Source organism: Narcine bancroftii, chromosome 2 (assembly GCF_036971445.1).
Source record: "Narcine bancroftii isolate sNarBan1 chromosome 2, sNarBan1.hap1, whole genome shotgun sequence".
Lineage (NCBI taxonomy): Eukaryota > Metazoa > Chordata > Chondrichthyes > Torpediniformes > Narcinidae > Narcine > Narcine bancroftii.
Genome location: NC_091470.1, coordinates 166303412 through 166375500, shown reverse-complemented (window position 1 = coordinate 166375500; position 72089 = coordinate 166303412). Strand labels below are relative to the sequence as shown.

At 46.0% G+C, this 72089-nt stretch overlaps 1 long non-coding RNA gene across 1 annotated transcript; it reads right to left on the bottom strand.

Annotated features, from left to right (window-relative positions):
- Positions 1 to 28135: 28135 nt before the first annotated feature.
- Positions 28136 to 41270, bottom strand: LOC138752509 (uncharacterized). Its single transcript, XR_011350711.1, has 3 exons — positions 41156 to 41270; positions 28918 to 29012; positions 28136 to 28494 (listed from the first exon to the last, which is right to left on the bottom strand). It is a non-coding gene; the product is annotated as an uncharacterized lncRNA (long non-coding RNA).
- Positions 41271 to 72089: the final 30819 nt, after the last annotated feature.

Below are 72089 nucleotides of genomic sequence, written 5' to 3'. Positions count from 1 at the left end.
CGGGCAGATGGGTGGGCCTATTTCTGCTCCTATGTCTTAGATAGCTCTGCTGCAGGAAAAGGTTTCCTACTCTACCTAGCCATGCCAGGCATAATTCTGTGCACCACACTATCAGCTTCCCCCATGACCCGCCACCCTTCCGAGCAAAACTTAGTCTGTCCGGTCTCTTCTCATCACTGAGATGTTCCACCTCATGCAACATTACTGTGGATCTCCTTTGTTTCCTCTCACGTACAAAGCATTAGATAATATTTCAATTAATTAATGTTTTACAAAGTTGTACCATAACCTCCCTGTTCTATTCTCTTGCTAATGAAGATGACTATACCTCATGTCTTCTTCTTTTCTGTGCTGCCATCTTTAAAGAATTCATGGACTAGAACTCAAAGGTCTCTCTGACCCCTCAATGCTCCCAAAGACCTTAACAGCTCCTATAACTTCTGCCAGAGTGTATCAGCTCACCCTTGGGCTGTATAGGATGGTATGGAGAAGTTGTTTCCAGTAGTGGGAGAGTCTAGGAATCGAAGGCAGTCTCAGAATAAAAGGACATTTGTTTAGAACAGAGATGAGAGAGATATATCTTCAGCCAGAGGGTGTTGAATCTGTGGGATTTGTTGCCACTGATGCTGAGGTGGCAAAGTCATTGGGTAAAAATGTAACGTAGAGTATCATAGGTTATTGATCAGTAAGAGTGCCAAAGGTGATGGGGAGAAGGAAGGACAATGGGGTTGGGGCACCGACATGGTTCGAATGGCGGAGCAGCCAATTGGCTGAATTCTACTCCCGCGTCCTGACTAATCAATATCACCCTGTAGCCCATGGCTATTCTGTTCACTATTGACATTACCATCAATTTTATATCATGTGAAAGCAGCAACATTCATATCGAAATTGTGTACGTGCAGAACAAACTCAAGATTCCACACCGATACTTGTGGTGCAACGTTGGTTACAGGCAGTCAATCACAGAAAGAAGTCGTCACTGTTGTCAAGCCACGTCTGGATCCAAATTTGTCAATTTTTCCTCGATCCCACAGTATAGTACAGACCTCATATTGCATGGAAGACGAACTGGAAATACCTCAGGATAAAAGCCACCACAAGTTTGTTAAACTGGGAGTACACACTAGGGCAAATAGAATGTGACCAAAATAATAAGCTTAGTTTTCTGTGCTTTAGTTCAATTAAATAATTGTTTTGATCACAATTAGTACCTTTGATAATGATGTGTTGAAGTATTACTTTGGAAACTTGTACATGTCTGTAGTGCCATTTCAGTAACACTCTAATGTAGAACTCAATGTCAATAATGCAATTAATGCCACTAAATCCAAGGAGCTGATTGTTAACTTTAGGAAGGGAAAACTAAAGGTGTATGATCTAGTGATCACTGGGGGATTGTAGGTGCAGAGGGTGAGCAAATCTAAGTTCTTTTGAGTCACTCATTGCGGAGGATCTTTCATGGATCCAGTACCTAATGGTACGGTGAAGAAAGCACACCAGCGCCTCTACTTCCTCGGGAGTTTGCGGAGGTTTGGTATGACATCAGAAACCCCAGCAAATTTCTACAAATGTGTGGTGGAAACTGTGCTGACCGGCCACATCATAGTCTGGTACGGGGACACTGAGCGTAAAGTGCTGCAAAAGGTAGTGGACACAACCCAGGGCACCACAGGCAAAACCCTCCCCGCCATCAAGAACATCCACAGGGAGCACTGCCGTCGGAGAGCAGCAGCGATCAGCAAGGATCCACACCACCCAGCACACACTCTGTTCTCGTTGCTGCCATCGGGAAAGAGGTGCAGGTGCCACAAGACTCGTCCCACCAGGTTCAGGAACAGCTGCTCCCCCCTCCACCATCAGACTCCTCAACGACAAACTCAATCAGAACTTCAGCGAAGGACTCTTACTTTTGCACTTTATTGATTTTTTTTTTCTCTCTCTGCATTGCACAGTCAGTTTGTTTACATGTCCTTATTTGTTGACATGTATGCGTATCTTCTTGAGTACCATTTTTTTTTTGCATGACCAGTAAGTGATAATTCTGCATCGCCTGCAGGAAAAAAGAATCTGTTTTTGAAGTTATGTACGCACTCCGACAATAAATCTGAAATCTGAACTCCACTGGTTGAGGTGGGCCATTCTTTTCAAGTGTTGAACTAGGGCCCACCTTGACCTCACGGGTGAATAGAAAACAACTTCTGCTCTTAGTTTTCAGGCACGAATTGGCAATTGCTTTCCCAACTCTGTAACATTGGATAAATTCAATTAGTTATAAAAATATCTTTCAATATCTTGACTTGACGAAAGGTAATGTAGGGAAGCGAGATTTCCTTTTATAATTGGAAAAGAGCATCTTGTTGCCTAAGATAGAAAATAAGAAGTGGAGTTGTTAAAAGAATACAATGAAGATAAGGCAAATGTGTAACCTTGTATGGTGGACGCTGCATGCAAGAGTGTTAACAATCAATTGTGAGAGTGTCAGAGAATGATTTTACTTGATATTTACTTGTGCTGCTCAACTATGAACAGAAACAATCGACAAGATGGCATTGAAACTCAGGGGGTTTCCATGGCAGCTGCCTATGTGTTCCCTCAGGCAGAGAACTAGCTGGCCCCAAAGTAGCCTTGTGTTTTAACATTAGTGGAGAGTTATGGCAATTGGAAGGATCTTTCATTGAGCTTGGTACAATGCCATCCCATCCAACATTCCAAAGGATGGCAAAAATCAAATCAGAAGGCTGATTAGATTTGTTTTTACTTGGAAGCGGAGGAAAGAAAAGGGACCTATTAATAAAATGAACTGATGTGTGGCAAAACGCAAAGTGTTGGAAGCTTTGCAATTGAGTGTGGGTTAGGCAGAGGTAATGTGGAGAAACAGTCGAGTTAACTGATCACTACCTCTCAGAACCATGCTTGAGCAAGGATGCAGTGTGAATCAACCAAGAGCCAGTAATAAGAACAAATAAGTCTAAAAAGGTAAAATTGCAGACTTTCATCTGACCATTCTGGACATGGCCGGCACATGAGTTGGAATAAGTGGATGCCATCTCAATGATCAAGGTTGGGAGTTAAAAATTCCAGGCTTTCCAACTTTCAGGAGATGGATGCAAAATGGGAATGATGCTGGTTAGTCCTAATATTAAAGAAAGGAACAAAGGAAGGAAGTTAGGAGTAAAACACAGGATTCTGTGGACGGTGGTGGTAATCCGAAAAGAAACCCCACACAAATTCTGGAGAAACTCAGCAAGTCTAACAGCACTTTTATGTAGCAAAGGTAAAGATACGTCACCAACATTTCGGGTTATTCCAGTTCCTACTTCCTTTCTCTCTCCACCTAGCCTAGACTTCATCCCGCCTTCCTACAGTCCTTCCCCCCCCCCCCACCTATCACCTCCCCCCCACACCCCCCCACCCTACCCTCTATTTGTTCAGACATCTCTCACGTTCCCCCACACCTCAAGCCTGAAACGTTGGTGATGTACCTTTACCTTTGCTACATAAAGATGCTATTTGACCTGCTGAGTTTCTCCAGCATTGGTGCATTTTTTTCAAGGAAGGAAGTTAGGTCAGAAACAGTTTGGGTTGAGTTTAGAAAGACAAGTGGCAGAAAAAGATTGTTGGGAGTTGTATATCCACCCCAACTCAGTTAGGGAATAGACTGTTCCTGACGAATAACCTTTAAACAAATTAAAAGTAATATTAGGAAAGATAATGAGCAGTTATATATGATGAAGCAATGAGGGAACAGATTATTAGATGTCTGTCTGTGTAATGAATAATGCTTAATTGATGACCTGACAGAATAACTAAAGACTGAATATGATTTCAAAAATTTGGTATTCATTCAACTTGAGATCGGAAAATGAAGCCAAAATTAAAGGCAAGCAGTGGTCTGTAAACTTCATAGAGCCATAGAACATTGCAGCACAGTAAACAGGCCCTTCTGCCCTTCTATTCAGTGTTGAACTATTATTCTGCCCACTGACCTGAACCCAGTCCATAGCCCTCCACATCCCTCCCAAAGGATAGGACAGTAAACAAGCATTTGGTAACTTTTAAAGAGTTGCTACATATTTGATGAGTAACATTTACCTCTTCCAGGGGGGAAAAAAAATCCCAAATGGAAATCTAATCCATTTGCTTCTATCAAGAGAAGTTAAAGTGCTAGTGAATCAAAGGAACGGGCTTCTGAAAAAAAAACAAACAAGCTTGAGGAGTGGGGGGCAGTGGTGGGGGTGGGGGGGGGGGGGAGGACTTCACAATTCAACGAGGGACCAAGATATTGAAAAGGAAAAGGAAAATGGGATACAAGGGCAGGCTGCTGAGAAACATCAAGATAGATTGTGAGAGGTTCCTCTATATGCTTAAAGAGGAAACGATTAGAACCAAACATAGAAACTTACAGCCCAGAAACAGGCCTTCAGTCCTTCTAGTCCCACTAACCTGCGCCCAGCCCATACCTCTTCCATCCATGTGGCTTTCCTTACATGTTAGAGTTCAGCTCAAATTAGCACTGGATCACCATAGGGCTACATATTTACCCTCCTCCAGAGCTCCCTCTACATTGAGAACTGTGCAGCTTGAAACGACCATATACTGATGATACCACTGTGGTAAAGGGTACAAAAAGAGGCAACGAGTCAGCATACAGAAGGGAGAGTGAAATTCTGGCTGAACGGTACTAACAACAACTCAATATCACCAAGGACAAGAAGCCGATCCCAGTGAAAAGAAAACCAAAGTGTACCATTGAGTGATGACTGGGGGAATCAAAGGTGTGGAGGGGGAATTACTATCTGAGAAGACCTTTCCTGGACCCATCGCACTAATGTCATTATGAAGAAAGCACATCAGCTTGCTCAGGAATTTTCAGAGGTTCCGTACATGATCAGAACCTTGGTAAATTTCCACAGGTGTGTCAGGGAAAGCATGCTGACCGGCTACATTGCGGTCTGGTATGGGGACCCCAGTGCCCCGAGCGGAAAGCCCTGCCAATGTTAGTGGGTGCAGCCCAGTACATCACCTCTCCCCACCACTGAAAACATCAAAATGGAAGGCTGCCATTGGAGAGCAGCAGGAATCGTCGAGGAGCCACACTACCCAGGACACGCTCTGGCCTCGCTGCTGTCATCAGGAAGGAGGTTTAGGTGCCACAGGACTCGCACTAGCAGGTTCAGGAAAAGCGACTACCCCTCCACCATCAGGGTCCTTAACAATAGACTCTTACTCATTGTTTATTATTGAATATTTATTTCTGTATTTGCACATTGAGTTTGTTTACATTTCTTTCTTTTGCTTACTTTCTTCCCAAGTACAGCTCACAGTTACTATGGGACTAGAACCATAGAGCATTACAGCACAGAAACAGGCCCTTCAGCCCTTCTAGTCTGTGCCACTGACCTGAGTGCCCCTTCCATTCATGCACCTGTCCAAATTCTTCTGAAATGTTAAAACTGAGCCCGCATTCACCACTTCAGCTGGCAGCTTTTTCCACACCCTCACTGCTCTCTGTGAAGAAGCACGCCTAATGTTCCCCCTAAACTTTTCCTCTTGTGTTATGAGGTTTGTATCTCACCTACCCTCAGTAGAAAAAGCTTACCTACTTTTGCTCCGTCTATCCCCCTCATAATTTTAAATTCCTCCATCAATTGTCCCCTCATTCTCTTACACTCCAGGAAATAAAGTCCTAACCTGTTTAACTTTTCCCTGTAACTCAGTTCCTGAAGTTTGGGCAACATCTTAGAAATCTCTCTGCCCTCTTTTAATCTTATTGATATCTTCCCTGTAATTAGGTGACAAAAACTGCACACAATACTCCAAATATGGCCTAACTTTACAACTTCACCATAAGATCCCAACTTTTATTCTCAATACTTTGATTTATGAAGGCCAATATGCTAAAAGCTCACTTTAAAAACCCTATCTACCTGTGATACCACTTCCAGGGAATTAGGTATCTGTATTGCCAGATCCCTCTGTTCGACCACACTCCTCATTTACCATTTACCATTTATTGTGTATGTCCTTTCTTGGTGTGTCCTTCCAAAATACAACCCCTCACACTCATCTGTATTCAATTCCATTGGCTATTTTTCAGCCCATTTTTCCAGCTGGTCCAGATACCCCAGCAAACTTTGAAAACCTTCCTCGCTGTCCAAAACACCTTGAATCTTTGAGTCAACTGCAAACCTGCTGATCCAATTTACCCTATTATCATGTAGATCATTGATATAGATGACAAACATCAATGGTCCCAGCACAGATGCCTGAGGCACTCCACTAGCCACAGGCCTCCAGTTCTGAGAAGCAATCAACCACTACCACTCTCTGGCTTCTCCCGTATATCCAATGTTGAATCCAGTTTAACTACCTCACCATGAATACCGAGTGTTTGAACCATTCTAACGTCCCATGTGGTTCCTTGTCAAAGACCTTCCTGAAGTCAACAGTAATTTGAATAATTATGACGGCTGCTCAGTTAAGTTTAGCGGCTGTGCAACCCTGTTGCAGCACCAGCGACCCGGGTTCGAATTTAAATTTTGTAAGGTGTGGGATTCACCTGATTAAAGTGAACTTTACACAAAGACTACAACACTGGGTTCTTTTTTCCAAATTACTTTACATTTTGCCTTGCCTTCTGTCTTTTAAATGGTGCATTTTTAATGCAGGCATTGGAAGAGTAAATCTCAGTCCATTGGAAAATTGGCACATTTGACATTCTCGATTCCCGAAGGTGCTGGATAACAGGGATTTTACTGAGGGTTGGCAAGGTGAATGTGGAGGACATAATGCAAAAAAAAAGTTATTCCATTTTTGGTAGCAAAATAGGGAACGACAGAGTCATTTCAATGGTGAGATATTGATAGGTGTTAGTGTTCAAAGTTAGTGTCCTTGTACCTGTAAATAAATCAATGGCAGGTTCAACGTGGGGCCACTACTATCAAAACTCATCATATCTGCGAGTGATAAGTGTGACCACCGAAGTTATAGTTAATCAACAGGATACCTTACTTTGGTTCGTCAGAAGCAATGCGGAGCTTCCCATGCTAAGATAAACATTCTTACAGACTGTGTGATACAAATTCCTCCATGATTGCTTTTATTAAACAAGAGATGTAGTATTGGGGATGAGGTTCTTTTTCTGCCAAGCCAATGGAACTCAACTCAGAAACAAAGTGTAGAGCCATCGCTATAATGCACGTTTAACACTATTGATTGAGAATAAATTCCTTAAAGCATTTGGCATTTTTATGAAGGCACTCATGGATTCCCATTATTGTTTGAGGTGATACCATTTAACAACATGTATAATAACATAATCAATCTTGTGTTACATGATAGGTTGGGGCAGTGTTCTTCCTAATTGAATTCTTTAAAACGCAATGTTAAAATAGAGAGGAGATGTCATTTTTATGAACAACTGAAGATCTAGATCGATCACTTGATAGATGAATGGGCAGAGAGATAGGGAGAACTTAATGGGTGAAGAGATATATACAGAATGTACACACATGCACAAAACTGAGTGAATGTTAAACTGAAAGGAGTTAGATTGTTCTCTTGGATAATTACCCTTTATCCAGAAGATATCTCTGGAAGTATGACGGGATATGTGGGGGTTCATGTGAAGTTCACAGACTCAATGAGGTTGTAGAAGTGAGAGTAAAATGGTACTGTGACAGATTATGTTGTATTTTATATTCTATAGAGATATGTTTTAAATAGTTTTCTGGCAGGACATTTAGTGTAGGGCAGGACATACTGGAGCTCTGCTCAAGCCAGACAGGCTAGCACCGAGAGCCTTTGCAAAAGCTTTAGGGAGTATCTATAGAGACTTCACAAATGGACTGTTGTTTTGTAAAACAACGGATGAAAGAACTCGGAGGATTAGGTTCTGAGTGCATTTTTCTGTTTTAAAAGGGTCATGTGATTTTGCAAGCAGAGTGAGTCAAACAGACTTTTCTCGGAGAGAGGGGGAGAGAAAATTCAGTTTGGCAGCAGCAGCTGGGACTAGAACAGGACGAGCTAGCAAGCTTGTGGAAAAATCCTATTTTGAAGATGGGCTGTGAGTGCTTAGTTCAGCCTGGTCAAAGCCCTTGTGGTTCATATAAGAGAAGAGGACTGGCAGCCTAATGTTTCACTTAAACTAAGTGAAACAAAAAGGAACTCTGTGGTGACCTGAAAGAAAGAGGTTATCATCTGGAAAACCCTGATGGGGCAAGTTTCTTCAGCAAGATCCTGACATGGCTGATTAGAAGAAAGCAGTTTGTGACAAGTGAACAACGAATCTCTCTGTAAACTGACAAGAACCTTCCTGTGCAGTAATAATTTACCTTTCAATCACCAAAGCCTGATGAACTGCATAGAAGTAAAATTTTGTGCACTGTGTAAGAACTGCCTGCAACCAATGAACTTGGAGGAATGAGAAGTGAATCAAATAACTTTTTAAAATTTACTCACACATTACATACACGTTTGCTTAGAATTAGAAGGGGGTTAAGTTAATAGTAATAAGTTAGAGTTTGATCCGGTTTTCATGTTTAAAGATAATTAAAAGCAACTTTTCTTTATGTAACCATTTGTCTTGGTGAATTTCTGTTGCTACTGGGTTTTGAGGTCCTCTGGGCTCGTAACAGTAGTTACTGAGATCTTACATGTCTGCAATATTCGGGGCTTGCCAGCCAGCTCCCCAGAAGTGTGAAAAATGAAAGTTTGCAGATTCTGTAATTGTACTAAAAATACAAATATTCTGGAAGAGCTCAGTCGGTTCCGCAGCATCCATAGAAGGTGAAGGTATATAACCAACTTTTCGGTTCTGAGCAGTACTTCAGGGTTATGGAAGAAAAGAAGGCAGGCACCTGAATAAAAAGACCAATGGGAGAAGAAAAGATGGGGGAGGAACGCACACACGAACACACAAACATGCACACACACACACACACACACACACACACACACACACACACACACACACACACACACACACGCGCACACGCACACACATACACACGCATACACGCATGCACCTGTGCGCACACACATGCATGCATGCACACACACACAGACATGTGCACACACACACATGTACGTGCACACACATGCACACACACACACTCATGTGCATGCAAGCACATGCACACACGTGTGTGCGCACAAACGCACACATATGCACGCACACACACACATGCACACACACATGCACACACACGAACACGCACACATGCACACGTATACATGCACACACACAAACACGCACATATGCACACACGTGTTATCGTGCAGAGCATTATGACTGGTTGCATCCCTGTCTGGTACAGAGGTCTGGGAATGACGACCTTGATCAATGCCATCAGGGGCATCACACTTCACTCCATTGAGGACATCTACAAGTGTCTCCAGAAAGCAGCGTCTACCTTCAATGGCCTTCACTACCCAGGCCATGCCCTAGTCATGCTGCTCCCATTAGGAAGGAGCTACAAAAGCCTGAAGACAAACACCCAATGATACAAAAACTGCTTCTTCCCCTCTGCAACCAGATTTATTAAAAGACAATGAATCACAGACACTTGGTCACTTTCTCTTCTGTTTGTACTAAATCGTTTATTTAAAAAAAATTCTATCAATATTTGCACCTGTAATTCTTTCACTAAACTGAATTTTGTGACATGTTCATGGCAATAAATTCTGATTCTGATTCTGTGCTGTGCAGGTCTATAACAGAAGTGAGAGTAATTAGTCCTCAGTTAAACAGAGACAGGACAGCACTTACAAAACTGCACTGGAGTGAGGTATGATCACAGAAGTTACAGAAGAGTTAGAAATACATGAGGCCTCTCAGGGCACTATATCAATGCTAGAACTTATCAGATCAACTTACTTATTCCACCCCTCAGCCTCTTCACTTTTGACAACACAGATAGCCCCACATCCTGACCTACCACCCCACCAGCCTCCACATCCAACACATTATCCACCGGAATTTCCAGCATTTATTTACTGCAGTACCCCACCACCAGACACATTCTTCCTTCTCCTCCCCTCTCGGCCTTCTGCTGGGACCTCTGTGATTCCCTCCCCACCCATTGCACCCCCGGCACCTTGCCCTGTGCCCACACGAGGTGCAACACTTGCACCCACATCTCCACCCTCACCACATTCCGGGACAGCATCTCATTTGTGTATCCACAGGACTTATTTACTGCAGCCCGTGCTCCCTTTGTGGCCTTCTCTACATCAGGGAGACCAGTCACAGATTGGGAGATCACTTTGCTCAGCACCTCCGCTCTGTTCACAACAACATGACCTCCCAGTGGCCAACTATTTCAATTCCGAGTCAAACTTCCACACTTGCATGTCTATCCATGCCTTGTGTGTTATCCTGCCCAGACCACCCGCAAATTGGAGGTACACCTCATTTTCTGACTGGGCACTCTCCAGCCAGATGACATGAACTTCACTGCCTCCCTCTAAATCTGCTCCCCTTTTCTATTGTGGTGCACTATCGGATAGAAGCAAACACACAAAACATAAAGTCTGTACCACAGGCTTTATTCAACATAAACTTCCACAGAGCTGGCTGTGAGAGTAGCTGTGCAAGATCTGAGACCGTCCTCGAGGGGCCGGATCTAGCTTCTATCCCGGAGTGTGATTGGCAGCCGATCGGGTGGGGCTTGGGTCCATTCGGGACAGCTGATTGACAGCCGGGCAGGTGTTGCCTTGCCCTCCAGTGCTCTTCTGCAGGTACACAAGTCGTCCCCTGCAGGAGGCTAGTGGTGTATCACCACATCTTTCCCCTCCCCTTTCCTGTCTTTCCAATTCTTCCACCCACCTAAAACGTCTGTTATATATCTTTACATTTGCTACATAAAGGACACTGCTTTTGACCTGCTGAGTTTCTCCAACCGCACTTTCAGAACTTAACTGAATCAATACATGACATTTGTGATTAGTCTTGCAAATTTTCCCCATGATACATTTATTCAATTTGATCATAATTTTCTCTCCACCAGAACTGCAGGCAATGCATTCAATAATGGTTGCTTTGAAAAGATTTTCATTGCACTAATTTTCTTTTGTCCCTGCAGACCTCTTGTCCTCTCCACTATACTCCTTCGACCATTCAGCTTTCCCCTTACCTCCAGCAGGTCTTCCTCAGCCTCGCCTTCTCCGCAGATTTGTTTTCTGAGAGGCGCTTTGACCTGCCGCCGTTGATCCTGGTGGAAGGAATGTTGCAAGCCATCGTGCATTGATCCAGTCCATGCTTTATTTCTGACGCTGGATGTCATGTACTGATTCTGTTAAGTTCTGAAACCAGCATGGTCTAATCAGAGGTCAGAAGCAATTGTCTGAGATGCTGGAAAGCACTAAGTACAGGTTGTACTGGTGAAGGTTATTTTCAGTAACACATTTGAACTACATGTGCCCTGCATCTTTATTCATGACAGCAGCTATTGAAGTCAGAGTGGCAGGTAGCAGTGAGAGAGGCAGAGGAAAGACAGAAGCTGGGGAAGAAGCAGGATAAAACTTGTCTCATAATCCGAGGTAGTCAACTGGATGGAGCTAAATTTGCCTTCATCTTTGTTTTGAAGAAATTTGGAGTCAGAGCACAAGATGTTACGTGACTGCATAATACATTTGGTGCCGGCAATCGAGGATGAATTCTTGTTTGGCACGGAAATCATTCCTATCGTTGGATTCACAGACTGTGCCCCAAGCTGTCATTATTTCAATTGACAGCTTCTGCGTTTGGTTTAATTAAGTATGCAGAGTAGGTAGAAAACTGGGGGAGTTGGATTATCAGCAATCAGCTGGGGATCCGACATAACACAGAGCCAGTCAGTCACAAGAATATCAAAGGCTGAGAGGCACAGTATAGAGTAAAAACCCTGTTATCCAGAATTCGAGCCACGGGCAGCTTCAAGCATACGGCAAAAAGAAACCTTGTGGACAGTAAATCGGCAGTGTTAGCGTTAGTGACTGGAGTTCTGTAACAAGTTTGTATGTTCCTCCCTGTGTTCGCGTGGGTTTCCTCCCACCCTTCAAAACGTACCAGGGTTGGAGGTCAGTCGGCTGTAATTGGGTAGCACGGGCTCGTAGGCCGAAAGGGCCTTTTCCATGCTCCATGTTTAAATTTTTAAAAAACAAAATTTTTAAAAAAGGGTTTAAAATTGCTGCGCCTCACCATTAGTTCATTAATAACCAGAATTCCACTTTTCTGCCATCCAACAATCCTGTTAGCTGGGGGTTTTACAGTACAAGGGGCTGAGATAGCATGGGCAACGAGCATCTATTTAAGGTGAGTGGAAGAAAGTTCAGGGGAGGTATTAAAGGTATGTCTTATTTATTACAGAGACTGGTGGGTACCTGGAATGCATTGCTGGGGGTGGTGATAGAAGCAGGTGCAATGGGGACATTCAAAGGCACTTAAAGGGGTTTTTACGCTCAAGTTTTTTTAAAAAAAAAGGAAAATCCCCTTTATGCAGAGGATGGAAAAGGCGTATTGCACGGATCTTTTGTAGCCTAGAGCAACGTGCCAGCTTCTCAGGGAAAAAGGGGCGGGATGTGAAGCACGACAGCAGCCCTGCGACAGCCCCGCTTCCCCGCTGCCTGTCAGCCTCGTCAGGAGAGAGAGGCATCAGAGAGTGGGACAGGGGAAGCGGCTTGATGGAGCTGGCGGCTTAAGGGAATGGGCAGCGCGAGGGAATGGGCGACATGAGGAAGCAGGCTGGGGGGAGCGGCATGAGAGACATGAGAGACCGGGTGGGGTGAGAGAGAGGGGGCAGATAGAGTGAGCGCAGCGTGGCAGCTAAACCAGCCGCTCGGTGACAGCTCAGCGGGGCTGTCAGCGGGACGTCAGTTGTCTTACCTTTCTGTTTGTCGCCACTTCCAGCACCAATCCTTTCATTCAGGAGGTGGAGGGACTTCACTCCACCTCCGTGTGTACGGTCTGGATGGATCACAATCCACCTGCTGAATCCACCCTCTGAGCTTTTAGGAAGTTAAACGATGTAAAGATGGAGAATATCCACCTTTTATTCACTATAAAAAGGCCTTTAGAGAGGCACATGACTGTAAGAAAAATAAGTTATTGGCGGGAGATAGGGAAGGATTAGATTGTTGTGGAGCAAATTTACATTCGTCTGTACCTCATGGAAGAGATGCACTGTGATGTAATGTTACGTGTTATTAAAAATAGGTATTATCAGTCACCTTGTGCAGAAACAGGTGCTTTAGCCTATCATGTCCGTACCAATTTTCATATTAATTTAATCCATAGGTTTGTACGCCTTGATAATTCTGCCTCCTCCACTGTATGGGGAAGAAACCCATTCTCTCATTACAACTGAAATGCTCCAACCCAAGTAAAAGTCATATTGATCCTGTTCAGTAGACGGTTCACCCACCCCCCCACCCCGCCGAATTGATTCCTCCGTACTGGTGATTTCCCACTTTGAGAAAGTTTAGTGTACTGTTGTCTTTTCTAATGTCAGTCACGCTAAATGGAACATAGAAATTCCCTGGAATAAAAGAAAATATTCCATCTACACACCCTTATGTCCCTCTGATTGTAATTGAACAATGTCCAAAAGCATTTGCTCCTGGATTAGTGGATGGGACTTCCTGCTGGGACACTGTTACTGTTTCTTTTCTTTGGCTTGGCTTCGCGGACAAAGATTTATGGAGGGGGTAAAAAGTCCACGTCAGCTGCAGGCTTGTTTGTGGCTGACAAGTCCGATGCGGGACAGGCAGACACGGTTGCAGCGGTTGCAGGGGAAAATTGGTGGGTTGGGGTTGGGTGTTGGGTTTTTCCTCCTTTGCCTTTTGTCAGTGAGGTGGGCTCTGCGGTCTTCTTCAAAGGAGGTTGCTGCCCGCCAAACTGTGAGGCGCCAAGATGCACGGTTTGAGGCGTTATCAGCCCACTGGCGGTGGTCAATGTGGCAGGCACCAAGAGATTTCTTTAGGCAGTCCTTGTACCTTTTCTTTGGTGCACCTCTGTCACGGTGGCCAGTGGAGAGCTCGCCATATAACACGATCTTGGGAAGGCGATGGTCCTCCATTCTGGAGACGTGACCCATCCAGCGCAGCTGGATCTTCAGCAGCGTGGACTCGATGCTGTCGACCTCTGCCATCTCGAGTACTTCGACGTTAGGGATGAAAGCGCTCCAATGGATGTTGAGGATGGAGCGGAGACAACGCTGGTGGAAGCGTTCTAGGAGCCGTAGGTGGTGCCGGTAGAGGACCCGTGATTCGGAGCCAAACAGGAGTGTGGGTATGACAACGGCTCTGTATATGCTTATCTTTGTGAGGTTTTTCAGTTGGTTGTTTTTCCAGACTCTTTTGTGTAGTCTTCCAAAGGCGCTATTTGGCTTGGCGAGTCTGTTGTCTATCTCATTGTCGATCCTTGCATCTGATGAAATGGTGCAGCCGAGATAGGTAAACTGGTTGACCGTTTTGAGTTTTGTGTGCCCAATGGAGATGTGGGGGGGCTGGTAGTCATGGTGGGGAGCTGGCTGATGGAGGACCTCAGTTTTCTTCAGGCTGACTTCCAGGCCAAACATTTTGGCAGTTTCCGCAAAGCAGGACGTCAAGCGCTGAAGAGCTGGCTCTGAATGGGCAACTAAAGCGGCATCATCTGCAAAGAGTAGTTCACGGACAAGTTTCTCTTGTGTCTTGGTGTGAGCTTGCAGGCGCCTCAGATTGAAGAGACTGCCATCCGTGCGGTACCGGATGTAAACAGCGTCTTCATTGTTGAGGTCTTTCATGGCATGGTTCAGCATCATGCTGAAGAAGATTGAAAAGAGGGTTGGTGCGAGAACACAGCCTTGCTTCACGCCATTGTTAATGGAGAAGGGTTCAGAGAGCTCATTGCTGTATCTGACCCGACCTTGTTGGTTTTCGTGCAGTTGGATAATCATGTTGAGGAACTTTGGGGGACATCCGATGCGCTCTAGTATTTGCCAAAGCCCTTTCCTGCTCACGGTGTCGAAGGCTTTGGTGAGGTCAACAAAGGTGATGTAGAGTCCTTTGTTTTGTTCTCTGCACTTTTCTTGGAGCTGTCTGAGGGCAAAGACCATGTCAGTAGTTCCTCTGTTTGCGCGAAAGCCGCACTGTGATTCTGGGAGAATATTCTCGGCGACACTAGGTATTATTCTATTTAGTAGAATCCTAGCGAAGATTACTGTTTAAGATAACAGTAACTGACCAGTATTTCATAATTTTATTTAACATGCATGTGTTTTATATGGATATTAATTCATACAAATCCATCAAGCAATAAACAACAAAGCGATGTACATTTGTGCCGAGCATTCAAAGTGAACTTTGATTGACTAAATCAAGTCAAGTTTATTTATCATCTGATTGCACATGTACAACCTGGTGTTCTCCAGTCCTCGGTGCAAAACATGCAGACACACAACCAGATGTAACACACTTACAATACATATGCAGGACAAGTATTCATATATACAAATAAATATTTTTTTTTTGTGAATACGAGAGTCTCGGGGATCAGCGTGAGCAGTTCCATTGGTCGTTCAGCATTCTCACTTCCCGTGGGAAGAAACTGTTCCTCAGCCTGATGGTGCTGGCCCTGTTCCTCCTGTATCTCTTCCCCAATGGGAGCAGCTGAAAGATGCTGTGTGCAGAGTCTTCAATGACTTTTTTCTTCAATAGATCACCTCAATGGGGGAGGAGGGAGCCTCCAGTTATCCTCTCTGCCACACTTATGGTCCTATGGATTGACCTCAAATCCATTTTTCTGCACCACTGTGACACAGCCGGCCAGGACATTCTTGATAGAGCTCCTGTAGAAGGTTGACGTAATGCTGGCCGGTAGCCTTGCCTACTTCAGACTTCTCAGGAATTGCACTCGCTGCTGTGGCTTTCTGACAACTGAGGAGATGTTGAGCTTCCACGATAGGTCACTCCAAAGAACTTGGGGCTCTCCACTCTCTCTATTACAGAGTTGTCGATGCGTAGTTGAGGGTGGTTGTTTCTGGTCCGCCTAAAGTCCACGATCATCTCCTTCATTTTGTGTCCGTTGAGACTCTTGCACCATATCATGGGATTTTCCACCTCTTCTCTGCAGTGCGATTCACTGTTTGTCAGTGATGAGGCCAACGACTGTTGTGCCATCTGGAAACCTGATGGCATTACTAGGACAGATAAATGTTGATATATAAATCTTTTAGAACGGAATCTTTTTGTCTGCAGACCCAATTACAGTTGGAAAGGAAGACTGAATGAGGGGCAGACCCCCAGTTTTTAGGATGGAAATGTGAGGTTGATTTGAACTTCTTTTCTAAACATCCCAGTCTTGTGTGTACAAAGGTGCTCCATAGGTAACAAATTATTTTTGGATGAGCCACATTTTATGGCAATTTTGAAAGACCAAGCTTTGAATGGATGTCTCCAAATATCTTATGGCCAAGTGCAAATTTGGTCATGCAAAAAAAAAATGTTTGGAGAGATGAGTGCAGTGGTATTACTTCAAAAGAGAAAAGTGGAAAGGAAGCTGAGGGTGGAAATGAATAACACCTGTCACATGCCAACCTTCCTTATCCTCAAACAGCAAAGGGCTTCTTGACTCAGGTTCAGGAATGACTTACAAGTGCTGGCATGGCTAGCATGGGGGGGGTTAGAGCAACGGCAGCAACTGGGATTTGATTCCGGCCCAGTCTCTAGGGGGTTTGCATGTTCTCCTCTCATCTGTACGGGTTTTCTCCGGGTGCTTCCATTTCTTCACACCATTTAAAAATGTACCATGTTTGTAGGTGAAGTGGGTGTAATTGGGCAGCATGGGACTAATGGGCTGGAAGAGCATATTACAGTGCTATGTATCTAAAATTTAATTTAAAAAAATGTAAATTATGTTCCTTTTTCCAGAATGATAATGGTGCTCGAGAGAAAGGAAGTACTTTGGAGGTAATATTGGTGATGAAAGAGAAGCGGATTTTCTCCTGAATTAAGAGGAGATATGCAGGGCAAGAGGATCAAATTGCTAATTTGGAATCATTAAATTCTGAAAGTATATCCAGTTTGTTGGAGCCTTTCATGGTTAAGTGGCAAAAGGGAAGGTTCACGCTCTCACTGTAAACTGAATCAACATTTTTAGCTGCCGACTTGTTCACATCAACTGAGAGGGAAGACATTTCGCTTAATATTTATAAATCAGCAGGGGGGCACATAACTAAGTGGTAACTTCAAAACAAACTGTAGATGAGTGTGTGTTTGCCTTGACATTCCAAGAGGCAAGTTGACTTAGTAACCATTTTGGGCAGAAGACATCATGTGGGCCACGATCCACGGATACCCAAAAATATGAATAGTAGCAGGCTACTTGGGACTCAGCACCTGCTCTGCCATTCAAGGTACGTGACCCTCCATCTCAGATCCATATTCCTCTGTTCTCCCCAGTTATTCTATAATTTCCAGGATAGGAATTAAAGCTGTCTAAATCATCCTTGAAGATAATTTGTGATTCTGCTTCTGGCATCAATGTTGGCTCTAGTTCCAGTTTTTCTTAGTGTACTGATATGTTTTCCTCCACTGTATATATAGTCCCTACCAGCTACTGTACATATGAGGTTGGCCCACCCACTAATGACTCATCACCTAAACCTCTTCCCCTTTTGCCCTGGCCATAAAGGTCGAGTTATCTTCCCGTGTCCAGCATTCCTGTACTTGGATCCGGGCCAGCCAAAGTCTTGTGTGCATTAAAGCCTAGTGTTGCTCCAGTCCATGGCTTTGTGGTTATTGAGAGAGTCTATTACTTAGCTAGCCGTCGATTGCAGCTGGGCTTCAAATCCTGCAGAAAACGGACTTGTATCCAGTTTGTTGGAGCCTTTCATGGTTAAGTGGCAAAAGGGAAGGTTCATGCTCTCACTTTAAACTGAATCAACATTTTTAGCTGCCGACTTGTTCACATCAACTGAGGGGGAAGACATTTCACTTAACATTTATAAATCAGCATGGGGGCTCATAACTAAGTGGTAACTTCAAAACAAACTGTAGATGAGTGTGTGTTTGCCTTGAAAATCTGTCAAAAAGTTGATAAATTGACAGTAATTGTTTGTCAAGGCATTCCAGTTTCCTGTGTCGTGCGGCTCTGTGTGCATATGTGGCGGTATTACCAGATTTTAAATGGATTATAGATTCCCAACCCAAATTCTCTTTTCCATGACACATTAGTTGTAGCAGTAACAGTAACTTCAAAGCACCAAAGCACATTTGAAGAATTAAGCTGAGCCATTACTTACGCTGTTTCAATAAAAAGGTGAAGGACTATGTTGTAAAGGGTTATTTATCAATTAAATAGCAAAGTCTGCAGTTGCTGAGGCTGGGAGCAACATACAAAGGAGCTGGAGAAACTCAGCAGTTCATGCAGTATCCATAAGAACTAAAGTGTAACCAACGTTTAGGGACTGGGCCCTTTTTTCTTAAAGGCATGAATAATTTCACAGGGAAATTGCAAACCAAAATGTGACCTTTCAGCCCCACATGCCCACATTGTCACAGACTCACTTCGTTTTCCTACTCCAATATAATTTCTCCCATTCCCTGAAAGAAATCCTTCTGAATTAATCCTACATCCATGCCTCCTTTTTCCAGCTCTCTCAGATATCAGAGCCAGCGTCACCAGGCTGACAAACAGCTTCTTCCCAGGAACAATGAGAATGCTAAACGACCAAATGAACTGCTCATCCGAGACTCATATGTGCAAAACAACATGTATAGATCAGTGGCTCTCGACCTTTTTCTTTCCACTCACATACCACTTTAAGTAATCCCTATGCCATCGGTGCTCTTTGATTAGTAAGGGATTGTTTAAGGTGGTGTGCGGGTGGGAAGGGAAGGTTGAGAACCACTGCTCTAGACCCAGTTGTTACTGAAATATTTAGCTTGAGAAAAATTGCCATTGGCCTAGTTCCTTTGGAGTTATGAAACTATGTACATAATGAGTCAATGAGGTACGATTAAGACAGTGGTTTTCAATCTTTTTCTTTCCACCCACACACCACCTTAAGCAATCCCTTACTAACCACAGAGGACCTATGGCATAGGAAATACTTAAAATGGTATGTGAGTGGTAAGAAAAAGGTTGAGATGAATACTTGTCCTGCATATGTAGTGCTTGTCTGTAGGTGTGTTATCTGGTTGTGTGCCTGCATGTTTTTGCACCGAGGACTGGAAAACGCTATTTCGTCAGGTTGTATGCTGCGCTGGTGGGTCACGTCTCCAGAATGGAGGACCATCGCCTTCCCAAGATCGTGTTATATGGCGAGCTCTCCACTGGCCACCGTGACAGAGGTGCACCAAAGAAAAGGTACAAGGACTGCCTAAAGAAATCTCTTGGTGCCTGCCACATTGACCACCGCCAGTGGGCTGATATCGCCTCAAACCGAGCATCTTGGCGCCTCACAGTTTGGCGGGCAGCAACCTCCTTTGAAGAAGACCGCAGAGCCCACCTCACTGACAAAAGGCAAAGGAGGAAAGACCCAACACCCAACCCCAACCAACCAATTTTCCCCTGCAGCCGCTGCAACCGTGTCTGCCTGTCCCTCATCGGACTTGTCAGCCACAAACGAGCCTGCAGCTGACGTGGACTTTTTACCCCCTCTATAAATCTTCGTCCGCGAAGCCAAGCCAAAGAAGAAGAAGAATCTATCCAGACTAATACAAACGTTTTTAATTCTAAACAGAATTCAAAATGGGCAGAATCTTATTCATTTTCATGCAGCTCCAAGGCTGAAATATATTTTGGAAGGCACACATATAAGGTTACCAAAATTATCACTTTCTCCAACATTGTTGCTTTTAATTAATTTATTTATGCTTCATCCAGCACGATTTATTATCCTTTGAGTTTCAAACAATGTCCATGATGTTAGGCTTTTCTTTATTCACCCAATCCATTTGGTTTAATAGTTTTTATAGTCAGTGTCACACCGCGTGGAAACAGGACCTTCAGATGACCAAAATGTCCCACCTGCACTAGTCTCACCTTCTGGCCCATGTCCCCTCCAGACTTATCCTATCCATGTATTCATCCAAATGTTCATTAAACCTTGCAATATTACCAGCCTTAACCACCTCCTCCTGCACCCCATTTCCTACCCACGTGTAAACATAGTTATCCCTCAGATCCTTGTTAAATGCCCCCCCCACCCCCCCCCCCCCGCCACCACACCTTAAACCCACTCTGGGAAATACCTCTCCTAATTTTGTACATGTCCTGCTCTCCAAGGAATAAAGCCCCAGCTTGCTCAACAGCTCCCTGTTGCTCAGGCTCCCAAGTACGCCAAGAATACAGGGGGTTGTTAACTCGACCTGCGGCATCACAGGCGCCAAACTTCACCCTTGGAGGATATCGACCGGAGCTGGTGTCTTAAGAAAGCAGCCTCTATCCTCAAAGACCCCTACCACCCTCTTCACACTGTTACCATTGGGGAAAAAGATACACGAGCCTAAAGACGAGCACTCACCGGCACAAGGACAGCTTCTTCCCCGCTGCCCTCAGATCCCTGAATAACCAATGAACCAGAGACACTGCCTCACTTTTTGGTAACTATTTATATTTATAGTAATGTCGTAAGATGATAAAAATATGAACATAGTCACGGTGAATGACGCTGCAGCAAAACACTGAATTTTGTGACTCGTTCATGACAAAAACTTCTGATTCTCTTGGTGAGAGATGTCTCTCTTAAACCCCTTCTAAATCTCTTTAAAAATATGACCCACTTTTATTTACCTCCGATAAGGAGAAAAGATTCCTGCAGAGCACCCCTCATAATTAAATGCCTCCGTCACATCCCCTCTCCACCTCAATGGCTCCAGAGGAAACCAAACCTCTCCACTCTTTCCTCATCACTGAAACCCTCCATCCCAAGCAACGTCCTGATGAACCCTCTTCCGCGCTGAAACACCTCCCCCACAGCCAGGAAACAAGAAGGGCGCCCAGTCCTCCAGCACTGATCAGCACTGTGTAAATTGAAATATAACCTCTCTGCTCCTGCGTTCGATGCCCCAACTGATGAAGGCCAGATTTCCACATCCCTTATATCCCAGGTGGCAAGGTTAGCATATTACTATTACGGTGCCAGCAATCAGACCAGGGTTCAAATCCCGTGCTGTCTGTGAGGAGATTGTACATCCCCCCCCCCCCCCCCCCCCCCACCACTATTTCTGCATGGGTTTTCCCTGAGGCCACAATTTCCTCACTCCGTTTGAAATGAACTGGGGGTTGTAGGTTAATTGGGTGCAATCGGGTGGCACAGGCTTGTGAGCCAAAATGGCCTGTTACAGTCCTGTATGTCTACAAATAAATAATGACCACATTATTCTACTACTCAACCCAAAAAGTAGAATGTCATTACTCAGTATCTTGCATCAAACTGGTATGGGTTCCCTGTGCAACAGAGCATAGACATAGCTTTTCAAGCATTGAGGAGCTTCGAGGCACTCATCTTCTTCCACTTCCTTTTTGCTTACACAAGACCTCACTTCCCTGGGTATCTATTTGAATGCTTCAGCTGCCTTTCCATTCAGAAGCAGATGACCTTCCCCTTGGTTGGAGCGGCACAGTTGGCGTGGCAGCTAGCATAACGCCTTCACAGCACCAGCCATCGGGACCGGGGTTTGAATCCCCCATGTGTGCATGGGTTTTCCCCAGGGCCCCCGCTTTCCTCCCACCGTTCAAAACAGACTGGAAGTTTAAGATAAAGGGGAGCATGGGTTTGTGGGCTGAAATGGCCTGTTACCATGCTGTAGATCTAAATTTAAAATTTAATTTAAATTTAAATTTTAAATTGATGAAGGGTTCAGACCCAAAACGTTGGTTACTCTTGACTTCCTATGGATGCTGCGTGACCTGCTGAGTTTCTCCGGCCTGCTTTGTCTTCATACATAATTTTCTCTGATGCTCATTGTCAAATCCATGCCCACCAGTTGTGTACAAGTGGTATCTAACCTCAAGAGTTTACTCCATTGTTACAAATAAGGAAGGAGTGTTCAGACAAATGACAAGAGTTCAATAACCCACAGATGATTCCTCTCGAATGAATTGCTTCTGTTGTCCTTGAGAAGCCTTTTGGCGAGGTTGATGTTAACAACAAATCGAACATCAACTCTATCTAAAGCATGAACAGAATTTATTCTGCAATTCTCAGTTGCTGTCAAAATCCATCTCTTTCTTTTTATCCATTTCAAAACCTCTAACTATGACTTCAAAAACCATTCAGTCAATGACCCCCCCCCAGCTCCTGATTGAAATCCACAATGCAACCACAAATTTGAGGGCTCCAAATCGAAGGGAATTTTTTCTCTCTCTCCATTGGTGTGAAGCCAATGCCACAGAAACCTTCAGTCCATCTTCACTGGGCTCTTGGTGTTTATAAACTTTCTTAAGAAAGCCCAAGAAGGGAATATCATCCCATTGTGGGATGTCCCTTTAATAAGTGGCTGGATGAAGCTATTTAATTTCAAATCATGAATCTAATCTGGTAATTGTACTATTTACTATTCAGTAGAGCAAAGAATGTACTCCGGATAGAAACGTTTCTGTTCCTCAATGATAGATTGGAGGCATCAGATTCAGATTTCAGGTTTATTGTCAAGAGTACATACATTGCATCACATACAACCTTGAGATTCTTTTTCCAGTGGGACAGGCAGAATTACAAGAAAGAACCTCATCGTACACATGTAAACAAACTGTGCGACAAAGAGAAAAAAATTCCATGATGTGCAAAAGGGAGAGGCTTTAAATATGTCTCTGATTATCACTACTGGATAATCCAAATTCTCAGATAAGATTACTGTCCTAGCTTGGAGAATTGTGGGAGATGGAGGGAAATCTACAGTGTCCTCCTCACTAATCTACCTGCTGTATTAACATCTGCCCAGTTGAACTTGCATCCAATGTCACCAAAAACCAAGGAGCTGATCATTAACTTCAGGGAGGGAAAACCAGAGGTATATGATCTAGTGATCACCATGGGAACCAGAAGTAGAGAGGTTGTGCAAATTTAAGTTTTCCAGGAGTTGCTAATTCGGAGGACCTTTCCTGGACCCAACACACCAAAGGCATCGTGAAGAAAGCACATTATGAGTTTGCGGAGGTTTGGCATGACATCAGGAACCCTGGCAAATTTTTCCAGGTGTGTGGCGAAAAGTGTACTGACTGGCTGCATCACAGTCTGGTATGGGGGGACTAATGCCCCCCCAAGTGAAAAGCCCTGCAAAAGATAGTGGACACAGCCCAGGACATCACGGGCGGAACCCTCCCCACCATCGAGAATATTTACAGGGATTGTTGACATCGGAGAGCAGCAGCAATCGTCAAGGATCTACACCGCACAGCACACGCTCTGTTCTCACCGCTGCCATCAGGAAAGAGGTATAGGTACCACAAGACCTGCACCACCAGGTTCAGGAAGAGCTGCTACCCCTCCACCATCAGACTCCTCAATAAAAAAAATATAATCAGGGACTTATTTAAGGACTCTTACTTTAGAACTTCATTGATTTTTTTTTTCTCTGTATGGAACAGCTAGTTGGTTTACATTTATTTATTTGTTTACATGTGAGTTAGGTTTTTTTTGCACTGGCAATAAGAGGCAATTCTGCCTCGTCCACAGGAAAAAGAATCTCAGGGTTGTATGGGATGTCATGCATATACTCTGACAATATATCTGAGTCAAAGTTGTCCTCCTTCCATCATGCTCGATGGGTTAGGTTCATAATAGGCTGGGCAACTAAAAACCATGCATGCATGGACCATCAGTTGCAACCACTTCATGTCTCATCACTCCACCAATTCTTGTTCAACAGGATCAAGTCAATCCAATGAAGTGGCCAAACAGGAACACAATGGAAACGGTGACCTATAGCCAGGATGCCTGTTTGATTTGGGCACCACACAGGCTTTATTAGATAGATAGTGAATAACATCTTTGGAATGTGCCAGGAAATAATCTAGTGTAGCACAAATGTCTGAAGACATTGTGATTGGAGAAATGCTGAAGGAACTCAACAGATCTCATTGCGTCCATAGGAGGTAAAGATATTTTTTTAAAAAATATTTCGGGCCTGGGCCCATAATAATGGTGAGAGTAAAAAGAAAGCAGGCACCTGAATGAAAAGGCAAGGAAAGAAGAGTGAGTTCAATCATTCCTTTTGTTAATGACCGTCGTTAACTTTTTGGAGTCATCATCAATAAAAGCTGAATTAAACCAGCCACAATACCGGGACACCAAGAACAGATTAGAAACTGTGAATTCTGTTCAACATGCTGGATAACTGCAGATCCAATAACACTAAAGAAGGACTGTATTACCAATGTATCACCCAACATTGAGCATCTCAAGGGGTTCAGTGATTATTCCCAACATTTATTTGCCATTACCTCTAAGGTACACTCTAACCTGCACACTGTCCTGACATGGAATCATAAAACTTTTCTTTTAAGACTTCTGAGGACCAACATCTCATCTTCCGTCTGGGCACCCTCCAACCGGATGGCATTAACATCAACTTCTCTGCTTTCCATTAGAATACCCCACACTCCCTTCACCCCCTCCCCATCTTCTGCTCCCCCTTCCCCCAGCACTCTCTCTCTCCCCTTTACCTACTGTCTCCTTTCCCAGAGCAAAAAATCAATTCCCCACTTCTCCTCTTATTATATCTAATTAACACTTCCTGTTGGACTCCAACCCTTGCCTGTCTACAGTCTTTATTCTAATGCCCTCTGGTGCTTTGCTTATTCCTTAAAGAAGGCCTCAGGCCTGAAGCATCATTAATATATCTTTAGTTGCTAAGGATGCTGTGAGACTGGCTAAGTTTCTCCAGAATTTCTGTGTGCTTTTAATACACTACTGCAAAGCAGGTAGACGTTTCATTGAACTAAAGTTGGTTCAACAACTCATTAAAAATAAATTGTTTAGCAATATAACCCATCTGCTCGATGGAACTGAAGACTTGAACAACTCTATCCATTCTAATAAATTTTGTTTGTACATTGCTTGTGATTTTTTTTGCAGTTATGTGGCTAATTGTTTAGTGCCAGCCAGAAAAAGTGGCAGTAATGTGTACAATTTTAATGTTTAAAAGACATTTAGACAGGATATGGGCCAAATGGCAGTAAATTGGACTAGCTTGAGTAGACAACTTGGTCAGTATGGCTGAAGGCTGCTGTAAAGTTCTATGACTCCATACTAAATACAAAAAGCCTTTTTTAAATTTAGTTCTTAATCGAATTGAATTGCATCAAATTAAATCGTGTAGTGAAACGCAGTGAAAAACATGGTTTTGCTTGCTATTCAGGCAAGTCAATCTCGACATAGTATCGTAGGTGGCGTGTGAGTAAAAACATTGTGTTGCAATAAAACAAATTTGGACGGTTTTAGAGTAGAGATAGAAAAGTAGAAGGATTGCCTAAGGGCAGTTTGCAGTCGCATATTCTAGCATCTCCAAGTCCGTGGAGCATTTTCTTTCTGGGGATCTGCCCGCAACGAGCAAGTGAAGCAACACTGGATCAATTTGTGAATTCAGAATGATGGCTCTGTGAATGGAGAGGGAAGAGGGTAGAGAGCTGGAGGATAGAAGACGGAGGGATGGGGAAGAGGGAGGAAGAACAGAGAGTAGGCTGGCAGCAAACTGAGAAGTCGACATTAATGCCATCTGGTTGAAGAGTGCCCAGATGGAAAATTAGGTGTTGCTCCTACAGATTTTTGTTTGCTCGTGAGAGACGATTTTATCGATGACTTTAAAAGTTTAATTCATTTGATGTATTTGCTCTTATTCTGTTTGGGAACAGTGTATTTGCTCCTGGACGTTGCTACATAGTGATTTTTCTGACTTGTACGAGCTGAGCTTAAAAATATCAATATTATTAAAGGCCTTGAGGCAGAACAGAATGATATTCTAATGGTTCCGCATAAATTGATTTTCAGCTTTGCAAAGGCCAATTGAATGTAAAACTAAATTGTACAGATTGCAAGTTAGAATGGGATTCATTGCCAAGATATTTTTGTCTAGATAATGTAAGGACTGAGTTAAAGAGGTGAGGTTAAAGAGGTGAGGACTTTATTTCCTGCAACATAGGAGAATGAGGGTAGAGGTATAGAAAATTATGAGGGGCATAGATACAGTAAATGCAAGTTAGCATTTTTTCCACTGAGATTAGGTGAGATGCAAACCAGAGAACATGGGATAGATGTGAAAGGGGGAACATTAAGGCAAACTTTTTCATAGTGAGAAAATGGAACAAGCTACCAGCTGAAGCAGTGAATGCAGGCTCAATTTTAACATTGATGGAAAATTTGGACAGGTACATGGATGGGAAAGGTATGGAGGGCTATGAACTGGTTGCCGGTCAATGGAATAATAGTTCATCGCACACTAGAAGGGCTGAAGGGCCAGTTTTCATTTGCTGCAATCTTCTTGAATAGCTCATCACAGACTAGAAGGACTGAAGGGCCAGTTTTCACCTGCTGTAATGTTCTTGTTTCTATCAGGTGTAATTGGAGTACCAAACAAAGGGTTGGCATGTCTTCCTGAGGTAGTCACCCAGTAACCACTGGAGTGTAGACACTGGGCAGTAGAGTTTTGCAAATAGTGGACGTGTTGAGTCCCAGTTCCTGCGGCCAGGGATCAAAGTGGAACTAGAGTGGAGTTTCACACTCACTCTGTATCCACCTGGCCTTCTGCCAGATGCTGCATATCTATGTTGGTTGGTAGGTTAATCAAACACCGCAAATTGACCCCAATGAGCAAGCAAGTGGTCGAATCTGGGGAAAGTTAATGGGAATGAATCACCAAAGGTGCCTGTTTCTATGCTGGGTGACCCAAAATTATTAAGGTCATCGATAAATTCCAGTTGGGGTGGGGGAAAGCAAGTAGCCCAGGTGTAATGTCAGTGCAGGCCTATGGATGAGCCATGATATTTGTTGGTAGCTGTCATTAGGCAAACAGAGCAGTCAGTTTGCACAGAGCAAGTTCACACTAAGAGGAAAATTATCCAAAAATGTGTTCCAGTTCTATGACAGAGAGATCAACATTGCTGTGATAAACCACAGTAATGCTGTGACTGGCTACTACCAGCTGGGCACGTCTCGCGAGATCGATCCTACCCACAGCCCCTTGCAAGCTCCCCATCTCATTTTGCCAGGATTAGTCAATGAGGCTGGCTGCTGCTCCAGTCTATAGTCAATAAAAGCCGATCAGTTGCACAGCCTCAAGTCTCTTGTGGTAATTGATGGTGCATCGATTTCCCAGAGGGTCCCTATGTCCTTTGTTAGGGGCATCCATTGGAGAAGCAACAGACTGAGCTCTGGTCTGATGCCACCTTTGAAAGGAAGCCATGTTCTTTGATTCAAATCTGGAGGTTTTGCCATGACAAGTTCATCATACATCTCCAGAGTGGGATCTTGCTTCAGGACCTCCTGAACCGGAAGGGAGAGTCCGAGCAACTGATCTATACCCAATATCATAATATCAAAATTAAAAAATAATTTCTCAAGAACTATCCAATCTCAAAATATTTCACATGCAACAATTTTTTAAAAAGGTGTAGGCATACATGTCCTTTTGTCTCATGAACCTGTGCCACCCAATTACACCCTCCAGATACATTTTGAACAGTGGGAGGAAACTGGAGCACCCAGATAAAAACCATGCAGTCAGAGGAAGTTCGTACAAACTTCTTACTGGCAATGACAGACTCAAGCCCTGGTACTGAGCACTGTAACAGCATTGCGCTACCCGCCATGTTAACCATGCTGCCTGGTTTACGTTACAAAGGGATGATTGTTAGTGTGAGGGTAAATATTTTGGAAGACAATGTGGTCCCAAAGAAACAAATGAGGAAAGTTGTCAGGTAGATGGTACAATCTCCTCTCACTGCTCCCTTCAGGCAGAAGGAACAGAAGCCTGAAGACCAGCTCATCAAGGTTCAGGAACAAGTTTTTTTTTCAGCTGTCAGGTTCTTGAACATTCCCCTTGGTAAACTAATCGTGTGTGATCTGTACTATTGCAAGTAGTCTTTTGCATGGGGATTACTGTGATTAATTATTCTCCATTACATGTATTAATTTTAATTCAATTAAATTAGTTTACCATTATAGTTTTGTGTGCATATGTGGCTACATCAAGTAAGAATTTCAGGCATTGGTACATTGTGCAATATGTATGACATTAACAAGCTTCTAATGAAGTGCCATGGACGTTTGAGCTTTTAATGATCCAAGTTAAAAAGATAGAAGTTACCAATTGTCTTAAATTAACATTCTGAAGTTGGAACTTCGTCTCTTATCAATTCTAGTAGTCACCTCCTCTCGATATGCACTTCCCCTTCAATGTGACTGTTACTCCGTGACTTGTTTCTTGACCTTGCCTGATCTTACACTGTAATCCGGGACCTACCTTCCTTTATAGCAAGTTAACATGGCACAAAAATGTTCTGGAGGAGCTCAGCAGGCTGTGCAGCATCTACAGGGAGAAAAGGTAATCAACGTTCTGCACCTGAGCCCTTCGTCAAGCTATGAGCAAACTGAAGGCAGGTGCCTGAACAGAAAGATGGGTGGGGGGGGGGGTTGAGTAGAGGAGACGAGGAGGAAGGAGCAGAGAGAGGAGCATGAGGCCGGATGTGGATACAGGTGGGAGGGGAGAAGAGAGGAAAAAAAAAGCTGAGGGTAGTTTGTAGCTTTCTGATAGGAGAGGGAAAGGAAGGGGGGTGTGGAGTGGAGGAAAGAAGACAGAGGGAGAGAGGGAAGGAGAGAAACTAGAGGGAGGGATTTAATGGAAAGCGGAAAAGTCGATGCTAATGCCATCTGGTTGGAGAGAGCCCAGACAGAAGAAGACACTGTTTCTCCAATTTACAGGGCATCTCAGTGACAAAGTTGCGCACAGTACCTCCACAGAAACCAGTTCAGAGTGTGTAACCTTGCTTTCACTGTTGTTTAGATGCATAACTCAGTCTTCTTTCCTTGATCTATTTTCAAAGGGCCCTGTTGAAAAAAAATGATAAACACTGTTCAGAAGAGTCAATAGATCTCTGCTAGAGATTTCCATTTCTAAGGCAGAAAGCAATTAAAGTCATCCCTAAAAGTTTCTGTTTCCCGACTTGATTTTAATTACTCCACAAACAGAAGTTAAAAAGTTACATCAGAGGAAAATATCAGATGGTAAGTGATTGCCAAAGCCAGTACACTTTTTATATTATCGATTTTCTAAGATTACTTCAATATTATATCTTGGAGCCACAACTCAAAAATAAGTAGGAAAGTTGGAACAATATTATTCATTAAAGGGACACTGTTAAGCAAAAGATGTTTGCCAGACCAGTCCTTTGGAAACATTTCTTCTTCTGGTTCTCCATCCCATAGGATGACGACGGTTCCTTTCCGTCAGTTTGTGGGGTTTGATATGACGATACCCCACTCCTCAGAAAAGAGTGGATGAATGGATTTAGGTGAATAGGGGGGTTGCGCAGGTCCAAACCCATCCTCTCGACATCTCCTCCCGGATCCAGCGGCCTGGTGAGGTCCAAGACGGCTGGGGGAAGTTCTGTTGCAGGGAATGGCCAGACCGAGCTTCAATGCAAGGGAAGACCTTTCCGTGTTTCATGACACACGTTGGCTAGATGGCCATTGACCCTACAAGAGGGTTGTCCACCCTTTGGCAGGCCTTGTTTTTTAATCCTGCAGGGTGTCGAGCCACCCTCCGCACCAGGCAAGCCTGGTGGGGGAGCCGGTTTAGTCACCGACCACCTGACCATGCGACAGGTAGTACTGGGTTACATGGTACTAGTAGATGAGTGACTTGGCATTATTAAATGGTGGGGCATATTTGATGGCCGATTGGCCTATGTCTTTATGGAAACATACTAAAGTATTAACTTCCAAATATATAGTTCCTTTAAGACAACAAAGGCCCTTCTGGAAATTAAAAGTGTGACAGTGTCTATAGATATGTTTTTGGGAGATAAATTGGGAAAGGTTTGTTAGTGTAGGTCACATACAAACACTTTAACACAGATCTTGTTTGAAATACTAGAGCTCTGCTAATGCTAGACATATCGGCCCCATAGCCTTTGCAAGAGCTTTGAAGAGTGCTCAAGAGACTTCACTAATGGATTGCCATTTACAAAAAGGCAACAGATGAAAACAGCAGCTGGGACTGGAACAGGACAAGCTGTCAAGCTTGTGGAAAACCCCATTTGGAAGATGGGTTGTGAGTTCTTGGTTTGGCCTGTTCAAAGCCCTTGTGGTTTATGCAAGAGGAGAGGACTGGCTGTCTAATGTTTCACTTGGAATAAGACAAACAAGAATGAACTCAGTGGTGACCTGAAAGAAAGAGGTTATCATCTGGAGAACCCTGAGGGGGCAAGTTTTTTTGGCAAGACACTGAAATGGCTGATGGAAGTAAATATACAACAAATCTCTCTCTCTCTCTCTCTCTCTCTCTCTCTCTCTCTCTCTCTCTCTCTATCTCTCTCTCTCTCTCACTCTTAACTGACAAGAACCTTCCTTTCAAGCACCAACACCTGGTGAACTTTATAAATGTTAAATTCTGTGCACAATATAAGAATTACCTGCAACCAGTGAACTTGGAGGAATGAGAAGTGAGATTGGACTGTGAACCAAATAACTTTTCTGAACTTACACACACATTACACACACCTGTGCCTAGAATTAGAAAGGGAGTTAAGTTAGATTACTTAAGTCAATAGTGATAAGTTAAAGTGTGATTATGTTTTCATGTTTAATGATAATTAGAAGTAACTTTTGTTTAAGTAACCATTTGTTTTGGTGAATATCTAAGGCTGCTGGGTTTTGGGGTCCTCTGGGCTTGTAACAAAAACTTGTATATGTTTTTATAGCACTTGTCAGGACTACAGGATATTCAAAATATTTTAGCGCCAATTTACTGAACTTAAACTAATGGGGCAGTATTTAAAAAGGGCAATGGATTTACACCAACAATAACCAGATAATTTGTTTTTCGTCACATTAGCTTAAGTATAAATATTCAGGATATCTATTCTTCAAAATGAAACCCATATGAAAGGCTCTTTTACAAAGTCTCAGCTGAAGCATCGCATCTAACAGCAACCAAATTTTGCCCTCAGTTACCTTAGTTAGTTCTGTTCACCCACTACAGCAAGGATGTGGAGGCTTTGGAAAGGGTACAGAAGAGGTTTACCGGGATTTTGCCTGTCTTAGAGGGTGAGGGAGAGGGAGAGCTTGGACAACCTTGGGAAGTTGTCTCTGGAGCGTCAGGGTAAGGGGAAAGTGGATGGACATTTTTAGAATCGTGAGAGCCAGAATCTGAGACTGTCAGATTTTTTTCCCCAGGGTAAACCTGGCACACACTGCAAGGTGTTTAAGGTGAGAGGGAGAAAGTTTAAGGGAGATGATGGGGGAAATACTTTCTGAAGAATTTGGTAGGTGCTGGCTGGGAATAGTGGAGGAGGCAGACACAACAGTTGTGCTTAAGAATCTTCGAGCTAGGGACTTGAATATGAGAGAGCGATATCCTTCAAATGCAAACAGCAGAGTTTTAATTTGATTTGGATATCATGTTTGTCACTGGTATGTGGGCCAAAAGGCCTTTTCCTATGTTCTATCTCCAAATAAACATTAAGAATATTCAGCCCATCAAGACTGAGGTGATTAATTTTCCTGCTCAGAACTACTGCCCGGCCTTTTCCTCAAAATCTTTGATTCCCTGGCTCATCAAGAACCTATCCATCTCTGCCTTAAATAACCCCCAATGCCTCCACAGCTGCATGTGGCAACAGATCCCACAGGTTGAAGAGATTCCTCCACATCTCTGTTCGAAGTGAAGGCCCTTCAATCCTGAAGTTGTGGCCTCTTGTCTGAGACTCACCCACCATGGGAAGCAACCTTTCTACATCTACTCTGTCCACACCTTTCAACATTCAATATTATTCAACGAATCCTGCCCCTTCCCCAATCTCCTGAATTCCAATGAGTCAAGGCCAAGAGCTGTCAAAGGCTCCTCATATGGTAACCCTTTCATTCCTAGTGAACCTCCTCTGGACCCTCTCCAGTGTCAGTGCATCCTTTCTGACATGAGGAGCCCAAAACTGCTCACAGTACTCCAACTGAGGTCTTATAAAGCCTTTATATTCTATTCCCAAAGCCAAAAGTGATGCTTCATGATAATTCCTGAAAGTATGAAGACATTTCCATTCCCCTCACCCTCCTGGTGGAGAGTTTCCTTAGCTCCTAGGAACAATCTGCTACATCAATAGCGCATTGGTTATCTACTAACTTCATTGTGTCAGAGGCCTAGGCCTCATTCCCGATATCTAGTGCAATCTGCGTGGAATTTGTGCATGTTCCCTGGGCTCTGGTTTGCGCCAACATCCCAAAGAGATGTGGACCCACATGTTAATTGTTGCTAGTGTTACAAGCCCAGAGGACCCCCAAACCCAGCAGCAGTAGATATTCACCAAGACAAATGGTTACTTAAACAAAAGTTGCTTTTAATTAGCTTTAAACATGAAAACTGAATCACACTTTAACCATTGACTTAACTAACCTAACTTAACCCCCTTCTAATTCTAAGCGCACGTGTATGTAATCCATGTGTAAGTTCAGAAAGGTTATTTGGTTCACAGTCCAATCTCACTCCTCATTCCTCCAAGTTCACTGGTTGCAGGCAATTCCTATACTGTGCACAGAATTTAACATTTATGAAGCTCACCAGGTGTTGGTGCTTGAAAGGAAAATGGTTACCGCTCAGGAAGGTTCTTGTTGATTTTCAGAGAGAGAGATTTGTTATTCTTGAACTTCCACAACTGATGTACGTCCATCAGCCACTCCAGTGTCTTGCTGATGAAACTTGCCCCTTCAGGGTTCTCCAGATGATAACCTCTTTCTTTCAGATCACCACAGAGTTCCTTTCTGTTTCACTTATTCCAAGTGAAACATTAGACAGCCAGTCCTCTCCTCTTGCATGAACCACAAGGGCTTTGACCAGGCTATCTTCCAAAATGGGGCTTTCCATAAGCTGCTTCTGCTGGCTGTAACACTGTACAAGTGATCTCTCTCTCTCTCTCTCCCTCACACACACACACACACACACACACACACACACACACACACAAACCTGTTTGACTCCCTCTGTTTGCAAAACCACATGACTCTTCTAGAACAATAAGTTCTCCAATCTGCAGCTTCAGCAAAATCTTTCATCTGTTGCCTTTTGTAAACAATAATCCATTAGTGAAGTCTCTTGAGCACTCTTCAAAGCTCCTGCAAAAGCTCTGAGGCCCTGATATGTCGACCATGGGGCAGAGCTCCAGTATTTTAAATAAGATCTATTTTAAAGAGTTTGTATGTGACCTACTCTAATAAACCTTTCCCAATTTATCTCCCCAAAACATATCTATATACTCTATCACACTATAAATTGCCCCCAATGTGCCAGTGAGTGGTAGAATCAGGAAGCAGTTGATGAGAATGTTGGGAGAATAAAAATGAGGTTCATTTCAATGGGTGATGAATGCTCTGAAGAACCTGATTCTGTGCTGTACTCTAAAAAAATTGTTCGCATAGAAGGAAGGAGATAAAACAATGGCAGCAGGCTTAGATTCCTGAAAAAAAAATATTGGCCTCAATTCACTTTCATTCGAGCAGTGATTCCAAACCTCCACATCATCCTACAATGAAGTATGTGCAATGTCAAATCATTAATTAAAGTCAACGAAGAGAAAAGGTTTTTTTTTACCTCTACACTTCTCGTGGGCACCAAGTGAAAAAATGATGGAGAAATAGAGTTTAAAGACCCAAGGGAGATTGTAAAGATTCAAGGGTGAAATAAAACGTGCCGACATGAAGAAGTTGCAAATGCAGGTAATTTGTATGTAGCATCATTGAAACAAATTAAACTCTTCTGACATTTACCATGTCATCAAAATAGTGCAATGTTTCCTGGCATTGAATACCATCCCTTTAATTGTGAATTATGTCGCTGCTGAGGGTGCTGGCGTGCATTCAATGCAAGAGCTTACAATCAATTGGTCTAGATCTGAGATGATCTACAGGTGACTGTTTGGACTGTTTGAATCAGTGGGGATATGGTGGGGTGAAGGACCCAGTTCTTCGCTGCGCCCACAACTCTCTACAGCAGAAATCTTCATCTGTCAGGACCGTTGCCTGAAGAAATTCCAGAGCAAGTCCAAACCCCTCACCAGCAAAATAATTGTCTTTTCCCCCATTGACAACCATGACTCTTGAACTGGTTATGTATTCAAGCTCATGGGGTTCTGTTAAGCATTCTATCTGGGGCAGTTCAGGAAGGGAACACCATCCTGTCCATTTTCAAATCCCAGGAACTACCTTACATGCCTTTGGCACTTACCGCTGACCAGTGGAGTGATTCAACATACTAATTCACAATATTTTAAAAGCAAATTACCCAGAGAAGATTTAAATTTTATTAGCATATTTTAAGATCAATTACTTAAACTAATTAAGGGTTGGCAACATCCCAACCAACCTGAGAGAGTGTCTGGACCATGACCCTCTCCAAGTGAAGAAGGAGCATTCAGGATGGCACTGAGAACTTTGAGTCCATAGGTCAAGGACATACAGTCATCTGCTATAAATATCAGAAGGAATGCATCACTTCACCATTTACCTTGCCTCATCAGTGGTAGGATCCATTGGTCCCAAATTCCTCATCAGTCGCTTGAGACCCCCATAAAACCCAGAATGGAGTCCAGTTGTTCATGGTCTCAAGGAGTGAATGGAGCAGAGCATCTGTTGGTCATAGACAGTCACCCTCCTGTATTTGAATATGACCTGCAGGAGAGTCAACCTGGCCATTCACAGAAGTCATTTATTGTCATCTGATTGCACAACATGATGAAATAGCATTCTCTGGTGCTCGGCACAAAACATGCACACACACACACACACACACACACACACACACACACACACACACACACACACACACGCACAAACACACACACACACGCACACACACACACACACACGCACACACACACACACACACACACACACAAATAAATAAATACTGTTCTGTAAATAGGAGAGTCTTGGATGGTCAGTGTGAGCAACTCCTTTGATCGATCTGCACTCTCACTGCCTGTGGGAAGAAGAAGCTGTTCCTCAGCCTCGTGGTACTGGCTCTGATACTCCTGTATCTCTCTCCAACACCAGCAGCATGAAAAGGGTCCTCAAGGATTCTGCAGACCCTCTTCAGACAATGATCCTGGTAGGTCGACGGGAGGAGAGAGGCTCCAGGGATCCTCTCTGTTCCCCCTGTGCATTGACCTCTGTTCCATTTGTCTGCAACAATCTTGGAAGGAGGATGAAATTAGTGAGAGGTCAGGAGGGAAAAGAGATGGAGGTTCGAACAGGGAAACAACCTCCGCCGTCTCCAGCCTCAACTTGTCACTGGTTAAATGGACCAAACCGTTCACCAGGTTTCCCTAAACAGGTGTCAAAAAAATAGTTCAACCTGAACACCACGCAGGTCAAATCCATCTCCCAGCCTGCAGTTAAGTGAAATAGGCTTCCCTGTTGCAAATGACACTGAATTTTCATTCCTCTGCAGAAATGCAGATAATCTGTAATATCATTCCTTTCAGAATGAAGGTTATTGTTCATGACCTTTGTAGTGAGACTTGTATTCTTTACCAAGATATTGCAGTCCCCTAACAAATGGCAATAAAGAAAAAATGCTGATTAAAATGATGTAAGCCACAGACAACCATAATGGGTTTTAAGTTGACCTTGAAACATTTTCTGAAAAAGATTCAAATTCTTGTTTATGAAACGGTTGAATTATAAAATACAATTGCTTAAAAACGTATCATGAAATGTTGTGATTTAGAAACGCTGGACAAAAAGCTTCTCCCATGCCAACATGCAACAAGAATGGATTGACAACCAATTATGGAAATCAAGCTTCATCCATTCATCAGGCAACACAGCCAGGCAAGAGGGTAGAAAGATTCTTTGTGTTGCCTAGAGTTGGGACCTATTAACTGGAAATTCAATTGAATGATGGTTTTTTCAAACGTTGTACAATTTTTCCTGCTGTGAATTGTAATAATTATTTTGTGTCACTAGGGAAATCCGACATGGTTATACTAGGTATGAGTCACTTTTGATGAGATTTCCAAGTATTTGATAACATCATTTGGGTGGCATGGTTAAGCGTGGCGGTTAGCGCAACATTATTACAGCGCCGACACTAGGTATTATTCTATTTAGGAGAATCCTAGCGAAGATTTTGCCTGCAATGGAGAGCAGCGTGATTCCCCTGTAGTTTGAGCAGTCTGATTTCTCGCCTTTGTTTTTGTACAGGGTGATGATGGTGGCATCACGAAGGTCCTGAGGCAGTTTTCCTTGGTCCCAACAAAGCTTGAAAAACTCATGCAGTTTGACATGCAGAGTTTTGCCGCCAGCCTTCCGGACCTCTGGGGGGATTCCATCCATACCTGCTGCTTTGCCACTTTTCAGTTGTTCGATTGCCTTGTATGTCTCATCCTGGGTGAGGACCTCATCCAGCTCTAGCCTTAGGGGCTGTTGAGGGAGCTGGAGCAGGGCGGAATCTTGGACTGAGCGGTTGGCACTGAAAAGAGATTGGAAGTGTTCTGACCATCGGTTGAGGATGGAGATCTTGTCGCTGAGGAGGACTTTGCCGTCTGAGCTGCGCAGCGGGCTTTGGACTTGGGGTGAGGGGCCGTACACAGCCTTTAGAGCCTCGTAGAAACCCCTGAAGTCGCCAATGTCCGCGCTGAGCTGGGTTCGTTTGGCGAGGCTAGTCCACCACTCATTTTGGATCTCCCGGAGTTTGCGCTGAAGATGGCTGCATGCGCGACGGAAGGCTTGTTTCTTCTCTGGACAGGACGGCTTTGTAAGGTGAGCCTGGTGGGCAGCTCGCTTCTTTGCCAGCAGCTCCTGGATTTCCTGGCTGTTTTCGTCAAACCAGTCCTTGTTTTTCCTGGAGGAGAAGCCCAGTACCTCTTCAGTGGATTGCAGTATGGTAGTCTTCAACTGATCCCAGAGGGTTTCAGGGGATGGGTCCGTGAGGCGGGTTGCATCGTTGAGCTTTGCTTTGAGGTTTGCCTGGAAGTTTTCTCTCGCTTCGTCTGACTGCAGGTTTCCAACATTGAACCTCTTTCTGGGGGCTTTACTGTTCCTGGGCTTTGGCTTGAAGTGAAGGTTGAGCTTGCAGCGAACCAGCCGGTGGTCAGTGTGGCATTCCGTGCTGGGCATGACCCTGGTGTGGAGCACATCTCGTTTGTCACTTTCTCGCACCAGGATGTAGTCCAGGAGGTGCCAGTGTTTGGATCGGGGATGCATCCAGGTGGTCTTCAGGCTGTCCCTCTGCTGAAAGAGGGTGTTTGTAATGACAAGCCGCTGTTCTGCGCAGAGCTCCAACAGGAGGCGCCCATTGTCGTTGCACTTGCCGACGCCATGCTTGCCCAGGATTCCTGGCCAGGTTTCTGAGTCTTTGCCGACGCGAGCGTTGAAGTCGCCAAGGATGACAACCTTGTTGGCTGTAGGGGTGCGTTGGATGAAAATATTCTCCCAGAATCACAGTGCAGCTTTCGCACAAACAGAGGAACTACTGACATGGTCTTTGCCCTCAGACAGCTCCAAGAAAAGTGCAGAGAACAAAACAAAGGACTCTACATCACCTTTGTTGACCTCACCAAAGCCTTCGACACCGTGAGCAGGAAAGGGCTTTGGCAAATACTAGAGCGCATCGGATGTCCCCCAAAGTTCCTCAACATGATTATCCAACTGCACGAAAACCAACAAGGTCGGGTCAGATACAGCAATGAGCTCTCTGAACCCTTCTCCATTAACAATGGCGTGAAGCAAGGCTGTGTTCTCGCACCAACCCTCTTTTCAATCTTCTTCAGCATGATGCTGAACCAAGCCATGAAAGACCTCAACAATGAAGACGCTGTTTACATCCGGTACCGCACGGATGGCAGTCTCTTCAATCTGAGGCGCCTGCAAGCTCACACCAAGACACAAGAGAAACTTGTCCGTGAACTACTCTTTGCAGACGATGGCGCTTTAGTTGCCCATTCAGAGCCAGCTCTTCAGCGCTTGACGTCCTGCTTTGCGGAAACTGCCAAAATGTTTGGCCTGGAAGTCAGCCTGAAGAAAACTGAGGTCCTCCATCAGCCAGCTCCCCACCATGACTACCAGCCCCCCCACATCTCCATTGGGCACACAAAACTCAAAACGGTCAACCAGTTTACCTATCTCGGCTGCACCATTTCATCAGATGCAAGGATCGACAATGAGATAGTCAACAGACTCGCCAAGGCAAATAGTGCCTTTGGAAGACTACACAAAAGAGTCTGGAAAAACAACCAACTGAAAAACCTCACAAAGATAAGCGTATACAGAGCCGTTGTCATACCCACACTCCTGTTCGGCTCCGAATCATGGGTCCTCTACCGGCATCACCTACGGCTCCTAGAACGCTTCCACCAGCGTTGTCTCCGCTCCATCCTCAACATCCATTGGAGCGCTTTCATCCCTAACGTCGAAGTACTCAAGATGGCAGAGGTCGACAGCATCAAGTCCACGCTGCTGAAGATCCAGCTGCGCTGGGTGGGTCACGTCTCCAGAATGGAGGACCATCGCCTTCCCAAGATCGTGTTATATGGTGAGCTCTCCACTGGCCACCGTGACAGAGGTGCACCAAAGAAAAGGTACAAGGACTGCCTAAAGAAATCTCTTGGTGCCTGCCACATTGACCACCGCCAGTGGGCTGATATCGCCTCAAACTGTGCATCTTGGCGCCTCACAGTTTGGCGGGCAGCAACCTCCTTTGAAGAAGACTGCAGAGCCCACCTCACTGACAAAAGGCAAAGGAGGAAAAACCCAACACCCAACCCCAACCAACCAATTTTCCCCTGCAGCCCCTGCAACCGTGTCTGCCTGTTCCGCATCGGACTTGTCAGCCACAAACGAGCCTGCAGCTGACGTGGACTTTTTACCCCCTCCATAAATCTTTGTCTGCGAAGCCAAGCCAAAGAAAAAAAAAATTACAGTGCCAGTGACCCAGGCTCAAATCCGCCGCTGTCTGTGAGGTGTTTGTACATTCTCCCTGTGTCTCTGTGGGGTTCCTCTAGGTGTTCCTGTTTCATCCCAGTCTCCTAAAAACATACAGGTCAATAGTCACAGTAACTGGCTGGAATTGATGGCTTACGTGGACAATTTGGCAGAGAGATGGAGGGGTGGGTAATGTTGATGAAATTCAGAGGGATTTGGGCAGGCTGAGAGAATGGGTGAAGACATGGCAGACGGAATGCAGCGTAGGGAACTGTATGGCCCATGCACGTTGGCAGAAAAAACATCGACTATTTTCTAAATGGGGAGAGAATTCAGAAAGAGGAGGTCCAAAGGTACTTGGGAGTCTGAGTGCAGGATTCCCTAAAGGTTAACTTGCAGGTTTTCTTTTTAATATTTTATTCACATTTTAAATCATGTGACATTAGTTATAATATATCGATACAAACATTATATAATTAAATGAACCACCCCTCCCCCCAACCTCCTTGTCCACCCCACTAACACCCTCCCTCCTCCCCTATCTACCTACAAAGAAAGAAAGAAGGAGATGGTCACTAAAACCATTTATAATAGATATAATCAGAACCATTGCCTTGCCTGGCTCACTCTGCTGGTGTTTCGTCTTCTGTAAGGGCGGATGTTGGCACTAATGCTACTCCCCTCACTGAATTCTTTTGGTCTGATTATTCCAGTATCCTGGAGATCAGTAACAAAAAAAGCTGAAGGTCAGATTTTAAAGAGCTCAAGTATCTTCCTCGGTAGTTTTATGTAGAAAGCCCTTGGCAAAGATCTGACATGCAATTTACATCGAAGCACATTTCCGTCCGTGCACAAATCGATGTACGGGGCTTGTGATAGACATAGGGGTTGCACAGTATTCGCTGAGAACGCCTGGTCAAAAATGTTAGATCCCTGCAGTAAACCTGGCATCGGATCAATACGTCTCTGATCTGGCAAAGGGATTAAAATCCTGATTTGCGGAATCTTGAAAGGTTGAGGGAATGTCTTAGTTACAAAAACGATGAAGGAGGTTCTCTGGCAATAATCAACCCCTTCAACTTCAATCCATCGCCTTCCCAGTCTGATTTAGAGAGTCAGATCTCACTGGGGAATAAATGTGTTGATATCAGGACTACTTCATGATTACAGGGTAGCTTAAAGGAGAATGAAATAGAAATGAAAATTACAAATAGAAGTTGTATCATGGCTGGGAAGATGGCACAGATTTGTACAGCATTAAATTGGCCCTTCAGCCCATTGTCACCATCATATCCTCCCTCTATCCCTGCTTGTATCTGTCTTGACGCCACTTCAAAGATGTTACTGTCCCTGCTTCCACCAGCTGTTCTAGCAGCTTGTTCCAGATAAATGCACCCCCCTCAGATTCCCTTCAACAGTCCTCCCTCTATGATCGGTATTTTTAGGCACCCCTAACATGGGAAACAGACTTTGACTCGCATGCTGGGATTGAATACGATACAGAAATGTGCTGGAGAAACTCAGCATATCGCACAGCATCCATTGTAGTAAGTAGTAGTAGTCTTAGCCTTTAACGTCATTTAAAACAGTACACAGTTAAAAACAAAATTACATCTTCCAGAAACCATAATGCTACCCACATAACACATTACACATCAGACAGCACATGATGCACAAAACTACACAATGAGTTAAAAAAAAAACTACAGGGCTAACAATACAGTAAAATATGAATAAACTAGAGAATAAAGGACTGAGGAGAAAATCACATTTCAAGGACTCAGATTTTAAAAAGTTCAGTGTCTTGAAAAGAAGAACCACCACATAGTTCACAAGTCCATAATGTTGTCATCTTCGGCAGTAACGGTAGAGAAACCCCTCCCATAGCCCCACCCTCTGCCGCAGGTCCCCGCGCTCAAAGATGTCACAGCCTCCTGAACCTCCAGGTCAGGCGCATGGCACAGCCACTCCTCGCTCCCGGACACGCCTCGTCCGCAGAACAGCCAACCAGGCCTACCCTCCCCTGCTTCGGACACCCTGATGCAGTCCCGCAGACGCACCCGCCATGCCATCTCCTCCTCGGTCACTGGCAGCACCCGATGTCCGGGAGCCTCGTCCCCACAGCCGGGGCCTGATCACAGTAGTCTGCTAGGCCGCCCTGTCGCTTCTTCCACACCTTCACCTCACTACGCGATTCTTCTCAGCTACCATCCAATCTTCATCCTTTAAAGTAAAGGGTGACCTTTGAAGAGCCCAGGCTTGAAACATTAGTTACCCTTTATTTCCTCCGGATGCTTCATGGATGCTGAAACGCTCCAGCATATTTGTGTATTGCACAGAAGGAAATTTCTGAATTTTATAATCGCTTGCAAGGTTGAAGCACCATGGAGCAGTGTGACATTCTAGTTCAGCATTGTTATACCTAGGGTGTCTGCATGGTTCTTTGTAGTCTGAATCACACCATAAAATCACAAGCTTGGAGTGGGGTTAGGGAGAGATGATTAGAGGAAACCATTAGGGTGGGGCGTGGGAGTTTGGGGGGGTCAGGCTAAGAACATTGGACAGCAATATCTTTTAAAGGTTGGCTTCCTGAAATAAAAAATGGTGGTTATCATAGACAACTTCAAGCTGAACACAGGACAATTTCAGGTTTGCTGTATCATGTAGGATGATGGAGAAACATTAAATTAAACTTTTATTGAATCTGCGTGTTTAATCACATTCTTCTTTGGCTTGGCTTCGCGGACGAAGATTTATGGAGGGGGTAAAAAGTCCACGTCAGCTGCAGGCTCGTTTGTGGCTGACAAGTCCGATGCGGGACAGGCAGACACGATTGCAGCGGTTGCAGGGGAAAATTGGTTGGTTGGGGTTGGGTGTTGGGTTTTTCCTCCTTTGCCTTTTGTCAGTGAGGTGGGCTCTGCGGTCTTCTTCAAAGGAGGTTGCTGCCCGCCAAACTGTGAGGCGCCAAGATGCACGGTTTGAGGCGTTATCAGCCCACTGGCGGCGGTCAATGTTTAATCACATAGCGATGCGCTAATTCAACTGACCTAAAAATGTTTTGCCGCTGATTTTCATCTGATGCCTCTCATGTCGGTGTCCAACACTAGTCGGCCGAAGTTGATGGATTCCAGTTGCCCTGATACCACTTTTCCATCGTCGCAAAACCTTTCACTGTGTTCGTCACTGACGGCACCGAGATCAGCCAGGAAGACGTCCAAGTGCGAATGCGGAAAGTGAATTTTCAATGACATGTCGCACCTCATGGTTTTGTCTGCTTTAAGGAGATTCGAAACATGTCAGGAAATCACAAAAAAATAGGTTATATCTGGAAAACAGTACGAAATATGAAAATTTTAAGCTGATTTTCATAATCTGCAGCACAAAATGGATTAAATACACCCTAAAGTATCCAAGAAGCAAAATCTTTGCTGCTCAGATCAGTGTGGGGTGGTGAGACCTAGAAGTGGGGGGGGGGGGCGGGGGGTTGATCATTGCAGGGCACTGGGGAACCACGAAGGAAGTGATTTGGCAGTGGTTGGAGTGTGGATTTGGGGAGGCACCTGAAAACAGAGGAAAATACGCCACTAAACAAAAAAGTCTGCAGATGCTGGGATCGAGTACGATACAGAAATGTGCTGGAGAAACTCAGCATGTCACACAATTCCATAAGATGTAAAGGTTAACGCTTGAAGGGCCCAGGCCCAAAATATTAATCACCCTTTACTTCCATGGAGGTTCTGTTGCATTCCTCTAGCACATTTATGAATTGCACAAAAGAAAGTGTGTGCCATTTCAAGCACAATTTGAGGCCATACATTGAGGTCCACCTGTACTTGGGAGATGAGGTTAGGCAATCTCCTGTCACTATTGAGTTTAGACACACCTCTCCCCAGGAATAGATGGGGAGGGTGAAGGGAGAGGAAGCCCTTTTCGAAGGTTTGGAATATTTGACCTCGTACCAGTGGAATTTGCATTAGCTGCATGTGGAGGCTAGGGTTCGTGGGGCATCCATTTTTATTGTAGTTTTAATGTTTAGGCTGTGAGCTCAGGGAGGAGTGAAGGCCCACTGTACAGACGTGAGTGATGACAGCAGGGTTCGAGCGCCAGGTTTAAAAAGGTAAGCTCCTTTCCACTTTAATTGCTGTGTGTGGAGGCATTGAGAGATTACTGTGTTCAATTGAGACAATTGATTAGGGCTAGAGAGCAATTGAGTTAACAGGAAGAGAGTAATAAATGAGGGACAGAGCTGGAGTGGTCAGTGATAGGGTGGGGAATTGTTGAACTGACTTCTCATAAGGTAAGGGTTGTAACTTTTTTTTAAAGTTAATTGTGATTAATGCAAGAATTAAGTTATAGAGCCAGCAGGTAGAGCAGTCGAATGTTCTAGTTGTGGGATGTTAGAATTCAGCATGTGTCCCTGTTGACTATACGTGCAAGAGGTGCATTCAATTGCAGCCTCTGGGAGCTGGATGAATTTGGGAAACAGAGGTTGTGATAGGCAGGAGATTCAGGGAGGTAGCCACCCCTAAGTGTTTGGGGAGCGGAATTAAACTAGATTAGAGAGGGGGATTAAACTAGATTTGCGGGGGAGGTAGTTAAACGAGATTTGCGGTAGGGGGGAGTTAAACGAGATTTGCGGTAGGGGGGAGTTAAACGAGATTTGCGGTAGGGGGGAAGTTAAACGAGATTTGCGGGGGGGAGTCGAAGGAGATGTGCGGTGGGGGGAGTCGAAGGAGATGTGCGGTGGGGGGAGTCGAAGGAGATGTGCGGTGGGGGGAGTCGAAGGAGATGTGCGGTAGGGGGGAGTCGAAGGAGATGTGCGGTAGGGGGGAGTCGAAGGAGATGTGCGGTAGGGGGGAGTCGAAGGAGATGTGCGGTAGGGGGGAGTCGAAGGAGATGTGCGGTAGGGGGGAGTCGAAGGAGATGTGCGGTAGGGGGGAGTCGAAGGAGATGTGCGGTAGGGGGGAGTCGAAGGAGATGTGCGGTAGGGGGGAGTCGAAGGAGATGTGCGGTAGGGGGGAGTCGAAGGAGATGTGCGGTAGGGGGGAGTCGAAGGAGATGTGCGGTAGGGGGGAGTCGAAGGAGATGTGCGGTAGGGGGGAGTCGAAGGAGATGTGCGGTAGGGGGGAGTCGAAGGAGATGTGCGGTAGGGGGGAGTCGAAGGAGATGTGCGGTAGGGGGGAGTCGAAGGAGATGTGCGGTAGGGGGGAGTCGAAGGAGATGTGCGGTAGGGGGGAGTCGAAGGAGATGTGCGGTAGGGGGGAGTCGAAGGAGATGTGCGGTAGGGGGGAGTCGAAGGAGATGTGCGGTAGGGGGGAGTCGAAGGAGATGTGCGGTAGGGGGGAGTCGAAGGAGATGTGCGGTAGGGGGGAGTCGAAGGAGATGTGCGGTAGGGGGGAGTCGAAGGAGATGTGCGGTAGGGGGGAGTCGAAGGAGATGTGCGGTAGGGGGGAGTCGAAGGAGATGTGCGGTAGGGGGGAGTCGAAGGAGATGTGCGGTAGGGGGGAGTCGAAGGAGATGTGCGGTAGGGGGGAGTCGAAGGAGATGTGCGGTAGGGGGGAGTCGAAGGAGATGTGCGGTAGGGGGGAGTCGAAGGAGATGTGCGGTAGGGGGGAGTCGAAGGAGATGTGCGGTAGGGGGGAGTCGAAGGAGATGTGCGGTAGGGGGGAGTCGAAGGAGATGTGCGGTAGGGGGGAGTCGAAGGAGATGTGCGGTAGGGGGGAGTCGAAGGAGATGTGCGGTAGGGGGGAGTCGAAGGAGATGTGCGGTAGGGGGGAGTCGAAGGAGATGTGCGGTAGGGGGGAGTCGAAGGAGATGTGCGGTAGGGGGGAGTCGAAGGAGATGTGCGGTAGGGGGGAGTCGAAGGAGATGTGCGGTAGGGGGGAGTCGAAGGAGATGTGCGGTAGGGGGGAGTCGAAGGAGATGTGCGGTAGGGGGGAGTCGAAGGAGATGTGCGGTAGGGGGGAGTCGAAGGAGATGTGCGGTAGGGGGGAGTCGAAGGAGATGTGCGGTAGGGGGGAGTCGAAGGAGATGTGCGGTAGGGGGGAGTCGAAGGAGATGTGCGGTAGGGGGGAGTCGAAGGAGATGTGCGGTAGGGGGGAGTCGAAGGAGATGTGCGGTAGGGGGGAGTCGAAGGAGATGTGCGGTAGGGGGGAGTCGAAGGAGATGTGCGGTAGGGGGGAGTCGAAGGAGATGTGCGGTAGGGGGGAGTCGAAGGAGATGTGCGGTAGGGGGGAGTCGAAGGAGATGTGCGGTAGGGGGGAGTCGAAGGAGATGTGCGGTAGGGGGGAGTCGAAGGAGATGTGCGGTAGGGGGGAGTCGAAGGAGATGTGCGGTAGGGGGGAGTCGAAGGAGATGTGCGGTAGGGGGGAGTCGAAGGAGATGTGCGGTAGGGGGGAGTCGAAGGAGATGTGCGGTAGGGGGGAGTCGAAGGAGATGTGCGGTAGGGGGGAGTCGAAGGAGATGTGCGGTAGGGGGGAGTCGAAGGAGATGTGCGGTAGGGGGGAGTCGAAGGAGATGTGCGGTAGGGGGGAGTCGAAGGAGATGTGCGGTAGGGGGGAGTCGAAGGAGATGTGCGGTAGGGGGGAGTCGAAGGAGATGTGCGGTAGGGGGGAGTCGAAGGAGATGTGCGGTAGGGGGGAGTCGAAGGAGATGTGCGGTAGGGGGGAGTCGAAGGAGATGTGCGGTAGGGGGGAGTCGAAGGAGATGTGCGGTAGGGGGGAGTCGAAGGAGATGTGCGGTAGGGGGGAGTCGAAGGAGATGTGCGGTAGGGGGGAGTCGAAGGAGATGTGCGGTAGGGGGGAGTCGAAGGAGATGTGCGGTAGGGGGGAGTCGAAGGAGATGTGCGGTAGGGGGGAGTCGAAGGAGATGTGCGGTAGGGGGGAGTCGAAGGAGATGTGCGGTAGGGGGGAGTCGAAGGAGATGTGCGGTAGGGGGGAGTCGAAGGAGATGTGCGGTAGGGGGGAGTCGAAGGAGATGTGCGGTAGGGGGGAGTCGAAGGAGATGTGCGGTAGGGGGGAGTCGAAGGAGATGTGCGGTAGGGGGGAGTCGAAGGAGATGTGCGGTAGGGGGGAGTCGAAGGAGATGTGCGGTAGGGGGGAGTCGAAGGAGATGTGCGGTAGGGGGGAGTCGAAGGAGATGTGCGGTAGGGGGGAGTCGAAGGAGATGTGCGGTAGGGGGGAGTCGAAGGAGATGTGCGGTAGGGGGGAGTCGAAGGAGATGTGCGGTAGGGGGGAGTCGAAGGAGATGTGCGGTAGGGGGGAGTCGAAGGAGATGTGCGGTAGGGGGGAGTCGAAGGAGATGTGCGGTAGGGGGGAGTCGAAGGAGATGTGCGGTAGGGGGGAGTCGAAGGAGATGTGCGGTAGGGGGGAGTCGAAGGAGATGTGCGGTAGGGGGGAGTCGAAGGAGATGTGCGGTAGGGGGGAGTCGAAGGAGATGTGCGGTAGGGGGGAGTCGAAGGAGATGTGCGGTAGGGGGGAGTCGAAGGAGATGTGCGGTAGGGGGGAGTCGAAGGAGATGTGCGGTAGGGGGGAGTCGAAGGAGATGTGCGGTAGGGGGGAGTCGAAGGAGATGTGCGGTAGGGGGGAGTCGAAGGAGATGTGCGGTAGGGGGGAGTCGAAGGAGATGTGCGGTAGGGGGGAGTCGAAGGAGATGTGCGGTAGGGGGGAGTCGAAGGAGATGTGCGGTAGGGGGGAGTCGAAGGAGATGTGCGGTAGGGGGGAGTCGAAGGAGATGTGCGGTAGGGGGGAGTCGAAGGAGATGTGCGGTAGGGGGGAGTCGAAGGAGATGTGCGGTAGGGGGGAGTCGAAGGAGATGTGCGGTAGGGGGGAGTCGAAGGAGATGTGCGGTAGGGGGGAGTCGAAGGAGATGTGCGGTAGGGGGGAGTCGAAGGAGATGTGCGGTAGGGGGGAGTCGAAGGAGATGTGCGGTAGGGGGGAGTCGAAGGAGATGTGCGGTAGGGGGGAGTCGAAGGAGATGTGCGGTAGGGGGGAGTCGAAGGAGATGTGCGGTAGGGGGGAGTCGAAGGAGATGTGCGGTAGGGGGGAGTCGAAGGAGATGTGCGGTAGGGGGGAGTCGAAGGAGATGTGCGGTAGGGGGGAGTCGAAGGAGATGTGCGGTAGGGGGGAGTCGAAGGAGATGTGCGGTAGGGGGGAGTCGAAGGAGATGTGCGGTAGGGGGGAGTCGAAGGAGATGTGCGGTAGGGGGGAGTCGAAGGAGATGTGCGGTAGGGGGGAGTCGAAGGAGATGTGCGGTAGGGGGGAGTCGAAGGAGATGTGCGGTAGGGGGGAGTCGAAGGAGATGTGCGGTAGGGGGGAGTCGAAGGAGATGTGCGGTAGGGGGGAGTCGAAGGAGATGTGCGGTAGGGGGGAGTCGAAGGAGATGTGCGGTAGGGGGGAGTCGAAGGAGATGTGCGGTAGGGGGGAGTCGAAGGAGATGTGCGGTAGGGGGGAGTCGAAGGAGATGTGCGGTAGGGGGGAGTCGAAGGAGATGTGCGGTAGGGGGGAGTCGAAGGAGATGTGCGGTAGGGGGGAGTCGAAGGAGATGTGCGGTAGGGGGGAGTCGAAGGAGATGTGCGGTAGGGGGGAGTCGAAGGAGATGTGCGGTAGGGGGGAGTCGAAGGAGATGTGCGGTAGGGGGGAGTCGAAGGAGATGTGCGGTAGGGGGGAGTCGAAGGAGATGTGCGGTAGGGGGGAGTCGAAGGAGATGTGCGGTAGGGGGGAGTCGAAGGAGATGTGCGGTAGGGGGGAGTCGAAGGAGATGTGCGGTAGGGGGGAGTCGAAGGAGATGTGCGGTAGGGGGGAGTCGAAGGAGATGTGCGGTAGGGGGGAGTCGAAGGAGATGTGCGGTAGGGGGGAGTCGAAGGAGATGTGCGGTAGGGGGGAGTCGAAGGAGATGTGCGGTAGGGGGGAGTCGAAGGAGATGTGCGGTAGGGGGGAGTCGAAGGAGATGTGCGGTAGGGGGGAGTCGAAGGAGATGTGCGGTAGGGGGGAGTCGAAGGAGATGTGCGGTAGGGGGGAGTCGAAGGAGATGTGCGGTAGGGGGGAGTCGAAGGAGATGTGCGGTAGGGGGGAGTCGAAGGAGATGTGCGGTAGGGGGGAGTCGAAGGAGATGTGCGGTAGGGGGGAGTCGAAGGAGATGTGCGGTAGGGGGGAGTCGAAGGAGATGTGCGGTAGGGGGGAGTCGAAGGAGATGTGCGGTAGGGGGGAGTCGAAGGAGATGTGCGGTAGGGGGGAGTCGAAGGAGATGTGCGGTAGGGGGGAGTCGAAGGAGATGTGCGGTAGGGGGGAGTCGAAGGAGATGTGCGGTAGGGGGGAGTCGAAGGAGATGTGCGGTAGGGGGGAGTCGAAGGAGATGTGCGGTAGGGGGGAGTCGAAGGAGATGTGCGGTAGGGGGGAGTCGAAGGAGATGTGCGGTAGGGGGGAGTCGAAGGAGATGTGCGGTAGGGGGGAGTCGAAGGAGATGTGCGGTAGGGGGGAGTCGAAGGAGATGTGCGGTAGGGGGGAGTCGAAGGAGATGTGCGGTAGGGGGGAGTCGAAGGAGATGTGCGGTAGGGGGGAGTCGAAGGAGATGTGCGGTAGGGGGGAGTCGAAGGAGATGTGCGGTAGGGGGGAGTCGAAGGAGATGTGCGGTAGGGGGGAGTCGAAGGAGATGTGCGGTAGGGGGGAGTCGAAGGAGATGTGCGGTAGGGGGGAGTCGAAGGAGATGTGCGGTAGGGGGGAGTCGAAGGAGATGTGCGGTAGGGGGGAGTCGAAGGAGATGTGCGGTAGGGGGGAGTCGAAGGAGATGTGCGGTAGGGGGGAGTCGAAGGAGATGTGCGGTAGGGGGGAGTCGAAGGAGATGTGCGGTAGGGGGGAGTCGAAGGAGATGTGCGGTAGGGGGGAGTCGAAGGAGATGTGCGGTAGGGGGGAGTCGAAGGAGATGTGCGGTAGGGGGGAGTCGAAGGAGATGTGCGGTAGGGGGGAGTCGAAGGAGATGTGCGGTAGGGGGGAGTCGAAGGAGATGTGCGGTAGGGGGGAGTCGAAGGAGATGTGCGGTAGGGGGGAGTCGAAGGAGATGTGCGGTAGGGGGGAGTCGAAGGAGATGTGCGGTAGGGGGGAGTCGAAGGAGATGTGCGGTAGGGGGGAGTCGAAGGAGATGTGCGGTAGGGGGGAGTCGAAGGAGATGTGCGGTAGGGGGGAGTCGAAGGAGATGTGCGGTAGGGGGGAGTCGAAGGAGATGTGCGGTAGGGGGGAGTCGAAGGAGATGTGCGGTAGGGGGGAGTCGAAGGAGATGTGCGGTAGGGGGGAGTCGAAGGAGATGTGCGGTAGGGGGGAGTCGAAGGAGATGTGCGGTAGGGGGGAGTCGAAGGAGATGTGCGGTAGGGGGGAGTCGAAGGAGATGTGCGGTAGGGGGGAGTCGAAGGAGATGTGCGGTAGGGGGGAGTCGAAGGAGATGTGCGGTAGGGGGGAGTCGAAGGAGATGTGCGGTAGGGGGGAGTCGAAGGAGATGTGCGGTAGGGGGGAGTCGAAGGAGATGTGCGGTAGGGGGGAGTCGAAGGAGATGTGCGGTAGGGGGGAGTCGAAGGAGATGTGCGGTAGGGGGGAGTCGAAGGAGATGTGCGGTAGGGGGGAGTCGAAGGAGATGTGCGGTAGGGGGGAGTCGAAGGAGATGTGCGGTAGGGGGGAGTCGAAGGAGATGTGCGGTAGGGGGGAGTCGAAGGAGATGTGCGGTAGGGGGGAGTCGAAGGAGATGTGCGGTAGGGGGGAGTCGAAGGAGATGTGCGGTAGGGGGGAGTCGAAGGAGATGTGCGGTAGGGGGGAGTCGAAGGAGATGTGCGGTAGGGGGGAGTCGAAGGAGATGTGCGGTAGGGGGGAGTCGAAGGAGATGTGCGGTAGGGGGGAGTCGAAGGAGATGTGCGGTAGGGGGGAGTCGAAGGAGATGTGCGGTAGGGGGGAGTCGAAGGAGATGTGCGGTAGGGGGGAGTCGAAGGAGATGTGCGGTAGGGGGGAGTCGAAGGAGATGTGCGGTAGGGGGGAGTCGAAGGAGATGTGCGGTAGGGGGGAGTCGAAGGAGATGTGCGGTAGGGGGGAGTCGAAGGAGATGTGCGGTAGGGGGGAGTCGAAGGAGATGTGCGGTAGGGGGGAGTCGAAGGAGATGTGCGGTAGGGGGGAGTCGAAGGAGATGTGCGGTAGGGGGGAGTCGAAGGAGATGTGCGGTAGGGGGGAGTCGAAGGAGATGTGCGGTAGGGGGGAGTCGAAGGAGATGTGCGGTAGGGGGGAGTCGAAGGAGATGTGCGGTAGGGGGGAGTCGAAGGAGATGTGCGGTAGGGGGGAGTCGAAGGAGATGTGCGGTAGGGGGGAGTCGAAGGAGATGTGCGGTAGGGGGGAGTCGAAGGAGATGTGCGGTAGGGGGGAGTCGAAGGAGATGTGCGGTAGGGGGGAGTCGAAGGAGATGTGCGGTAGGGGGGAGTCGAAGGAGATGTGCGGTAGGGGGGAGTCGAAGGAGATGTGCGGTAGGGGGGAGTCGAAGGAGATGTGCGGTAGGGGGGAGTCGAAGGAGATGTGCGGTAGGGGGGAGTCGAAGGAGATGTGCGGTAGGGGGGAGTCGAAGGAGATGTGCGGTAGGGGGGAGTCGAAGGAGATGTGCGGTAGGGGGGAGTCGAAGGAGATGTGCGGTAGGGGGGAGTCGAAGGAGATGTGCGGTAGGGGGGAGTCGAAGGAGATGTGCGGTAGGGGGGAGTCGAAGGAGATGTGCGGTAGGGGGGAGTCGAAGGAGATGTGCGGTAGGGGGGAGTCGAAGGAGATGTGCGGTAGGGGGGAGTCGAAGGAGATGTGCGGTAGGGGGGAGTCGAAGGAGATGTGCGGTAGGGGGGAGTCGAAGGAGATGTGCGGTAGGGGGGAGTCGAAGGAGATGTGCGGTAGGGGGGAGTCGAAGGAGATGTGCGGTAGGGGGGAGTCGAAGGAGATGTGCGGTAGGGGGGAGTCGAAGGAGATGTGCGGTAGGGGGGAGTCGAAGGAGATGTGCGGTAGGGGGGAGTCGAAGGAGATGTGCGGTAGGGGGGAGTCGAAGGAGATGTGCGGTAGGGGGGAGTCGAAGGAGATGTGCGGTAGGGGGGAGTCGAAGGAGATGTGCGGTAGGGGGGAGTCGAAGGAGATGTGCGGTAGGGGGGAGTCGAAGGAGATGTGCGGTAGGGGGGAGTCGAAGGAGATGTGCGGTAGGGGGGAGTCGAAGGAGATGTGCGGTAGGGGGGAGTCGAAGGAGATGTGCGGTAGGGGGGAGTCGAAGGAGATGTGCGGTAGGGGGGAGTCGAAGGAGATGTGCGGTAGGGGGGAGTCGAAGGAGATGTGCGGTAGGGGGGAGTCGAAGGAGATGTGCGGTAGGGGGGAGTCGAAGGAGATGTGCGGTAGGGGGGAGTCGAAGGAGATGTGCGGTAGGGGGGAGTCGAAGGAGATGTGCGGTAGGGGGGAGTCGAAGGAGATGTGCGGTAGGGGGGAGTCGAAGGAGATGTGCGGTAGGGGGGAGTCGAAGGAGATGTGCGGTAGGGGGGAGTCGAAGGAGATGTGCGGTAGGGGGGAGTCGAAGGAGATGTGCGGTAGGGGGGAGTCGAAGGAGATGTGCGGTAGGGGGGAGTCGAAGGAGATGTGCGGTAGGGGGGAGTCGAAGGAGATGTGCGGGAAGTAAGGGGAACCAAAGTATTAGAGCAGATAAAGAAGTTGGAGGATGATGAGAATTATGCAAGGACTGAATGTAAAAATAAGGTTGTACAGGAAAGAAATGGTTTCATGTGCATCTATTTGAATGTGAGGAGTCTTGTTGATAAGATGGCTGTGCTTAGAGAGAAGATTATGATGTTATTGTTATTAGTGAGGATTGATTGCAGGATGGGTGTGATTGGCAGCTCAATGTTCCAGGGTTCCATTGATTCAGTCAGGTTAGAGGGTAAGGGAGGAAAGGAGCAGGTGTGGCATTACTAGTTAGGGGAAAAATCACAGCTGTGCATAGATAGGACAGCACTGAAGAATGAGAGGGCCATCGGGGTGGAGCTGAGGAATGAGGGGATTCAAACTAGAGGGCAAGGTTTAAGATTGAAGGGGGAAAATTACAATGGGAACATGAGGGGAAATTTCTTTACGCAAAGGGTGGTAGGGATGTGGAATGAGCTTTCGGCAGATGTGGTTGAGGTGGGATCATTGGTTACATTTAAGGAAAGACTGGACATGGAGTGGAGAGGACTGGAGGAGTATGGACCCGGTGCTGGTCAGTGGGACGAGGAGGGTGGGGATTTGTTACAGCATGGACTAGTAGGGCTGAACTGGCCTGTTCTGTGCTGTAAGTGGTTATATATGGTTAGAAACAAAAAATTGTGATAGTAGGAGATTTTAACTTTCTCCTCCTAAATTGGAACTCTCATATAGTAATAGGACTGGATGGGTTTGATTTTGTCAATTGTGTACAGGAAAGTTTTCTATCTCTAATGTAGAGGTACCAACAACCAAAAATGCAATTCTTAATCATCTTTCAGGGAACCAGGCAGGTCAGGTGGCAGAAGTATGTGTCGGTAAGCATTTTGGGTCCAGTGACCCTAATATTAGTTTCAAGTTAATTATGGCGAAGGATCGTCTGGTCCTTGAGTTCAGGTTCTGAATTGGAGAAAGGCCAAATTTTGAGGAAATGTGGAAGGATCTCAGAAAAGTTGATTGGAATGAGTTATTTTCTGTTAAAGATGCATCCAGCAGGCCGAAGTCCTTCAAAGATGAAATTGAGAGTGCAGAGATTTGAGGCCATACATTGGGGTCCACCTGTACTTGGGAGATGAAGTTATGCAATCCCCTATTGCCTCTCCCCAGCAGCATGTAAGGAATAGATGGGGAGGGTGAAGGGAGAGGAAGCCCTTTTAGAAGGTTTGGAATATATGACCTTGTACCAGTGGAATGTGCATTAGATGTGTGTGGAGCTAGGGTTTGTGGGGCAGCCATTTTTATTGTAGTTTTAATGTTTAGGCTGTGAGCTCAGGGAGGAGAGAAGGCCCACTGCACAGACGTGTGTGATGTCAGCAAGGTTTGAGCACCAGGTTTAAAAAAAAAAGTAAGCTCCTTTCTACTTTAATTGCTGTGTGGAGGCAGTGAGAGATTAGTTGATTAGGGGGTTTGTCCAATTGAGACAATTGATTAGGTCTAGAGAGCAATTGAGTTAACAAGTAGAGAGTAATAAGAGGGACAGCTGTGGACTGATCAGTGATAGGGTGGGGAATTGATGTTGTGGCTTTGTTGAGCTGCCTTCTCAAAGTAAGGGTTGTAACTTTTTTAATTAATTGTGATTATTGCAAGAATCCAGTTATGGATCCTCCACACACAGGTAATGCACATTCCACTGGTACGAGGTCAAGTATTCCAAGCCTTCTAAAAGGGCTTCCTCTCCCTTCACCCTCCCCATCTACTCCTTGGATGCTGCCTGGGGAGAGGGTTGCCTAAACTTAATAGTAAAAGGGGATTGCATAATCCACCAGGAATAAGGGCAAAGTTAACTGACATAGGGAACTTTGGTTTTCAAGGGATACTGGAGAGCTGCTTTAAAAAGAAAAGAAGGGACTATATATGTGGTATAGGCAACAAGGAGTAAATAAGTACTTGTAGAGTATAGAAAATGTAAGAATTCTTAAGAAGGAAATTAGGAATGCAAAGAGACATGAAGGTTCTTTAGCAGATAGCATGAAGGAAATCCAAAGGGTTTCTAAAAGTCTATTAAAAAATGAAAGGGTAGTAAGGGACAAAATTAGTCTCCTAGAAAATCAGAAGTCAGCTATATGTGGAGTCTTGTGAAATGGGGCTATCTTGAACAATTTTTGTGCAGTTCTGGTCACCCAGCAGCAGGAAAGGTCTCAATAAGATTGAGAGAGTGCAGAGGAGATTTACTAAGATGTTGCTGGGTCTTCAGGCATTGAGTTACTGGGAAAAGATTAAATGGGTCAGGAGTGAAAAAGAATGAGGAAACTTGATAAAGGTTGATAAGATTGAGGGGTATAGTCAGGGTAGACGTGAGTCTGATGTTTCCACTTAAAATGGGGGAGAGGTCCTAGCTTTAGGCTGAAAGGGAAAAGATAGAAGGAGAACATTAGGGGAAAGCTTTTCCACTCAGTGGGAAGTGTGGAATGAGCTGCCATCTGATGAAGGAAGATTTAATCTTTAGTTTTAAAAATAAATTGGATAAATACATGGATAGGAGTGGTCTGGAAGGTTAGAGTATGAGTAGGTTAGTGGAACTAGCTAGTTTTTATTGGTTGGCACAGTCCAGAAGGGCTAAATGGTTCTATGGTCCCAAATGACTTGAGATTCCATGTCAGATATCCTTCACCATCCTTCTGAATGGCAGGCAATGTGACCAGCCTTCTAAAAGGCACTACAAACACATGGGAGGCCCAATTTCTTTGGGACATCTGTTTCGGTACCTTGTTCAATCTCTCGAAGATTCTAGACATTAATCAAACAAAAGATACAATTAATAAAAACTTGGATACATCCAGGTGGCCACTTCAGCTACCTATTTACCTTGCAGAGGAAGATGGGATTTTACACTAAATGTTGTTTTAATATGTTGAGAGTTGTCTCTCACTTTAGAATCTGGTTTATTGTCATGAATGTTTGTGCAGAAAAAGGTGCAAAATTAATCCAAGTGGCAATTCCATAAATACAAGATTATTTTTTTAAAAATGCAAAAAGAGAAAAAGTGACACAGTGTCTGTTCATTGTCTATTCAGAACTCTGGTGGAGGGGAGAAGCTGTTTTTGCAATGTTGAGTTTTGGTTTTCAGGCTCCTGTACCTCCTTGCTGATGGTAGCAGTGAGAAGAGGGCATGGCCTGGGTGGGTGGGGGTCCTTGATAGAAGCTGCTTTCTTGAGGCACCACATCTTAGATGTCCTTAATGGAATAGAGACGGATTCCTATGTTGGCATTGACTGAGTTTACAACCCTCTGTTACCTGTTCCTGTCCTATGCATTGGTACCTCTGTACCAGGTAGGCAACTGGTCAGAAAGCGCTCCACAGTATACCTACAGAAGAGTCTGTGACATTCAAATCTCCTCACTTGCTCTAATTTTTAAACTGGTCATTACTGAAATTGCTGATTGGAGACATTTCACAGGAGAAGCACAAGGAAAATCAAAGAGTCAAATGTAGAGTTGTGCTCTAAAGCAGGCCTTTTGGCTCATCAGGTCAAAGTTGACCATCAAGCACCATTTATACCAATGGTTTTCAAACTGCCCCCTATACTCACATACCACCTTAAGCAATCCCACTAATCACAGAGCACCTGTGGAATAGTTTGCTTAAGGTGGAATGTGAATTTGGGGGGAGGAGTTTGAAAACCACTGACACACAAATACAACATTGATTCTATTTTCTCCCTGTAATCCCATCAACTCCTCCAGATTCTACCCCTCACCTACATAATGGGGAAATTTATTATGGTCAAGAAATCTACCAAAGCACATCATTGGGATGTGGGAGGAACTCCAAGCACCCAGAGGAAATAGACACAGGGAGAATATGCAAGAATATAGAATTATTTAGGGCATTAAGATTCCAATGCTATCTAAAATTTGATGACATTATGGCAATTAGCAGAATCACAAATAGCAATGAAGTGTACAGGAGGAAGATGGATCATTGAATGGTGTCACACCAAACAACTTGCAATCAAACTTAGCAAGACTAAGGAGATGATTGTGAACTTCAGGAGGAAGTCAGGGGAACACGGCCCAGTTCTTGTCGAGGGCTCAATAGTGGAGAGGGTGAAGAACTTCAAATTCCTGGGTGCCAACATCCTGAGGATCTGTCCTGGAGCCTCCATGTTGGTGCAATCACAAAGATGTCTTGCAATGGATTGTGAGGTGTTTGAGAAGATTTGGTACACACTGAAGATGCTCTGCCTTCTGTAGGTGGACCGTGGGGAGCATTCTGGCTGGTTGAATCAGTCTGGTACAAAGATGCCAGCGCTCAAGACAAGTTTATATATATATATATTAAAAAAAACTCCTGAGTGTTGTTAACTTGGCCTGCAATATCATGAGCACCAGACTTCACTCCATCGAGGACATCTACAAGAGGTGGTGTCTTTTAAGAAAGCAGCCTCTATCCTAAAAGACCCCCAGCCAGGCCCTCTTCGCTTTGCTACCATCGGGGGAAAAGGTGCAGGAGCTTAAAGACGAGCACTCAGCGGCACAAGGACAGCTTCTTCCCCGCTGCCATTAGTTTCCTGAATGATCAATGAAGCAGATACTGCCTCGCTTTGACTTTTCATGCACTGTTTTAATTTTTGTAACGTGGCTTGTGTGAATGTTTCTGATACTGATGCAAAGCAACGTATTTTGTGACGATGCATTCTGAAAATTAAAAGGGCAGTCTTTTTCCCTCCCCCCGCCATCCCCCCCCCCCTCCCCCCTGCACTTCCCCGGAGACAACAATAGGTTTAAGATGAGATTGAAATGGGAAGCTGATCCAAAGTGTCTGCAAATCTCAAAATTAAGACCAGAGTTGGAATTGAGGGTTGTGGAGATAATAATAAAAGAGAAGGTAATTTAATTTGGAGATCCATCACTGTAACAGGCCCTTCCAGCCCATGAGCCCCTTACTACCCAAATACACCCACGTTACCAATTAACCTACTAATCCCCTACATTTGATACTGAAAACACTGATAAAGTAGAATAAGAAAGTAACATGAAAGTTCAGCAAGAATTAGACAACATCTTAACTGGAGAGAAAGATTACAGCATCAAGGGATGAAGCAAATTGCAGTTTGGAAAGGTCAAAGCTATGAATGGGCCTGATTTAGCAATTCCTTGAGGCTCTTTACATCTGCGTTTTTCGATTCATGGGGCCAGGGCATTTTAGATTTGTAATTAATCTGATTATTTCCCACATGGTTGTTTCTAGCAGGTCTATTATATGGATACGGATAATCCGATGATTACTTAGCTTTATCTGTAAAGAAATTGATGGCTTCCAATATAATGGAAGAGAAAACGCGTTCCTGGAATGATCACTGGTCTCTACATTATTATAGAAGAGTTAGTTCAAAGCAGGAAATGTCCACTTTAATTCCGAGAGTGGATCTGTTCCTTGAACAATATTAAGATCCAAGTTTAATTGTACGAAAATCTTTAGCTGGGAAGGGAGCTTAATTGGGGATATAGATGGCTGACAGTATTGTTCTCTCCTCCCTTCATTTGTACTTTTCTGCTGTGTGATCTGGCAACAGCTGATGGTTTCCCAGATTGAGAAGATGCAGTAGGTGTGTTTAATGATGGTCTGTGAATAATCCTATTTACCGTAATCACTTTGTGCTCAGCTAATGAAGTCGCTGAGCATGGCCCAAAACAAAACTCTCAAATGATGTACCAGCTCAATAAATTAATTTATCTTGGTCGTTAGGAGACCACACAATTAGAAATTGCAGAGTTCCTTGGCAGGAATGGACCATTTCCTCTCCTGCCTCACATGTTCCCACTTCCCTCCTTGGTAATGGACAGTTTCACTATTGACAACTGATTAAGCAAGATTGATATTTTTGACAAGATTGGGTATGGTCAGAACTGGCGAGGCTAGCGTATATCCTGAAGAAAATACAAACCAAAACTTGGGGAGATGATCTTGGCCTTCAGGAGGACCAGGAATGACTACTCTCCACTATATATTAGTAAGTCGAGTTTATTATCATCTGCTAGCACAAGTACAACCCGAAGAAATAACATACATACAATCAATACATACGCAGGACAAGTGTTCATTTATACGAATATTGTTTTGGACATCAGTCTCGGATGGTTAGTGAGAGCAGTTTCTTAAATCGTTCAGCGTTCTCACTGCCCGTGGGAAGAAACTATTCTTCAATCTGATGGTTCTGGATCTGATCCTCCTGTATTTCTTTTCTGACAGCTATTAAAAGATGCTCAGCAGTGGAGAGAGTGCAGGGCATCAGGTTCCTTGGAGTTCACTCAGCCACTGACTTGTACGCACACCACGTCTCCTCACTTGCCAGGAAGGTACCAGAGGTACTGCACTTCCTAAGGCTACTGGCCACCATCATGTCAACATTCACAGAAGCTGTGGTCTGGCTGCACCACAGTGGGGTACGGATGCTGCAGAGAAATGTATTGGAGGCCAACCCACAGGACCATTAGAGCGGTAGAGAGGATCACCGGAGTCTTCCTTCACCCCATTGATGCGATTTAAATGGGATCATTGTCCGAAGAGGGCATGCAAAATCATTAAGGACCCCTTCCACCCAGCCCATAAAATCTTCAAGCTACTCCCATCAGGAAAGAAGTTCAGGAGTATCAGAGCCAGCCCCACTAGGTTGAGGAACAGCTTCTTCCCACAGGCCATGAGAATGCTGAATGCCCAAAGGGACTGCTCACACTGACCATCTGAGACTTTAATATTCACTAAACACTATTTATTTTGATATGTATATTTATCCTGTTCATGTATTATGTCTCGTTGTGTGCATACTTGTTTTCCAGGCTGGTTTGTTGGGTTGAACTTGCAAAATCGGAATGGAATGAACTTGAACTGAACATACACTGAAACATTTCGGGACCTTTTAGTTTCTTCAGAGCTCATATGATTAAGAGATCCTTCCACAGGCAGGACAAGGAAAGACTGCAGTCAGCTTTAGCCCAGATCAGAGTTGAATTCAATTAGAGGACAGAAATTTATGAGAAGGATCAAAAGGAGGTCTGAGGGGTACAGAGAGTGGTGAGAACTTTTGAGTACATTGATGGAAGCAGCGTCACTGACAGCATTTAAGTGTCTCTTAAATTATCTGGGCCAAGCGCTAGAAGATTGCTTTAATATGTCCTGGAGTTGACGGTTCAGAGAAGATTTACCAGAATGTTAACAGGAATGAAAGGATTAGCACATGAGGAACACTTTTCAGGTCCTGGACTATACTCATTTGAGTACAGAAAGATGAGGTAGGACCTTGTAAAGGCATTTCAAGTGCTGAAAAGTCTGGACAGAGTAGATGTGGCAAGGATATTTCCCATTGTAGGGGAGTCTAGGACAAGAGGGTACAACTTCAGGATAAAAGGGTGTCAATTTAAAACAGAAATGAGAAAACGTTTCTTTAGTCAGAGGATTGTCATTCAGTGGAACGATGCCACAGGTGGGTGTGGAAGCAAGGATGTTGTGTGTATTTGTCAGATTAACGGGTATTTAATTAGGGCATCAAGAATTGTAGATGAGAGATGGGGAGTGAGTGGATGGATCATGTGATTGGAATGGTGGAGCAAACTCGAAGGGCCAATGGGCCTACTTCTGCTTCTAGATCTTGTGAATATGGATGGACGCTCCACTGGTCAGAATGGGCATGATGGACTGAATGCCCTGTTTCCAATTCCATCCCTTTATCCACTTTAAAATGGGCTGATGGAATGGCACTCATTATAATTATTCTTGTATGGCAGCACTGCCACAGGTGTGGATCGGCAGGGAGCAAGGAGCGGGGATTCAGCACTCCCATGGGGCCTATAAAAGAAGTCAATGGTAGTGTCATTTAAAATCTTGCAATCATAGGGTCTGTGCCCAAAATGGCAGCACCTTTGATTGACAGGAGCCATGAGGGGTTGTAGGGTCCAGGGGAGTGGAGGACTGGTGCACGGCATCAGAAGAAGGGGAGACCATCCCCTGTCTGAGATGCTGAGGTGATGACCCATGGGACAATGACCATGGCGGTGGACCAGTGTGGGGTCTCTGTGGCTGAAAGACCCAAGCAGGCTGCTGGTGACTCGAAACGAGGAACCCACGGAGGTTGTAGGCTCCTGGAGACTGTTGTTGAGAGACTTGCTCCAGGCTGCGGCCTGCTGGAGACTGGCTGAAGGGGTACCAGCTATCAGAACTGGGATGTGAGGGGCTGCTGAAGGGTTCCTAACTCTGTGGGAGGTTGGGATTTGGATTGCTAATGGCTTGGTCTGGACTGTGTGGCTGTGGAAGACCTGGAGGTGAATCTACGGGCACTCAGTGACTCTGGGGGAACTTCTCTTTCTCTAAGAGGTGCTTCAGGCAATTTCTGCCAATGGTGAATCTGTCGGCCTTGCAGCAGGCAAAAGCCATTTCGTGTAATATGACAGAGTGTGGTGATATAACCACTACTTTGGCCGCACTCCTACCGGCCTACTGCAGGGGGAAATCACTTTACCTGTGGGTAGGCATCCTGGGAGCCTGGCCCCCACCTACTCGCTCTCAATTACTGGCTCATGCAAAGACTTGCACTGGCCCCTTTGTAGTTAGTCAAGGACATGGAGCCAGGAAGGTACAGAGACCTTGTGTGAACAAGTTTAAGCAGATTAAAGCCTGTTCGTACAGTCTAGGTACTTTGTGTCTGAATTCTTCCCACTGCAATGACAATAAATTGAATCTTGAATTTAAACTTTGGCTATCTCTTTCATAATTTGCATCATTCCTGTTGAGTGGCAATACTTCGTTTTTTCAAATTGATTTACTAACAAGAGATTCCTTCTATGACCTTAGCTCCACACATTTGTGTCCAGCAACTAATTTATTCCCTATTCTGCTTCTTCCTTGAAGAAGAGCTCAGGCCTGAACCATCAGCAATATGTATTTTTTTTTTTAGGAACCTTGAAAGACTGAGTTCCTCCAAAATTTGGTTTTTTTTTTTTTTTTACTACAATCACAGTGTCTGCAGACTTTCATGTTTCACCCAGCAAATAGATTCTCTGGATATGTAAATAAATTGAGAAAAAGAAATGTAAACTGCAACATGGAGAGGAAAAATATCAATAAAGTACAAAAGTAAGAGTCGTGAAGTGAGTCCCTGATTGAGTTTGTTGAGGAATCTGATGTTGTTCATGAACCTGGTGGTGTGTGTCTTTTACCCCTGAACTAATGGTAAGAGCAAGAACAGAGCGTGTGCTGGGTGGTGTGGATCCTTGATGACTGCTGCTGCCCTCCGACGGCATGCATAGGTTCTTGATGGTGGGGAGGGTTTTGCCTGCGATGTTCTGGGCTGTCTACACTCGGGGATATTGGTGTCCCCATACTATGCTAATATGTCTTCTACTAATTATATTAAATTTTAATTGCTCCATTATTTGCAGAAATGTCTTCTGTTGACCCCAAGGTCAAGAATCCTATTTTTCTGCTCTTTAAAACATTTGTTGAAACCTACCTCTTCATTGATTTTAATCTTTCCTGATGACACAGCCATATTTCAATGAGACTCTTTCTTTCATTCATTCTTGGGATGTGGACACTTCAGGCCCAGCAGTGACTGCAAGCCCCTGACAGATTGAAGTAAGGTACACTTAAACAGGAATTGTGTTATCTTTCTCCATGCCTGTGCATGCATTCATACAGTTATGATACCAGAAGCTGTGGAGGAGGTGGGTTACTAGGATGTTGCCTGAATTGGAGAATGTGTCTTGTGAGGCAAGTTTAGCAGAGCTAGGGTTTTTTGGAATGAATAAGGATGAGTGGTGTCTTAATAGAAGTCTACAAGAGGCATAGATAAGGTGGACAGCCAGCACCTTTATCCGACGGTGGGAGTAACAAAAGCCAAATGAAGGGAACAAATGAAGGGAAGAAAGTTTAGGGGAGGCACTAGGGGTAAGCCATTTAGAGTTGTGGGTGCCTGGAATACCTTGCCAGGGGTGATGGTGGAAGCTGAAACATTAGGGGCAATTAAGAGCATCTTAGACAGACACATGGATGGAAGATAAAGAGAAGGTGACAAGGCAGGAAGGGTTTAGTATTTTTTGATAGGAATATGTAGGACAGCCCAACATGTTTTGTGTTCTAAGCCTCCTTGAACAAGTTGCACCAAGAGCTTAAAGACTCTGTTAATTGTAACTGTGCAAATAACTGTCCATCTCATTGAGTATAAATTTTCTATGGCTCTCAATGCATTGTAAAGAAATTAGAGATGCTCGCTTTTTGTTCCAGGAAATGAAGTTTTTAAATTGCCTTACATATAATTTTTTTTAAAAATTTGGACATATAACACAGTCACAGGCCCTACAATGCCACTTCGTTTTGGAGGGTGGGAGGAAGCTGGAGTACCTAGAGGAAACCTACATAGGCATGGGAAGATCCACAGGTGTGGATCGGCAGGGAGCAAGGAGCGGGAATTCAGCACTCCTGTGGGGCCTATAAAAGAAGTCAATGGTAGTGTCATTTAAAATCTTGCAATCATGGGCTCTGTGCCCAAGATGGTGGCACCTTTGATTGACAGCAGCCATGAGGGGTTGTAGGGTCCAGGGGAGTGGAGGACTGGTGCAGGGCACCAGAAAAAGGGGAGACTATCCCCTGTCTGAGATGCTGAGGTGATGACCCATGCAACGGTGACCACGGCGGCAGATTGGAGTCTGGGTTGCTGGAATGGTATTTCTCTAACCACCACACTAGCTGTGCTGCCCCGAATCCAGTTGTCACAGTGGGATTTGACTTTTTGTTTCAGGATCATTTGTCCAGCAACATGACAGCAATGCTTCCTGTGAAGTACCTTGGACTGCTTACTTACTGTGTGTTCAAGGTCTGGTTGTGTCTCATCCTTCAGATTTCATATCTACTACCGTATCCATTCCACCTGGCAACATCTAACACTAGATGTTTGTGTCTTCATTGCACAATTGAAATGCCATTATCCCTGCTTCATGGACTGAGGTTATCAAGAATGTCCATTATGTACTATCATACCCACTGCTATTTTCAATATCTATGCTGTGCCTACTTAATGACCAAAAGTGTACACTACTTTGTACCACTTTTACATCCAGTCCTGTCCCCATTCTGTGTATCCTTGTCATTCTAAAATGAATATTCTTTCCACTATCATAACAAATAGAAGCTCAATATTAAGCCTTTCTTCAGTTAATGCTACCACACTTGTATTGGACTCCTGCTGTTACCATTGTTATTCCCAATGCTGTGCCCATTATTTGACAATTCTGCTCCTGTTTTCTGCCCATGTTGTGTATATTGGTCAATGTTTGGCCTGGAAGTCAGCCTGAAGAAAACTGAGGTCCTCCATCAGCCAGCTCCCCACCATGACTATCAGCCCCCCCACATCTCCATCGGACACACAAAACTCAAAACGGTCAACCAGTTTACCTATCTCGCTGCACCATTTCATCAGATGCAAGGATCGACAACGAGATAGACAACACACTCGCCAAGGCAAATAGCACCTTTGGAAGACTACACAAGAGTCTGGAAAAACAACCAACTGAAAAACCTCACAAAGATTAGTGTATACAGAGCCGTTGTCATACCCACACTTCTGTTCGGCTCCGAATCATGGGTCCTCTACCGGCACCACCTACGGCTCCTAGAACGCTTCCACCAGCGTTGTCTCCGCTCCATCCTCAACATTTATTGGAGCGACTTCATCTCCAACATCGAAGTACTCGAGATGGCAGAGGCCGACAGCATTGAATCCACGCTGCTGAAGATCCAACTGTGCTGGGTAGGTCACGTCTCCAGAATGGAGGACCATCACCTTCCCAAGATCGTGTTATATGGCAAGCTTGCCACTGGCCACCGAGACACAGGTGCACCAAAGAAGAGATACAAGGACTGCCTAAAGAAAGCTCTTGGTGCCTGCCACATTGACCATCGCCAATGGGCTGATATCGCCTCAAACCGTGCATCTTGGCGCCTCACAGTTCGGCGGGCAGCAACCTCCTTTGAAGAAGACCGCAGAGCCCACCTCACTGTCAAAAGACAAAGGAGGAAAAACCCAACACCCAACCCCAACCCACCAATTTTCCCTTGAACCTGTCCCGCATCGGACTTGTCAGCCACAAACGAGCCTGCAGCTGACGTGGACATTACCCCTCCATAAATTTTCGTCTGCGAAGCCAAGGCAAAGAAGAAAGAAAAGTATCTGACACACAAAAGGAGATTAGACACCTGGCAAGGCAGAAATGAATTGGGTGTTATTTAGAAACTGTCATGTGGAAAGCCATTGGTTCCTCTGAATGGCTGAAGTGGGGACCTTTTGTGTCCATCTTGAACTTATTTATTTCTCCCTCTATTTATATCATTTTGTCCTGGTGTCTCAGATTTCAGAGTTAATGCCCGAATGCATGAACGTTGCATTACATACAACCCTGAGTTTATTTTTTCCTGTGGGTGAGACAGAATTGCCACTTACTGGCAATGCAAAAAAAAAAACCTGTACATTTCAATAAATTAAGAAAAAGAAATGTAAACTGCAGCACAGAGGAAAAAAAATCAATAAAGTACAAAAGTAAGAGCCCTAAAGTGAGTCTCTGATTGAGTTTGTTGAGGAATCTGATGGTGGAGGGGGAGCAGTTGTTCATGAACCTGGCGGTGTGAGTCTTTTATCCCTGAACTAATGATAAGAGCAAGAACCGAGCGTATGCTGGATGGTGTGGATCTTTGATGACTGCTGCTGCCCTCTGACGGCATGCAGAGGTTCTTGATGGTGGGGAGGGTTTTGCCTGCGATGTTCTGGGCTGTCTGCACTCGGGGGTATTGGTGTCCCCATACTATACTCATATGTCTGTACTAATTATATTGTTGTTAGTCGGCATTTTGTACCTGGGAAGCTGCAGCATTGAGACTTTCATTGCATTGTACGTATACATATTGTACAAATACATTGCATTGTACAAATGACGATAAATTCTTCATTCATTCTGATATGATACTTGCAGAGAGTTGGTGGTTAATTTATATGGTACTTGCCTGCCAATCAAACCAGCTGGCACTCCTCCAGACTGGAGGACACTTGTTGCCATTGAAGTGCCAGGATCACAATGAAATGATTTGCGTTGCTGGAACTCCATGTTAGCTGGCTGGCAGATCTGTCGATAAGTCTTTGTCACAGTTCGATGATGAAGACTCCACTTGTGTATGAACACCGTGACTACAACTCATTCAAGTAGTAAACTAAAAGTGAAGTTGAGCTGAAAGTTTTTGATGGAATTACCATTTATTTTAGTCTATGGATTAGAATCTGTTGATAAAGACTGAGCAGGTACAGAGACTATTAAGAACACTAATTCCCATTTGCACAGATGTGGATCATACTTCATCACCTTTACATGCCATTTAGAAAAAAAAATCAAATTTAAATTTAGAACAACAGCACTGCAACAGGCCAATTTGGCTCTACAAGTCCGTGCCGCTCAATTTACACCCCATTAACTTTTTTAAAGGTGGGAGGAAACCAGAGCCCTCTCCAAGAGAAAACCCACACAGACATGGGGAGAATGTACAAACTCCTTATAGCGTGAGATTCGAACCCTGGTCCAGTCCCAATTGCTGGCACTATAAATGTGTTGCGCTAACTGCTCACCAACCATGGCTCAGCTATATTAGATAAAACATTGTTAAAATAGCATGTAGAAATGTACTTTAATGTATGCACCAGTGTACTGGTGAACGTAAGAAATGGGAGCTGGAGTCAGCCATCCGGCCTTTCGACCCTGCTCCGCCATTCAATGTGATCGTGGCTGATCTGATGACAGGCTAACCTCCACCTATCTGCATTAATTCCCCTACTATGTAAAAATCTATCCACCCTTGTCTTAAATATATTTACAGAGGTAGTCTCTACTGCTTCAATGAGCAGCGAATTCCATGGGAAAAGCAGTTCCTCCTCATTTCCATCCTAAATTTATTACCCGTAACCAGTTCTAATCTCTTCTACCAATGGAAACAACTGATCTACCTCTATCTTATCTATGCCTTTCATAATTTTATATATTTCTCTAATATACAGATGGGAACTTCAATAAGACTCAATGGGCCAAATGGCCTACGTCTGTCCTTTGATCTTGTGATCCCCTCTCATTCTTCTAAATTCAAGCACATACTGTCCCAGACAACATTAATGTTTATATGTTTAAAAGCCCATCCTGCACCAAAGAGGCCTCTGAGGGAGATGCATCTGTCATGTCTCACTATTTGATCTTTGAAAAATGGATTCTGCTTTAACCCATGTTTTTGTGAGAATATTGCAAATCCTCTTGAACGTTAGCTATGGCTGAGCAGTAATACTCTCAGCTCAAAACCAGCAGATCATGAGTTCAAATCCTATTTCAGAGACTTCATTGCGTAATCCTGCTGACATTTCAGAACTGTTTAATAAAAAATCTTTTGGCTGCTACTCCAGAGAAAGGGATTCCTGGCTTTTATTCATCTCTCAACTCAGCATAATATATATTCTTCAGCCGTTATCACTTTGCCATAATTGTCTGATTTCTGACTGGCCACTCCTTTCTCTATATTTAAAGTCAAAAGTGCTTCACTGATCACAGAATACTTTGGGGACATTCCAAGGTTGCTTTTTTTTTTAAAAAAAAAAGCAGGTTTTAAATCCTCATTTACAAAGCTGCCGCGTTTTATTCTTCTTGTGTCATTTCATTATTGGCTCATCGACTGGAGAAAAACAAGTGACTGGCTTTGATTTATACTTGGCTCCAGGGAGCTCATTCACTGGGTGTTGGGATCAGATCTGGAAGTAGAAATGTTGGAGATCTTGCAGCTCCCATAGGAGATAAAGATATATATCCAATGCTCTAGGCCTGAGCCCTTCTTTACCTCCTGTGAGAGCCGTTGAGTTCTTCCAGCATTTTACTACAAATCACAGCGTTTGGAGGGTTTCTTGTTTCACTTCATCCAGTGCACATTATTTGGCTCTGCTGACATTCCTCAAGTTGGAACACTGGAGAGGGAGATTCCAGCTACGGTCAAGTGTATAAGCACGCAACAGGAGTCCCTTAATGCAAGCGATTGAATAAACAAACTCACCACCTCACAATGGGAAACAATAGCTGCCTTCTTTATTGCTACAACAGGTTTGTTTTTGAGGTTTGCTTAAACTCTGTTAATTGGTGCCTCTGTTGGTGGATTATCGCCATCGATGCGGGAATCTGCTGCTGAAAGAACCCACGCAGGAGTTGAGCTGAGGGCAAGGGGAGCCCACGCAGCCTGCGGGGTGCTGGTGGCTTGGAGTCGAGGGATTTGCATTAGGTTGTGGGCTGCTGGAGGCTGGCTCATGAGAACCAGGTTTTGGAATCGGGATTTGAAAGGACGCCGGGGGCAAGGAAGGTTCCCAATGAGCACTGAAACCTTCCAGATTGCATCGGAGGTTTAGACCGGGACTCGGGCCGCTGATGGTTTGATGGCTGCGGGAGGTGAATCCACGGACACTCAGTGACTGAGGGATCTTTCTTTTGCTTCTCTTTCTCTGACTGTAAGGGGTGTCGGGTAATACTAATAGTGAATCTTTGCCTATCGTATGGCAGACTAAAGATAATTTTATGTAATATTGCATTTTTTTTATGACCTGACAATAAATAGTATCTGAGAATCTGTATCTGATCTAAGGGATGCCTGAAAAAAAAAAATCATCAAATGGGGAACAAGACTGAGAGACCTGGATAATTTTTGTGATATTTTTGCATAAGGTAGTTTGCCCATCTCACTTGGTAAATGACTTTAGCATTTGCTTGGTGACCTGTCTACATTCCCTTTGCATGTTTTATAATAGCATTACCCTTTTCCAAGAGAATGCTTTTGACTCAAGCCTTTGGGATTTTTTTTTTTAATTCAAATTTGACAAAGTAAATCAAGCAAATCAGTTAGTATGGGAAATGGGTTCAATGAACAGGACGACTGATTATAAATCAGGAGCTCAAAGAGGGAAGTCGAGTGGAACACTTTCACTCAAAGAGATAATTTTAGAATTTTAAAAAAATCAAGGAAAGTGCATTGGAGTGAACAATAAAGCTATTTTTAGAGACGGGTCTCCACTTGGGAAGTCAAAGTTGGTAAACAAGGTCAAAAAGGGCCAGGCTTTATATGTCTAACAACTCTTTACTAATCCTGGGCCTATTCATCTTTTGTGGCATTCAATGTTAAATTTTGTTTGATAATGCTCCAGTGAAAGTGCCTCAGGACAAGTGCCATGTAAATGCAAGTGGTCATTGTGAAGGGAAATATCTATCAGCAAATAGAAATTAAGGTTCACAAGAAATAGGAGCAGGGGTCGGCCTTCTGGCCCGTCAAGCCTGCTCCGCCATTTAATGAGATCATGGCTGATCTGATCATTGACTCCACTCCACCAACCTGCCTTTTCCCCATATCCCTTAATTCCTTTTTATAAACATAAAAATATATCTCACTGAACCTTGTATGTTTAATGAAGTGGCCTCAACTGCTTCCCTGGGTAGAGAATTCCACAGATTCACTACTCTCTGGGGGAAAAACAGTTATTCCTCATCTCCATCTTAAATCTACTGCCCTGAATCTTGAGGCTGCGTCCCCAAATTCTGGTCTCACCTACCGGTGAAAACAATATTCCATTATTGTCATGTAATACTAAATTTAGAATGTAACATAGGTGAAATTCTTTAACTTTTGTCTACTGTAAGGAAGACAGAGTCCCCTACTTCCTCAGGAGTTTGTGGAGGTTTGGCCTGACACCAGAAACCCTGGCCAATTTCTACAGAGGTGTGGTGGACCAGCTGCATCACAGCCTGGTAGGGGCGCACCAATAACCCTGAGCGTAAACCCGCAGCCCAGGACATCACATGCAGAACCCTCCCCACCATCGTGGACATCTATAGGGAGCGCTGCTGTCAGCAATCATCAAGGATCCACACCACCCAGCACACACTCTGCTCTCGCTGCTGCCATCGGATAAGGGGTAGAGGTGCCTCAACACCCACACCACCAGGTTCAGGAACAGCTGCTAACCCCTCCAGCACCAGACTCCTCAATGACAAACTCAATCAGAAACTCATTTAAGGACTCTTTGCACTTTATTGATTTCCCCCCCCCCCACTCTTTGTCATTTACATTTCTTTATTTGTTTACGTGTACATTGTGAACATTTTTTGCACTGCCAATAAATGGCAATTCTGCCTCACCTGTAGATAAAATGAATCTCAAGGTTGTATGTTCGCTAACAATAAATTTGAAATATGAAACTGGTTTTTAAAATTAATGCCCCACCATACTTATCACCGCTGTTATTGCAGTATTTTCCTTGGTCTCAGTGTGTGACTGAGCACCTTCGGAATCTCTGTTCCGGTGAGCTTCAATGCAAGACTGTAAATGTCACCACGTCATCAGGATATCCGAACAGTCAAGTAGCTGATTCTGGGAGTCTAATTGCAGGCGGAGTTTGATATCTTTGCCTGTTCCGCAGGATTTTTCTCTTTGAATCCAATGTACTGAGAGCTCAAGGGACTGGAAGGCAACATCTAAGCATCTTTGCAGCAATGAGGAGGTCCTTCATTGTTGGGCGGATTGTCTTTAGAAATGGGATGCTTTCTCAGATGACTTGCAACAGCACTTAATCAAAGAGTCCCCCTTTTTGTATGACCAATATTTAGCCCTTGACCAAAGTGGATAACTAGATAGATTATCGGCTTTTTTTTTTAACCATCATGCGACGAAAATCCAAAGACTGATGCTTTCTTATCTGGTAGATGGTTGAGTTAACATAAGGGGGGGCAATTTTTTTAAAATTTGCAATACAAAGCAACACATCCTGATTCCAGGAAAATAATAAGCTAAGGTCTTCATTCCTCACTCAAAGTTTGACTTTTCTCTTGCCTCTCTGTGCCTGACACCCATCAATCAGCTGCCTTTTGTTTTCCCATTGGATTCCTCACCCTCTCCCTCTGTCCATCACCCTTCAGCCTTCCCCTGTTCATCAATCTCCCCGCTCCCACCACCTTCTCCCAGTGCTAGCTACTTTCCGTGCTCATGATGCTTCTTGATCAATGTCTTTCACACAAAATGTCAACAGATCTTCTTCCCCACAGATTTTCTCCTTTCCACCAGATTTTTCCAGTTTCTGTAGCCTGTTATTGTTTCCGGAGCTCGATCAGAATCAGACTCAAAATTTATTGTCGTGAACACATCTTGAAATTCTTTTTGTGACAGTTTCTTGATGTAAACATTTCAAAAACCACACTTCAAAATAAATATGATAGTGAAAGAAAAAGACAAAGTGTAGTCTGTGGTTTGTTCTTGTGGATGTTCTTGATGGAGTGAAGACAGGTTCCAGTGAATTCGCCGGCCAAATTAACAACCCTCTGGAGTGTTATTCTTGTCCTGAATATTGGCATCTCTGTACCAAGCAGTGTTGCACTCAGACAGAAGGCTCTCCAAGTCATGCCTGTAGAAGTTTTTGAGGGTCTTTGGTGATGTACCAAATCTCCTCAAGCACCTCACAAAAAAAGTATAGTGGCTGGCGAGGCTCCATGATTGCATCGACGTGGGAGCTCCAGGACAGATCTTCAGTACGTTCACATGTAGGAATTTGAAGTTCTAGACCCTCCTCACTGCTGACGCCTCAATGAGAACTGGTTTGTGTTCTCCTGGTTTCCTTTATAAATATTTAAAAATCTTTATAAAGATCGTACTTTTACCACCAAAGGAACTCTAAATGTGGATTTCATCCCTTTGGTGTTGGAAGACTCCATTTTAAATCCATGGTATGGGAACAGATTAATTCTGCCTTCAGAGAAATATGTTGGAGCTGTTGTAATGGCAATGTTACTGCTGGTAAGGCCCCAAGGAGAGCAGGAAGTGAAGTCTCAGTGTCTGTTAAAAGAGATGGCAATGGCTTATTTTAAAATCCTGGGACCATAGAGTCTGGGCCTAGGATGGCGGTGCCTTTGGTTGGCAGTGGCCATGAAGGTTGTGGACTCCAGTGAAGTGGAGGACTGGTGCATTTCATAGAAAAGGGGGAAACCACGCTCCCAGTTTGAGAAGAACCACAAGTGGGTGGTGGACCAGGGAGGTGTTCTAGCTCTGATGAATGCACACAGACAGCGGGCTACTTGAGGTAAGGAACCCATACCATCTGTGGCTGTTAGTGACTGTGTTCAAAGGACTCACACCTTGTTGAAGATTGGAATCGGGATGCAAGAGGGTGCTGGAGACTTGCTGGTCGTGTCAGAGGCGTGCATCTGGAGTTCAAGTAGCTGATGGCGTTCATTGAAGCCTGTATGGCTGCAGAGCACTGGAGGTGAAGCTAAGGACACAGGGGTGTATCTATTGAAAATAGTCCTTTGGCAAGCACTAAAATTGCACCCCTGTCCAAACATCTAATGGCCATCTTTTGGATAATATTAATGTCAGCTCGAAAAATACAAGTCAAGCTCGTTAATCTTTTCATTAACAAATTATGGTACTACATGAAAATTATAGCCACACCTTCCTTGCTTTCACTGAGTTTACACGATCCACTCGACTAGCCCGAGCTGGCTTCTCTATCTGTTACACTTCTCGCTTCCGTCTGCTCTCTCTCGCGATCTATGCAGCATTGGGAAATCGTAACTATTAAACTTTGTTTTTCTTTTAATGGTGAAGTAACTTCTCTTTTTACACAATTCCTGCCCGGGATGTTACTGGAAGTAAAGAAGAGCGTCATTGCCCTGCCCCATGTTGGGTCCCACAATGGCGGTGCTTCCCTGACAAAGTTCCCACTGCTGCCTATTTCAAGCAGTATGATGCGAGTTGTTGGCTGTGCAGAATTTGGTGTTTCGAAGAAACAAAAGATTAGTCATGGTTGAGTATCCTTGTAAACAGGAAAATAAAAGATAGCATTTGACATAATACTGCAAATGGACCCTACTTGAGTTGATTATTCATCACTGGGTCCTTCTATTAACCTTTGGACCGGCAAGGGGGTCCCAAGACATTTCAGGGGAGAATTGAGAACTAACTTCTTTCCTTGCTGCCAGTGTGTTCGCACCTTGCCAACGGTACAGCAAACTAGGAGGTTGTTAGTCAGGGAAGTCTTCAGGCACTGGGATGGGAGCGCCATGCACAAAGTCAACAGATCACGCACCTTCTTGTGGAGGGAGTAAGGAGCGACCAATGTTCCGGGCCAGAGCCCTTCATCAAGGCGGTTGCGCCCCTTCATGGGCAGGCGGGTGCCAGTCACAAAATACTTCCCTTGGCTCCGAGCTGGAACAGTTGTTGAGGAGATGAGTCTCGGAACAT